The following is a 54,685-nucleotide window of genomic DNA, read 5'->3' as shown; positions in this document are numbered from 1 at the left end:
CTTAGCACTATACCACAATATTTGAGTTGCAAATGGTGTGTGGAAATGCAGGCCAAAAATAATTTCCATTGATAACTTTAAAAAACCCTTCACTGTTAATATTATTAATAAAATATTTGCTGTAGGTAGAGCTGGGCAGAACTTTTTCAGTTAATTGGTTTTTTGCCAAAAATTGCATGTTTTGGGGACTGAAAACAATTTGTCTGTTTGGGTTGAATTCACTGTATTTGGTTTGAGAATTTTTTCTAAAGAGTCAAAATGGACATTTTGACTTTTTCATTTTGAAAATTTTGTTCTGAAAAAGTGAAAAGGTTTTGTTTTAAAATTTCAATTCGAGACAGTGTTTTGATTTCAGATTTGGCCAGTTTTTTTACAAAAGGTGAAAAACTGAAACAGCCAAATCATAATGAAAAACCTGAAAAAAAAAAAATCATTTCAAGTCAACTTGAAAAGTTTGATTAATTCTAAACTACATTTTTTAGAGTTTTTTGATTTGATGGAAAAGATAGTTTCTTTTCAAATTTGAACCAGATTTTTTTTTCTTTTTGGGTGTTTTGGTTTGGCTTACATTATTCATTCAGCTTTAATTGTAGGTTTCTTCTCCCAAACATGTATTTCCACACTTGCCTAGTGCTCCTTTAAAGTGGCACCATGTTTTCATTTGCTCAATAAATGAGTGGTCTCTGTTTTAGAAAGAGCTACTTATTCCTCAATATTTGAAAAATAAAGAGTTTGGATCAATTTATTTTTGCATCAATAACTTACACTTATATTTTTAATAGTCACATTTATCTTTTTTACTGGGCTAAACAGTACTTCGCTTACATAGGTCAAGCAACCACTGAACTTGCTTGCTTGTTCATGTTTGGAAATATTGATCTAACTAGAATAAGATCCTGAACAGACTCTTTCCTGAAGTTTTCAGTGAGTGTATTAACAAAACACAGGATAATTAGAGAAGAATAAAATGCATCAGAACAAAGAGCCTGCTGTGATACATATATTCATAGATTCCAAGGCCAGAAGGGAGCATTGTGATCATGTAGTCTGACCTGCTGTTTAACACAGGCTATAGGACTTCCACAACATAATTTCTAGAGCAGATCTTTTAGTGAAATATCCAGTCCTGATTTAAAAATGGTCAGTGATGGAGAATCTACCTGACCCTTGGTAAACTGATCCAATGGATAATTACTCTCACTATTAAAAAATGTATGCCTCTTTCCAGTCGGAATTTGTCAAGCTTCAACTTCCAGCCATTGGATTGGGTTATACCTTTCTCTGCTAGATTGAAGAGCCCATTATCAAATATTTGTTCCCCTTGTAGGTTCTTATTGGCTGTAATCAAGTCACCCCTTAACCTTCTTTTTAGTAAGCTAAATAGATCGATCACCTTCAGTCTATCACTATAAGGCAAATGGCCTAAACCTTTAATAATTTTCCTGGCTGTTCTCTGAACCCTCTCCAATTTATGAATGTCCTTCTTGAATTGTAGACACTAGACCTGGACACAGTATTCTAGCAGCAGTGGCACCAGTGCCAAATACAGAGGTAAAATAACCTCTCTGCTCCTACTCAAGATTCCCCTGTTTATGCATCCAAGGATTGCCTAAGCCCGTTGGTGATATCATTGTACCTGCATTGCATGTTCACCTGATTATCCATCACATAATGATGTTCCTTTTGCACACCAGCCATGTGAAGAGTTGCATATAAAATGCTAAGTGTAAAAATAATGAGCAGAACAGGAAGCGCAAGATAACCTGATCCTGGCTTCATAAGAGTGCTGCTCCCCTGTTGGAGGGCAGTTACAAGGCCTAAAAGGTGAATGTATAGCTAAGTTCCTCATCTGTAAAACAAGGCTCAAATTCATACCCAGGCGTCCTCACCTGCCCATTTCTCACATATTCCACATCCTTTCTTTTTGTCCTGTGCACTTGGGAGTAAAAGAATGGGCAAATAGGTTACCTGAGGCTTACTGCTGCTCAGTGCAGATGACTGCCTAATGCAGTGGTTCTCAAACTTTTTGTATTGGTGACCCCTTTCACACATCAAGCCATTGTGTGACCTCCTGGTCCCCAGGGGCACTCCCCCCCTTTGCCCCTAGCCCCTGTGGGATCTCCACTCCCTCTTTGTCCCTAACCCCTGCACTCCCCTTCTTCTCCCCTAACTCCTGCACTCCCCTTCCTCTGCCCACCTGGAGAAACTGACCTGCATGCACAGAGCGGCTGGTATTGCTGCTTGCTGCCCCCTACCCGGGCTGTGTAAGGGGAGGGCAGAGAGCAGCAGCTTCTGATGCTCACCTCACAGCACTGCCCAGGTGGAGAAAGAGGCCTGTATGCAGGGACCCCTGGCATTGCTCCTTGCTCTCCTCCCTTCCCAGCTCCCTAGGGGGGTGCAGAGAAACGTTGGGGAGGTGAGAAGTATTTGTGCCACCACTCCCCTGTCCCCCCCATGTTCCTCTGCTCTGGGAGGAAGCAGGGAGGCTCACAGCACTGCGCCTGGCTGGGGTTGAGGCTCACAGCCCTGTGACCCCCACATAACCACGTTGCAAACCCCTTAGGGGTCACAACCCCCAGTTTGAGAACCAATGGCCTAATGGTTACCTTACTTGTACCCATGCATAACTGTCACTCTCTTTTGCTCTGGAGTAGGACAATCTTGTGCACCTTGCTTCACAAAGACTTCAGCTGAATGAGCCTCAGGCACACTGTTGATGGAGCAGTTAACACTTTCAGCAAAACCAGATTAAATAGCCAGGGGGAACAGTTGTGAGTGAATACCTGGGAAAGAAGTACCAATAGGACCAGGAGAGTAAATTCTAAGGTAATAAGGATGAGTGCTTATCACTGAGCTAATAGTTCCCGTCCCCTTTAAAATAAATGGAGAAATCCCCACGCCAATGCATCTCTAAGATTTTGGTGGATCACTTTACTGGAAAATGGAACCCCAAAGCCCTTGCTGTTAGGGAAGATGGCGTGGAAGTGTGAATGTGACCCTTTTTGAAGTAATAGTGGAAGCTGAGTGCTGCACCAATTCTGTAAATGTGGCAGGTAGATGAGAGAAGACAACATTCTCAGCCCCAATAAACCCTCGCTCCTGGGTCTCAGAGCCTGGGCTCCAGCCCAGGTGGGAACATCTATGCAGCTAGTTTTAGGCCTGTAGCATGAGCTCCACAAGGCTGAGTCAGTTGACCGGTGCTCTGAGACACTCTGCTGGTTTTTGATTTGTTCTTGTTTTAGTAGTGTAGATGTTCTCTTAATGAGCAGGGTGGAAGCGTAGCCTGGGAGGAGTGGATGATTCTTTTGCTCTATGGTTGTTAGATTAAGTGCTACTTGATAGGGCCTCACTGAGGAAAGGTAGGACTAGTGCAGAAGTATTGCTGGGGAGGGGAAACAGAGGCTGAGCCACTGCTGCGCTTTGCCACCGGAGGTGCAGGGAGGCTGTGCACAGACTGAGGCTATGTCTTCACCGTCGGTGGCAAATTCACCACCATCAGATCGATCTATCCGGATCGATTGAGCGGTCAGTGAAGACGTGGGAGGTGGAGGGCTAGTAACAACTGGCATACCAAAAGGAAGGAGGGTTCAGTAGATATGGTGCAAGCCTGGGTCTTGGATTCCTGTGTGACTTTGGGCAAGTCACTTAATCTCTCTGTACCCTAAGATCCCCATCTGTAAAATGGAGATAATAATACTTCCTTACCTTCCAGGGCTGTGGTGAGGCTCAATATATTAAAGTTTGTGAAGTGCTCAAATCCTACAGAAATAGGACCATAAAAATACCATAGGTGGATACAATATATACACGCCACAGTATTCATGCCAAACACATACTCTACTATGTATTCTCACCCACCTAAGTCAATTAACCATAAATATTAAAATGGTACTAAGCATATCAATACCATAACATATGTTTTAATAAACATGGGCCAAGAGAAATCTTTTTTGGCCATATCTTTGATTTTGATTGTGTACAAACTGGATTAAGGACACACTCAGCTTCAAACAGACAAGTTTTTTTAAAAAAAATAAAGCCTTCGGTTAAAAGGACAATTTAGAGCACTATAACAATGAAGATTTTTAAAAAATTAAATGGGACGTTTAGATGATTACTTTACCAAAAAAAAGACACATCAGAATGCAATTGGTATTAGTGGGAGTCTATGATGGAAATATGTTACATCTAACTGTATCTTTTCCCTGATCTTGCCCCCTCTATGCCACTGCACTGGTAGATTTTGTTTGCTGACACATAACAAATCTTATACAAATGTAACATTTAAAGTGAAGCAATATGCCCTGCAATCCATTGGCATGTGTACCTGTATTTTTTCTGATTAATAAATTGATCCTTCCAATTAGACCATATCCAGTCATTACCTTGCCACATTTAGGGTCTGATTATGCAGCCACTGCATATGAATGGCTTCTATGGAAATCAGTGGGAATGGCTTTTATTAAGTGACTGCATAAATTGGGGCGCAAGTCTTTCAGGCAGCTGTCTAGTGCAGCATTCGAAGAAGCTTTAGACATTTGTTTGTATGGTCACCAGGTTAAGGGACATGTGTCGATGGTTTTCCATGCTCTGCTAGATTTTGCCTCAGAATTCTGCAAATTCTAAGAAAAACAGCAGGACCAGATTACATGGTTAAATAAGCTTGTCTGTGCTGGATCCTAACTCCTTAGTGTGTAACATGCACTCAGACAGATTTAAAGTAAATGACTATATAGGAAAATAAAGCAGACAACAGGACAAAGCCATAAAGGCAAATGTCAACCCCAGCACAGAGAGAACTGAGATCTCAAACAGAGCTATGAAACCCTACATTTCTGCATCAGTTCAGATGAACACACTGCACTATTTATAGCACAATCCTGTACTACCGTTCTATTAGCATAGCCTTCATCTGAGGATCTACATGACTAACCAAAAGCAAAAGGCTTTTGTACTTTGTTTCCAAAAGGGAAAGCCAGTATGACGCTAGTGTTCTTTGGAATGAATTATAGACCCGCTGACAGTTGAAAACCAACTACTTATTCAGTAGTATTTGGTAGCACTGCACAAGTTGATTTAGTTACAGCCACCATCCCTCATCCATAGATTCATCTACCAAGTTCAGTACTTCAGAAGATCCAGAAAGAGTGCTCTTACCATTGCTTTCAAATACACAAGCTGTAAGTTTAACCAACACTAGTGACACAAAATGTGTTAATCATAACTGAGAAATAAAGGATAGAATTCTAGGAGATGGCCCCTGAATTGATAAGTGGCACTAAGACTCCTATTAACAGATTAAGATCTGAATTGTGTGCTTATTTACCTTCTTATAAGTCCAGTGAAATTATTTGGCCCGCTACGTTAATGTTCATGTGGAGGTCAATAGCCTTTGACATTCATAGAAGTCTGATAAACTTACAAAGCTTGCAGGGTCATCATTTTGGAGTCTAGTACATTCCATTTAGTCTCATGAACAAGAAGACCATGTTCTCTCTCATCCTTTTTTTGTCCTTTAAGTCTCCAGAGCAGGCAGGCATATAAGGTAGTCATGATCCTTTCATCTTGCTCGGTCATTTGCAAGCACCTTAGTTTGTCCGAACAGAGATTTCTCAAAGATCTATGTCCCTTACTATCTTCCAGATGGTAGCAGGCTTCTTAACAAGCTTCTTAATCTTTCTTTTCCCTTTGGGGTTTCATTTCAGTGTCATCCTATCACAACTGGTTTTCTCCAGTCTGCTGATGTGCATTAGACATGTCACACAATGTGTCTTCAAGATCTTACCACCTACAGTTATCTAGGTCTGTTTCAAACCTTCCACCTGGGGAACCTTCCCTATGCAGCAAAGATTTATTAGTGCTTTGGAGTTATTTTCTATGCCTCTTGTAATGGCCCCTCTCCAAATGCAGAAGAAATATAAGTATCACTTTGTTCTGTTCAACTGCTTGTTCAGTCCAATTGTTTTCTTGACTTGATCCATATAATTTAACATGTTCTCTCTTCTCTAGAGTCTTTCCATTCCAATGGTACAGGTTCCTTAGGCTTCCCAATCTTTCCATTACAGTGTCTAAAAAGAATTGCCTCCACAGGGAGGAAGAAGAATGGTTAAAGAACAGGGTTGGGAATCAGTGACCTAGGTTCTATTATTCCTGGCTCTGCCACAGACATCCTGTGTGACCTTCAGAAACTCTCTTAAACTCTTTGTACCCCAGTTCCCCATCTGTGAATGGGGGTAGTAATATTTCCCTGAGAGGAGTTTTGTGAGGCATTACCAGTCTATCCAATGTTTGTGAAGTGATTTGAGATCCTTGGATTGGAAGGCACCAGAGCAGTTGTATCTTCTTCCTCATCCCTAGCCTGTTACCGTTTCAGTCCCAACTACAGATCTCAAGTTTTTCTTTTTAAACTATATATCATATTTAGTATGTTTTACGGATCTCTGACTTGAAACTACAATCTCCATCTATTTATATTTAGTTTTACTGAGGGGAAAACTCAGCTTGGATGTTTCTCTGGTTTTCATTGATGTTCTGTTTCCTTCCTTACTTCTAACTTTCCAGTTAGATTGACTGTAGGAATCACTCATTTCCTCCACCATCCCGCCAAAATGCAGCCATCTCAGGGATTTGATTTGGCAGTTGTTGATAAGCACAAAATAATATAACACAATATACACTTGAAACTGATTGGGAAAATTTTAGAGAGACAGAATGCAATTAACCACATTTAAATTAGGTCATCTTCCCAGGGGGATGGACGGCAGCAGAATGGCTATGTGATGGTGAAAGAATGTGTGTTATAAAGTTTGTATTGCCATGAATTTGTTTGAGATGACCTCATTACACATGAATGAGAACCCCTAGTCATTTATACATTTTTTTCCCAAATGTGTGGCAATAAAAATATCATCACTTATTTTCTCTATGCCACATCAGTCTTCCAGGTTTTGAATGGGTTGGGCCCTGGCTATATTTGAGACCAACTCATAAGCTTAATAATTAAAACATTTTTCCTTTCAGAGGCCACTTGCCTTTTAGGGAGTCTAACATCATGTCTTAGATTCTCAGGTGATTGTGCCTATAGTGAGGAACTTGCTCTGCCTTGACATCAGTCTTGGTCCATTTTTCTTCATATATAGGATCTCATCCTGCAGCCTTTGCTCACATGAGTGATCTGCTTAAGTTTATGCAGGAAATTCACTCCACCCACATAAAGCCCAAGTATTCAGGCTCTAATCAGGTAGGGTGCAGAGTGGCTGGGGAAGTGAAATCCACCCCTCAATCCAGGACCAGGGTGCAGGGTTTCTATGCTGGCCCCAGTTGTTGCTACTCCAGCCTATGGGCTGAAAAAGAAGCCAGAGCCCCTCTGTACCAGTTGCCCAGGATACAGGGCTCATCAGATTTGCATCAATGCAGATTTGTGATCATCTTTTTGGCCCACCCTGACCCACTCCCGGACATGACTGTAGCCTATGTAAAATCAGCATAGAGACTTTTTCCATGATGCAGGGGATGGTGCAGGCACCCCTCTATGGCCACTCAACCAGTAGATTCCTCATGCAGCTCCCATGCATGGATTAGCTGGTTGAGGGTCTTGCACAGATCCTCTGCTCCAGGGTGAACTTCACCCTATGGGACTGCACTGAGGAGTAAGGGCTGTAGAACCTAGCCCGTGAAAGCTTTTTCAGAGGTATCATTTAGCAAAACCTCAGGAGTAACTAATAAGATATTTGAGGCTGTTTTCAGTATTGATGGCTGAATAGTTCCATTGTAGTTTAAAACTAATTTCTAGGTTTGTGAGTCTGAATACAGAAGACATGTGATGGAGTGGACTAGACTCAGAGCCCCCTTGCTGGAGGCCTTAGGGCCCTGCCACACCCACCCCAGGAAAGGAGTAGTAGAGCTAAGTCCTCCAGCAGTCTAGAGAGACTGCACAGGAAGCAGCCAATCCAGGGGGAGACTGCAAAGGGCTAACCAATCAGAGAGGCTTCAGGAAGCAGCCAATCAGAGCAGAGGAGGGCTATATAAAAGGAGCTAAAGGGCCAAAGACCCTCAGTTCCTTGCTGGAGCTAGAGGAGTGCAGGTGGTGTTTTTTGGGTGGCCAAATCATGGCTACCTAAGTGCTGGCAGGGACTAGGGGAAAAGCTGAAGTGCTCTTGGCTGGCTGGCTGGCTGGCTGGCTGGTTGCTGGGCCTGTTGATTAGAGGGTCTCTGAGCTGGAACCTGGAGTAGAAGGCAGGCCTGGGTTCCCCTACCAGCCACTGGGGAAGTGGCACAGACTAGGCAAGTGGAGAGTGGACTGCCTGTGACAGTTTGCCCCAAAAAGATTTTAATACCCTGGAAGGAGAAAACCACAGTGACCTGGCCAGACAGCTAAGTCTTGAAGTAGAAGTTGCAGTTCCTGGTCAGAGAGGATGATGGGTGGAGAGACTGCCAGAGGAGGGTGCAGCACCTGGAAGGAGCTAAATCCCAGAGTGGCCAGGAAGAGGCATCCCCAATGGTAAGTGAACCTCCATGACACTTTGTCAACAATGATACTTGAACAACATGTTTTGATGATTTCACCATGTTACCTCAAGACAGTAGCAAAGCTTCATGTGATGCAGGGTTTTTAAAAGGTTATTTCTCTTGAACATGTAAAGAGTGATGTTGGTTCTTAGAAGGACACTCACACTTTTTATACATTTGTTCTCTTTCAGTTCTGGAGAAGTGGGCTCAGACACCCGCACCACTGACACTAATGTGAGGTTTGCAATTCATGTCAGTGGAGACATGATCAGACCCTTGGTGTAGTGGAGCCCCCATTCCCCTTCAGTGCTGGAAAGCAATGCTGCATACAGTGTGTGAATTCAGTTTCTGCACAATTTATAATTTCCATTAATTGCTTTAAGTGCTCTAATTTTTATACTGTCTTGTAAGGATCTTTGTTTACATTGATTGCAGAGGATAATATTTCTAGCATCAGTAACCATGGTAATGAATAACTCTATTCTCAGAATCGATGCCAGCTGCACTAGTGCCTTGATAGTAGCACTCAAGCGGTTTGCTAATGAGACTTTCCTTTACTGTAGGAGGCCATTTTCACTTGTCCATTGATTAGTCTGCAGTTTCTAAAAGACACATTTCATTATTAATGTGTGGAACTATGAATATCAGCTGTTGAGTGTAAGACATGATTTTAAAGTAAAAACATGAAGAAACTGCTTTTGAAGACTTTAAGGTAAGAAGTAGTCTATACCCCTCACCAAAATAAGGGCAAGTCCAGGTCACTTGAGGAACAGGTGTTTATCATACAAAATAGTATCACCAAATAAACCTTTTTATTCAGGAATGAGCTGCTCTTTATCACTGGAAAAAGAAGCTTAAATATTTTAAGATTAACTTTATACATTTCAAGTAAAGAATCACTTTGAAATATTTTAGCTATGCCATGTAGGAATTGTGTTGCTTCTGGATTTTAACTTATCAGATCAAAATAGTATTCTACATCTATATATGAACATGATTAAAAGATGTGGAAATAATATTTTGTGGTGGTATACATGAAATATTGTGCACGCTTTTATAAAAATATGGATAATTCACCTACTGCTTCTCTAATGTCAGGTAAAGAAGGATTTGTGGCCTTCTTATGGTTACCCATTAGGGTTGGGGGTCAGGAAACTGACACTGATTGCTGTAGGACTTTGTGCAGGCAGGTTAAGGTGTTGCCCTTCAGTTTTCCCTAGACCCATCCTACAGTCTACTCCAGCATTTTTTATGACCATGGAACGTGTTGGGGAAGAGTTAAATCATCATATTGACGTTTTGTAGACCCTGGCCTCCGAGCACAGAAATTAAAACTCTCCTCTGCTGACTTCTGATATTTTCCCTGATGCTATGTAGGTAAAAGGTCTGCAATAGTGCTGGAGTTTTTGCTTGGGCAGCCTGCATTTTGACTGACCCAGACAGCCAGACTATTTTAGAAAATGTAAGATGTTTCCCTCATAAGAATTGTGTCTCACACAACTGCGGTGACTAAGAGGTGTCTGTTGGCAAATGGTGACTTCTGCATGGTGACCACTGGCAATTTTGCTCCTAGAATATTATTATTAATAATAATAATGATGTGCTTGGCACTGTATAAGACCCAGATATCAAGCTAGCCTCTATCTGTACAGCATATAATGCAAACAATACAAAATGAATGAATTCAGTGGGGTTATTCATATAAATAAGGGCCATAGGATGAAGTCCATTATCAGCAGAGAGATGTCCTGCACTGTCTTCAGGGAGGCACAGTAACAATCTGCTTGTCCATATCAGACTCCTTAGGGAAGAATTCTTGGAGCAGACTGTTAAATTAATCACAGGGGTTTTGAAATGCTCTGCCAAGAGGGCTTTTAACTGTGTCTTTAAGGGTTTGTCGCAGGTCACAGGGAAAGAGGAAGGTGCCTTGACTGACATGGGGGAAATTCTCCACCCAGGCTAGTTTAAGTGATCTTAGCAAACCAGAGATTCTGGCTTAGTGGGTGTAGGGATAGAACATTGTTTGTTGAGAGCAGCAGGAAGCTTTGCCATTTAAATCATGCAGTTGCTTTATGCTATTGGTCATGGGGTGGCTGAGTCCCATCTCCTCAAGGTGCCCGAGCCCTGGTTGAATAAAAACCCCGGGGAATATGATTTGATGCTGCAGGTAGAACAAAACCCCAGTTGCCTGCTATGCTTTCTCTTTTAGACTGGGGAAGGACAAAGACAGCCGTCAGCAGCATGTCACTCCCACTCTCACTGGGAGGCTTATGTCAGCAGATCTTAGAACAGAAGGTTGGCATTGGAATAACTATTCCTTCATTTGTGCATTAGACCCAACGATGCAGCTTAAAACTGATATAACCTTGTCATAGGCCTTGTCATGAGGCTCACCCTGGCCTCTGCTAATTGACAACACTGCAGAAACTCTGAGCCAAATTTTGCCCTGATCTTCTGCTTCATGCAACCTCCCTGAAGTCAACATGTGGACATAATATGACTGGGGCAGGAGGGAGAGAAAAGGTGCTGTCTTTATATAGCTCTTCCAGATGGAGGGGGTCAAAATTCTGCTCTCACTTACATTGGTGTGAATCTAGAATAAATCTCTTAATTTCAGTGGAGTTACCCATGATTTACAGTGCCAAAAGAGCAGTACTTGGTCTAGCAAGTAGTTGCAGTAAGACAGGACAAGAATACAGGGAAGTTGCATGAGAAGAAAAAAATAAAGCCTTCATGAAAGTATAGTTTTTAACAATCTCTGCTGGATCTTAGATTCCATGCTGAGGCCATTGTTTCACATTTATTTTCTTGACTTTAGTTAGAATGATTCTTTTTTTTTTTTTAGAATACAGGATTCAGTTTTAGATTATCAATTGCAGTAGAAATATTCTGTCCCGTTGTATGCATGGATGTAAAGGCAAACCTGGCCCATTAGACATTTAGTGAAGGGAAACAAACTCAAAAGGGTTGAAGTATTTGTCATTTCATAGACCATCCCACAGTCTGCCCTTTTTTTAAGGCTGTAGTACTGTTCATTAGAAACAATTAATCTCTAGTGCTCTTATCTGCTGTCAGTTCACTCCACTGTCATGTGCTCAATCAGCTGTCAAGAGACAGCCAGGCATCACAGACTGACCATCTTCTCCAAATGTTTCCCTTCATTACTACTCCTCACCGGTGTTTAAATAAAACAAGTGCATGAACATGGTATATTTGTCACTCCGCATCTAGACAGAACAAAACACTTCTTTGAACACCATTCTCACAAGAATTGCCTTACTTTGTATTTAAACAGTAAATAGTCATCCACCTTCTGCTGCCTCTGGAAAATTAGTCTTATGATCTAATAAGTTTTAGATCTTCAAGTGAGGGAAAATCATATTCATGGGTGTCTTTGAGAGCTTTGAGGACCAGCTGTGCTAGGGAGGGTGAAGAGGGTTCAGAGCCCTGCCGTAGATTTTCTCCAATAGGTGTTTTTCTTGTCAGCAAAGCAACTTGTAAACATGATTTTAAAATTGGCATTCTGTCTAGCGGCCTCTTTGAATAACTGTTTCTGTCATTAACCAGTGAGATTGCTGAAGAGAGCAAAGGGGCATCACTCAGCCAGCTCAGGTTGTATTTCTCAGCATCTTTCAGCCATGTTCATTATATGAGCCTTTGTAAAACCTGTGTTTTCCCCATCTGAGCTCTAGTTGAGGTCTAGGTTAAGAGTTCCGTGAATAGTTTCACTATATACATATTTGAACATGCTTTATATTAGTCATTTCCAACCTGTGGGCTGTGCCGCACAGTCACCAGCAGGTGTCTAGGGTGGCAAAGCTTGCTCAAATTCCCTGTCTCCCATCCTCATGAAATTGATTTGCTCAATCATTTGTAACCAGATCCCCACTGTGACAGAATACACTCTTGTATTCATATCCGACACACTATTGTAGTAATCTTTGTGCAAAGTATGCCTTGTAACTCATAATTTGCTGGTCAGTATTGTCTTAGTAAAATAAGTGTGGCAACATTGTATGTGAAGTTAAGTTTCCTGTGTATGCTGTTAACACATTCCAAACCCCACAGCCCTGCCTAGGCAGAAGCGAGCCTGTCCTAAACAAAAGAAGGAATATGTACTTGCCTTACTTTGTATTTAAACAGTAAATAGTCATCCAGCAGGAAGGGAAGACAAAGGAAGCTCAAAGAAGTGAGAACCAGCAGGGGCAATCCTTCCACATAGACTTTGTCTCCTGGATCTCAGCTGGAAATGTTTTTCAAGAGGGGGAGTGAAACTCTAAAAAGGATGGACGAACACCCCAAGGTACCGCCCCACCCCATCCATCGCAATCACTGACCTGAGAAAACAAAAGGAAACTGCTGATGAACTGGAGGGATGGGTGGTCCTGACCTGAAAGCTTGGTCAGTAATCTGCTGGAGCATGTGGTGAGAAACGTTTTTCTTTTATGCTGCATTACTGTACTCACTTAAAATCTCTTTGTAGTAAACTTGTTTTACTGTTTTATCTAATCCTGTATGTTTAAGTTGAAGTCTCTGGGTACTCTATTTTAAATGAGCTGGAATATAATTTCTTTAAGGGAATAACAGACTTAATATATTTTGTACTGTCCAGGAGAGGGCTGGGCAGTACAGGACATTTCTGGGGCAAGGTTTGGGACTGGATCACCCACAGCATAATTAAGGCTAGTAAGAGCCAAAGGGTGGCTGGCTGGCTGAAGTGCACAGACATAGCTGGGAGTGACTTGCATGCATGAGGCTATTTGTGAGCAGTCCAGGTTGGCGGTTACTGCAGCAAAGCACTGTAAAGGGCACTCCAGGTTACAGGGCAGGGGTGACAGAGCCACCCACTAGTCAATTGTGCCTTGAGTTGTCGCACCCATTCAGAAGCCACACATGTCCCACAAGACATTACACTGATTCCTGCAACAACTCCCATAAAGAACTGCTGGAACGGACTCCTCCTTTAAATCACTATGGGAACCAGCACCAAGTGTTTTAGGGAGCACATGAGGAGGACAAGCTGGGAAAGGCTGAGTCCATACTCTCAGCATCACACAATACAATTGGCCAGAGATCCAGGTAAGCAGGGAGTAAATGTGACCTCCACTACATGTTCTGCTCTGTTGGCAGGGACATACAGTTTCAACAGACTAAGTTATTCCTTCTTTTGGATTTCCCAATGCTGGCTATTCTCCCTGTATTGGTCTTTCAAACTATAGATTCTTCAGGGCAGGGGCTGCCTTTGTGAATGCTCAACCAATAATAAATACTAGCAGTAATCACCAAAAGGGTTAGCGGCAGTTTAAAAACAATTATATTGTGTACAAAATCCCCCAGGATTCTTCAGGCTGCTAAAACCACTGAGTGCCAGGGTGACCTTACAATGGCTGGAGATGGCCAGTGGAGAATTCCCTTTTTTCAGGCAGACTGCTCCATTGTACAAGAGCTCCTTTAGAGGCAGCTCTCAGAACATCTGTGACAGCCACCCTCAGGCTCCTGGCACGAAGGGAGGAAGGGGGCAGGTTGGGGTGCCCGGGCGGGCAGGGTGTGGACAGAACAAGGGAAGGCATAAGGGAGTGGAGCTTTACTATATGCCCCTCGGCACTGCAGAAATGTCCCTGAGGAACTTTACTCTAGTGGCATAAACTAGAGCTGCTCCTGTAGAACTATAATTTGTTCCAGGACTGTGTGGCTGACAATCAGGGATAATCTGGATCTTTGACAGGGTCTTCAACATCAATGCAATTTTTCCAGCTTTAACCTCATCACTTCTGAGGTGTCCTTTCCTCTGCTAGAAATGGACAGCATTTGCTCTGCAGCATGTTGACACCATTCCACAACTCCTTCACTGCTCTTCTTGAGGCAGCTTCTGTATATTGGTCAAATGTGGCACTGTCCTTTGAAGAGGTGCTAATCCAGTTTCAGGGGTTGGCGAGAGTAGACGGAATACGCAGTGCAGCAGTTAATATAGGGGTAGCGGGAACATGGCAGCGCTTGGGTTTTCTTTTGGGTTCAGGATTGGAAATTAATATTTTTGTCCCCATTTATTCTCAATATTGAACTGAGAAATAAGGGCATGGGAATCTGAATCTTCACACAGCACTTGATCCAAATTGAGCTGTTTTGATGTAACCCAATTGCTTTTTTTATTTGTTGAAGGATGATGTGCAATAACTTGATACTTCCCAATGCTCTATCATTTGGGATGAGAGGGATGAACTCAATGAGAATGTGCCAAATGTCAGGAACACCTCTGTCTCTGGGCTCGGTTGCTTAGTAACCCAATGAGCTCAGCTGGGCCCAATAAACTGTCAAGTGACTGCTCCGTGGTAGGTCAGAAGAGCCAAGAGATCACCATTTAATACCTGTAGCAAAAGCAGCATATTGAGCAGCTGCTGTGTTCCATGCCTGCAGATGTGCCAGATCTGCTTCCTGTCCAGCCCTTGCTCTCCACATTGCCTTCTCCGCTCCAGCCCTAGTTCCTGCCTACTTCTGAACTACTGATTCCTAACTCCTGGCTCCAACCATTGGCTTGCCTCTTATCCATGCCTCTGGTTCTGTTGTCTGATTTTTTTTTTCTTTTTTGTTGCTCTGACTACTAGCCCAGACTCCTGCTGTGATCTCTAGATCACACCATCTATACCTAGGTATGTGATATCACGTTGCTTCCTGTTTGCTGTCTGTGACCTCAGTGACTCTTTGGCACCAACTGGCAGATGGCATAAAGCGCTCATAGGGATTTACAGGGATCCTTCGGTGCTGATATGTATAATTCACCAAAGGGTGGCATGTAAAGTCTCTACCAAGAGCCAGTAAGCTCCTGGCTCTTGGTAGAGTATGTAGGTACTGATAATATTTAAGTTGTAACCCTATACTAGAAATCCATGGTCTTGGAGTTAAAGCAGATTCCCCAGGAGGTGACAGGCCTTGGACAGATTCTGTTCAGGTAGGGGACAGGAGACACTTCTCTCTCTGTGGTCACATGTGCATTTTGCATCTCACATTGAAGTCTATTTACAAGACAGAACCACCACTTAATCAAGGTTGCAAAATTGACAGATTGTGAAATTTACAGAAAGGAACACAGCAGGAGGAGGGGGGAACTGGTTTATGAATAAAGATCAGAGAACTGTTTAGATATATCTGGGATTGCAAGGAGAGAGACTAATCCCCTCCAAGGAGAGGAACTGCCAGCATGTTCTATCTTATGAAAGGAGGGTCATGGCTAACCTGGCTGAAACTCTGCAAAGCTTACCTTCATTAGACAGGAAAGAATCTTGATTAAGTCTAGGCTCTAGAATGCAAGTTATGATTTTGTTTGACAACTAACCAATTGTTTCCAATATTTCTACTTTCTATCATTTTGAATCTCTACCCTTTGTTAAATAAACTTTTACTTGTTTTCACTATAAAAGTATCTAAGTGCTGTGTGTTAAATGAGTAGTGAATTAAAGGAATCTGCTAAGCTTGTGTACACTGCTTCTTTGAGAGCAGTGGATCTGTCAATTTTGTGAGTGTCTAGTGGGCCAGGAGCTGGTCACTCCAGAGGAGCACTCAGAGGTTGGAGCGTGCCTATTGCTATCTTGCAGAGACAGTAGATGGGGAGGAGGAGTACTTGTATTGCCCGTGAGCAGTGGAATCAGGGAACTGACTCATGGCAAGCACAAGCAAGGCTTCCTCACACTAAGGGCTGGTGGTAGCAAGGTGTCTCTCTCAACCCTGGGTGCCCCAGGGAAGCATCACCCTGCCTATGGGCCAGAATCTGGTTCCTTACCCATGTTAACTATTACCTCAATGCACAAATAGTCCTACTGAAATCAATGGGACTCTGCTCAGAGTATAGCACTACTCAGTGGCATGGCAGATCCAGGGCACTTGGGTGCCACAATGGATACTTGGCTGAACTGTCTCTCTGATTGGTCCCCGATGCTACAGCACTTCCCACAGACTCCCAGACTTCATCCACATATGGGCTCCCTGATGCTGGGCCAAATTCTCAGTTAATAGAAATCTGAATTAACTTCTGATTTCCATTAATGACTGGACTATTTTGCAGTTTCAGTGATTTCAGTAGACTGACTCTGGATTCTTATCTGTTTAAGTGAGAGCAGAATTTGACCCTATGTTTCCTGACATAGAACAGGGTGAAACAAAGTGATCCATTTTTCAAAGGCAGGAGATTATAGAATTCATGACACCTGCAACAATCTCAGTCCTTTAACTACAAGATCGGAGAGCAGGGTAAAGGTTCCTGTAGGAGCATTAAAGCTCAACATCTTGATTGTGGGTATAACTCTTAACTTAAGTTGCATTAATGCCATTTTTATATTGAATTCTATAACTTCTTTTGTGCTTTCTGCATCTGAGCTTTTGTTAGTCGATTGCTGTATAGGGAGTTTTACAATGTGTCTCTTACATACAGGCCCTTTCAGCTGTCATGCTTTGTGGCAATGCCATTCATTCTAGATGTGTAGTACATTTATTGTTTGGCGTGCTTCTTAATGCATGTTTCATTTGCCACTTGTCAACAAGATCAATGACCTGTTGAATTTCACTTGCAACAGCCTCCGTGCATAGGTCACTGCTGTCCAGGTCTTCTATCAATAGCTGTAACCAGGTTGCAGAACAGTCTGTCAGTCATTTAGAACAGACTGAAGACAGCACAGATCTAAATACAGACCATAGTGGGGATTATTCTTTATTTGCTTTTTATCAGGCAATGACTCATTATCATGTCACCAGTAAATGTCTCACACTCCAGTTCAGTGTGATGTGTAAAGGGGAGACGAAAGTTAGGTTTGTCCTTTGTTTCACTACTTTATGAAATACAAAGCAAAGCTTGGAAAATGTTCCCTTTTTACATTAAAAAACAAGTTTGTCCACAGTTTCTTACAGGACAACTGAAGTATTATGGTATCCAAGATACTACATAGAGGAAAACTGACCTACTGAGATGGTGGTGGTAATTTTTATCTTCAGCTTTATTATACCCACTTAATTCTAACACTTAAGAAATATCTGGGAGAAAAGACGCCTTGGCAAAGGCTCAGTAACTGTCCTTTCAGTTAAGGACAGGGAAACTGCAACTGAGACCTCCATGAGCTCTTCAGCAAAACCAGAGAGGCCAGTCCTGTCATTCACTATATCTCTAAGGTAAAAAGATAAGCAGGAAGACAAAATTTTTGCAATCAAGAAAAATTCTCTATAATAAGCAAAGAAGAGTACATGCTGTTTTTTATTTCCCTGGCAGGTCACCTTTAACTGGAACTGAGAAGCCTTTTTGAAATTCTAATCATTGTTCTTTTTCTAGTTTGTAGCCTCTTCAAAAAGAAAAACAGATGAATGGATCTCTACTTAATCTTGCTGATTGCCTTTCACTAACTTATCTCTATTGGGTTTGCTGTTGAAAGTAAAAACAATTATCAAAAGCTCTCAACAGAACAACTAGCAACATCTCTTCTAAAATACTCTGATATTCAACCGTAATGGCCTCAAATGCTCCAGCCTGACTAATAGTGCTACTGTAGTGTTTTGGCCATGACAGTGGAGATTTTTCATGTGATAAGTGAGGACACCGACTTTGAAACACTCATTCTCATTTTCTCCCCCCCTCCTATCTTTTCATCGATCTACTCACTTCCAATGCATGTGTATATTTGAAATACATCCATCTTTGTGGCATGGTATCTGAGCACAGTTCTCCCTTCCTGCTCATTATTTAAAATAGGATTTGCATTTATAAAAAGCCCCATTATTCTGCTCCACTTCTACCAGCTGCTGTTAATTTGCTTTATTCTTCCCACACTACATGAGGGCTTCAAGAGGTGGCAGCAGCACCCATGTTAGTCATTCTGGCAGGGTTGATGATTCTAGGGGAAAAAATGGAGGACAGGGTATGTGGAATGAGTGATTTTTTTTTTTTTCAAAAGTAAAAAATAAAATTTCTGTAACAAACTTAGTGATAGCGCTCTGTTTTTGAGTGCCCACAATAAGGAAAGTATATCTCAAACCACCAAAACAGAGCTGATCACTGTCCTAAAGAACTTACAATAAAAAAGTAAGGCAAAGGCAAGACAGTTAGTGAGAGCAACAAATAGTGAACGGAAGAGTTTGGGAGGGTGACTGTTATAATAATAATAAAGCTACATGGTCACTTAGGTTAGTCAAATATATATACAAGCCCTTGTCTTATTTCTGCATCCCATTTCCAGCCAAGAACAATAAAGACACTTCTTCTACAACCCTGGGCCGTTGTCTGGTTTTATTGTTGACCCAGTTCTTGTCTATAAACCCATAATTAACTTAACTTAATTGATCACACTAAAATATCAGCAGAACTACCCCAATGCTCAGGAATTCTTCCCTCTCCCAGTCCCTCCTGATCCACTCCTGGTTCTCCCTCAACAGCACACTGCAAGCTTTGTTCCTGTCTCCTTCCACTGATCTGCTGTGAGTCATTCCCCTCCCTCCACACAAGGCCCCATCCCCTGAACAAAAGAGGTTAAAGTTCATGCTATCTGTCTATCCAGGTATTTATATGGTGCCCATCCATTGTAGTATCTGACCACCTTTAGGTGGCGATGCGGCTTCCAGTGTTATAGACTTCCTTCATAAAGGAAGGAGGTCTGGTAAAGGAAGTTCCCTGTAAATCAATACTTACCAGTCATATCCTGGTCTACATATTGAACTCCTGTCAGGATGCAAATGTCCCAAACAGAGATGCAACGAGCCTGAAATGCTGCAGAATCCTTTAGCATCTCTAACATTTTGACCTCAGTTTCATGGTTTTTCATTTGTAAAAAGATAATGCCAGGTGTGCGTAGGCCTAAACTAGAAAAGGAAGATGGGCCTTGTGGTTTTGGCCCAAGGCAAGGAATCAGGAGGCCAGAGACCTATTCCCAACATAGATTTGCTAGTCTAAGCAAGTAATCTAATTTCTATACTCCTCAGATGTAAAATGCAGTATTAATCTCTATCAGTCTATCAATCATTAGATTAATCTAAACATTTTCTTCAGAGTTCACATCATGCAAAATGCATTAATGTTGGTAAAATGAGCTTTTTGAGATCCTTTCATGAAAGCTGCTGTAGAACATCATCTATGATATGAAATGAGGGACAACCCCCACAAAAGGAGGCAGATCTAAGAGCTAAAATAGCTGGTATACTGAAGTGGGAAATGGGGGCTGGAAGCAGTATGCAGCAGAGGTATAGTAGGATGAACCAATGGAGGGACACATGTGCAACAGTATGGGCTTTCAGCCACACACACACACAAGTGATTTGTAAAGTTGTGTATAAAAAACTCAGCCATTTTAGGCTATGTCTACACTTAAACACTTCACTTGTGTGCTCAGTGCAGTGACAGGAGGGGTTCTTCCATCACTGTAGTTAATCCACCTCCCTGAACGGCAATTGCTAGGTTGATAAAATTCTTCCATCGTTCTAGGGCTGTCTACAGTGGGTGTTAGGCTGGCTTAACTATATTGCTCAGTGGTGTGAATTTTTCACACTCCTGAGCAACATAACTGGGCTAACTTACATTTTTGGTGTAGACCTGGCCTGACAACCTAAAAATTGGATGGTAAGACTGCAAATTCCAGTGATGATCAGGGGAGCTGGAACAATTTTTATAATGGGGGTGCGGAGAGCCATTGAATCAAACTGTAAACTCTGGGTATAATGGAAACCACTTCATCCAGGGGGTGCAGCAGCGCCCTCCTCAGCTGTAATTCTAGTACCTGTGGTGACTTAAGATGGTGGTTTTCTAAATAAAAAAAGCTGTCAACCATGCCTGTAGCTAATTTCCATTGCTTCACACTTACTCAACAGGCATTCTCTGCTTCAGAGTGACCCACAGACCAAGTGGCAGTCCTGAAATCCTCTTACCTAGATTACATACAAAAAAATAAGTGTTAGGTATAACATTCATTGGTAGGCCCTGATTCAGGAAAGCATTCCAGTTCAAGAAGGGTATTGAAGCAGATACATTCCAGTGACTTCTTTCATGCTTAAAATTAAATATATGCAAGTGCCTTCTTGGGTAGGGAGAGATGTAAGCATGTGCTTAAGTATTTTTCCTATATCAAGGCCATAATGTTCTCTATTAAGAAAAGTGGTGGGCTGTAAGAAGCAGAGGCAAAATTATTTGGACAGTATTCTTGAATGTTGTAAAGTGTCCTTGCAGCAGTGGTGTAGCTGTGTTGATGCTAGGATATGAGACAAGGTGGGTGATATTGGACCAACTTCTGCTGGTGGGAGAGACAAGCTTTTGAGCAGCACAGAAGCCTTCAGGCCTAGGAAGTGTACTCAGTGCCACAGCTAAATACAAGGAAGAACAAGATAATATGAGGTAGATCAGGTCTGGGAAATGTCCTGAGTATCACAGCTAAACACAATACAATCTGAAGAAGAGTGCTGTGTAGCTCAAAAGCTTCTCTCTCCCACAGAAGTTGGTCCAACAAAAGATATTACTTCACCCACCTTGTCTCTGTAAAGTGTCCAGTATCTCTACAATATTCCAGTCTTCCAGAAAGGCAACTGGCTTTAATTTTAAACTGAAACATTACATGATCAACTTTGAGATGTTTGTTTAAAACAGTTCTCAGTATAACTGGCATTATTTTCCAATTTATAGATTTAAAAGTGAGCAGTCCTGTGGTGTGTTCATATATTTTGCATTCTCATAATCTGATCTCTTGCTTGCTAAATTTTTCATTTTGTTGTCATTGGCCTATTAATTCTGAAAGCTCTAGAGTAAATTCTAACTGCTCTCTCCACAGTTCTGTTACATGTGAGTTGTTTACATAATCCATCCACCTCTCTGTTCTGGAAGCTATCTAGGGTCCTAGGTATCAGACAGCATGTGCAGTGTGCTGTACTGTAATCCAGGAAAGTACAGAAAAGCTCTGCACAACTCCCAACACTTCTCAGCATCTGGAGAATCAGTATGATTTGAGTTATTGGGCTGCGCATGCCTTCACATTTACAATGTGAACACATTTAATTTATTAATGCTCAGTCTTGGAGCCTGTTTCTGTTAGTTGATGACCACTCACAACTCTTACTGCAGTCTGAGTTGCAGATGCTCAGCACTTCTTACATCAGATCTTTATTATAGCACCAAAGCACTATTGCTATGCGATAGCTAAAAGCAGACACAGAATTCACATGGCCATGCCCTTCCCAGAGCACTAGGGCTCAATCCTGTAAGGTTCAGAGTTCCCTCAATGCCCATTGGCTGCACTGGGAGGGAAGGGTGCTCAGTAGATCACAGATCGGAGCCTGTGGACAACACTGGGTGCCTTTCTTCTGACTCGCTCAGCTGGACTCAGTATTTTGGAATTTGCACTGCTCTGATGCCTGCCCTCTAACGTTTTTAATAATGTTCACAAGTAAGCCTAGCAATTGCACCGCGATGGAATGAAAATATTGTTCCCATTTGTAACACTGCACTGGGGCTTGAGGCACACATTCCAATGAACCTAATATAATTCTTGCACTCTTAAAAACTCGGTGCTGCCATTGCAGGGCACATGACTAGGAGTGAGCATGTGACTTAGAGGAAGTCAGATATAAGGCTTGTTGCCTGTTAAGCAGGAGCAGTAGATGGAAAAACACAAAACGTCAGGGAAATTGGGGACCTCTCTCTCCAGATGATTCAGGAAAGGCTAAGAAAAAGGAAGGTCCATTTCCTTCCCTTCCATTGGTGGGAGCTGGGAAAGTCTCCTGTAGTTAGTACACAGTATTTTGAATTGAGTTGCTCTTGATTTGTGACTTTGCATTAACAATAGAGTGAGCCCTGAAGATGGAGACTTGAGGTGCCTTGTAGTTGGGACTGTTTTCGTTCCCTGGCTAGTGAATCCGCTCATGCGGTTCACTCTATTCCTCAGATGAGGAAACTGAGGTAGAGAGAGAGACATGCCCAAGATTACCCAGAGCTGAAAGTAGAGCTTCCGGATTTTCTGATTCCCAGTCTGGTGCTTCTCCTATTAAGCGCTTGAGGAGATGGACACTACGCATGTGTGGCCTCATCTTTCCCTCAAGAATACACTTGACTTGCTAAGCTTCCTAGTGCTAGTAAATGTTTTAGTGCAGTTAGCTTGTAGAATGATCTCCCAAGGGAAGAGCTAAAAGCCCATTGCTCAACCTGTTTGAAATTAGATTGAACAAAGCTGACACAAATATATTGTCGGAAACAATGCAGCTCTGGCAAGGAGATGAACAACATGACCTATTTTATCTCTAACATCTGATTGGATGATTCCAGGGTTGTGGACAGCAGGAGAAATTACTGTGCAGAGTAAAATTGACTAAAAATGGAGTAACAGTATTTCCAAAATATGTCTGGCTCCAAACAGAACTGTTTCTGTGTTGAAATTTCCCACTTCATACAAATGTGAACTCTGTATGTTTTCTAGCAAGAAACATGGAAGAAATGTGCTACTGAAATCACTGAGCTGTGCTAAGTGGTGGACCTCAAGACACCTTGGGCTGGCCAGCAGGGTTTGCATTATATTTTCTCTTTTTATTTATCCCATTCCTAATGGTTCCTAACATTCGGTTAGCTTTTTTGACTGCAGCTGCCTAGTGAGTGGGTGTTTTCAGAGAACTATCCACAGTGATTCAAAGATCTTTCTTCAGTGGTAACAGCTAATTTAGATTGCATCTTTTTATATGTATATGTGGGATTGTTTTCCAATGTGCATTACTTTGCATTTATCAACATAGAATTTCATCTGTCATTTTGTTGCCCAGTTTTGTGAGATCCCTTTGTAATTCTTTGCAGTCTGCTTTGGCCTTAGCTATCTTGAGTAATTTTGTATCATCTGCAAATTTTGCTACTTCACTATTTACCCCTTTTTCCAGATCATTTATGAATATGTTGAATAGTACAGACCCCTGCTATTTACCACTCCCTGTTCTGAAAATGGGATTAGCTAAAATTAAAGGTCATGGGGGTAGCATTCCATATTAATGATGTAGACTGTAAAATAGAAGTGATAGAATGGTTAAAATAGAGTTTGTTTGGGTCAAAATCATGTTGGGAAGAAAGATTCCAGGCTCACTGGGACAATGCTTGAGGTCTGCTACAGACCCCCAGGATCCAATTTCAATAAGGTTAGAGAACTTTTTAATATTTTTAATAGAATAAATACTACTAGAAATTGTGACTATAGGAGAATCCAATTTCTAAAATATAGATTGGAGGACAAGTGCTACTAATGGAATGGCCCACATATTCTTGGATGTGATAGCCAACAGATTTCTTGACAAAATAGTCACCAAACTAACAAGAGATGCCATTTTAGATTTAGTATTGTAAGTAGTGAGGACCTCATGGAAGAACTGATTGTAGAGGACAACCTTTGTTCAAGTGATCATGAGTTAATTCTAAATGGAAGGATAAAGAAAAAGAAGTCTGCAACTAGGGTCCTTGATTGCAAAAGGGTAAACTTCTAAAATTAAGGGAATTAGTTAGAGAAGTGGACTGGACTGAAGAATTCAAGGATCTGAATGTGGAGGAGGCCTGGAATTAATTTCAGAGACTTTGACGGAAAGTCTCTGAAGTCTCCATTCCAAGCAAGGGGGGGAAACTTCCCTACAAAGTGGACGAACAAACCTCTCAAACTCTTTAAGAGAAAGTAGAAAGCCCACGATGAATGGAAGAAAGGGTGGATCAGCAAGGAAAGCTACCTCTTGGAGGTCAGAATGTGAGTACTGCCAAAAGCCAAACAGAGTTGGACTTCTCAAAGAGAACTAAAACCAATAGTAAGAGGCTCTTCAGCCATATAAATAAAAACAAGGCAAGGAAAGAAGTGGGACTACTAACACTGAGGATGCAATGGAGATTAAAAATAATCTAGGTACATATGGCCCAACACCTTTGCCTTAGATTTTAATAAGAGTAATAAGAGTAATGAGGAGCTTGAGGACAGACGGTGGCTAATGGGAACGAGGCTATGGAAGTAGAAATGACCCAGTCTGATGTGGAAGTCAAACTCAAACTACTTAATAGGACCAAAGTGAAGAGTTCAGATAATCCTCATCCAAAAATATTTAAGAAACTAAACTGGCACATGAAATTGCAAGACAATAGCAAGGATTTTTAGTGAATCCATAAACTCAGGGATTCTACCCAGTTACTGGAGAATTGCAAATATAGTACCTATATTTTAAGACAAGAGGAAAAAGTGATTTGGGAAACGACAGGTCAATTAGTTTGACTTCAGTTGTATGATAAGTGTCAGAACAAATTTTGAAAGTGGGAATAGTTAAGTACATAGAGGTAATTGGGATAAAATACAACATGGTTTTACAAAAGAGAGATCATGCCAGATCAACCTGATCTTTCTTTGAGAACCAATTTTCTAGACAAAGGAAAGGCAGTAGGCAGGGCTGTCCCTAGAAGGGTGCGGGACCTGGGGCAAATCAGCTTGGCTCATGCTCTCAGGGATGTTGAAGCATGCAGCCTAATGGCGTACCACAGGTCTCTGGTGCCCGGGGACCACTACTTACATTTGTGTCCCCCGCTCCCCCCCCCCATTGGCAGCAGTGTCCCGTGGATGGGAGGTGGTGGTGTACAGGCCCTTTCCCTCTCTTCTTCACTACCCCCTTCTTCCCCCATTGTGGGAATGGAAGTGGGGAGTGACGGGCAGATGCCCCTGAGCTGCCCAGTGTCCCCATGGCTCCCTCCCTGTGCCCAGTGTGGGGGCGGAAGGGCCAGGAGCAGCTTGCTTCCCCGCAGCAGGAGGTCTCAGCTACTGGCAGGCTGGGGTCGGCATGGCTGCCAGTAAAGCCCAGCAGCCTCTGGCTGCCTGCAACAGCAGGGGGTGGCTCCTCTAAGGCCCAGCTGGCACCCCCCCCTCAGTACGCCACTAGCGGGGAGGGGGCCCTGAAGTGCGGGGCCCAGGGTGGTCGCCCTGATTCATTGTACCCTAGGGACAGCTCTGGCAGTAGCGCTAAACTACCTGGATTTCAGGAAAGCATTTGATACAGTTTCACATGGCAAATGATTAGTTAAGCTGGGGATTAATATGAGAATTGAAAGATGGGTAAGGAACTGGCTAATGAGAAGACTACAGTGGGTCATGCTGAAGGGGTGAACTGTTAGACTGGAGGGAGGTAACTAGTGGCGTTCCTCAGGGATCAGTTTTGGGACTGATCTTATATCTTATAACATTTTCATTAGTGACTTTAGCACAAACAGTAGGTGTGTGCTAGTAAAATTTGTAGATGACACATAGTTGGGAGGTATCGTCAATACAGAGGAGTCTGGAATATCGTATAAGATTTGGATGACCTTGAAAACAAGAGTAATTGAAATAGGATGAAATTTAATAGTGCAAAGCACAAAGTCATGCACTTAAGGATTAACAGCAAGAATTTCTGCTATAAGGTGGGGATGTATCAGTTGGAAGTGACAGAGGAGGAAAGACTTGGGTGTACTGAATGATCAAAGCATGACTGAGCTGCCAATGTAGTGTGGCCATGAAAAAGGCTAATGCAATCCTAGAATGCATCAGGCTAGGTATTTCCAGTAGACATAGGGAAGTGTGATTACCTTATACAATGCACTGCTGAGACCTCATCTGGAATACTGTGCAGTTCTGGCCTCCCATCTTTCAGAAAGATGAATTCAAACTGGAATGGGTGCAGAGAAGGGCTACTTGGATGATCAGAGGAATGGAGAATCAACCTTATGAGAGGACACTCAAAGAGCTTGGCTTGTTTAGCCTAACCAAAAAGAGACTGAGGGGAGATATGATTGCCCTCAATAAATACATCAGAGGGATAAATATCAGGAAGGAGTTATTTAAGGGCCCACTGCTGACACAAACAAATGGATATAAATGTCCGTTAATAAGTTTAGCTTGAAATTAAACAAAGGTTTCTAACCATCAGAGGAGGAGTGGAACAGCCTTTAAGGGGATTAATGGGAGCAAAAAAACATAACTTGTTTCAAGACTGGACATGATAAATTTTGTGGAGGGGATGGTATGACATTGCCTACAATAGCATATGGCCCATGACTTTTAGCACATCTCCAAAGCAAGAAATGGGCCACTAATAACTCAGGTCTCCGCATTTACAGAGAATTCTTTCCCAGGTGTCTGGCTGGTGCCTCGCCCTCATGTTCAGGATCTAACTGATCACCATATTTGCAGTTGGGAAGGATTTTCCCCCAGGTCACACTGGCAAAGACCCTGGGGTTTTTTTGTGTTTTTTACCTTCCTCTGCAGCATGGGGCCCGGGTCACTGGTTGGTTTGAATTTGAGTAACTTGAAGTCTTAAATCAAGATTAGAGGAATGGGTGACTGAGGTTCTGTGGCCTGTGATATCCAGGAGGTCAAACTAGAGGATCACTTCTGGCCTTAAAGTCTGAGTCCATGAGATATTGAAGAATAATACTTTGATTTGTCTAATGGTTTCATCCATAAAACTCCCTGTATTTTACAAAGACAGATAAGCAAGACTATCCCTGTTTTACATAGAGAGGAAAAACAAGGCAGAGAGGGTAAATAACTTTAACACATAGCAGGTCAATACCACAGCCAGAAATAGAAGCTTTTCCAGTCCAGTGCTCTATACACGGGATCACACTCTCTGATACTTAATGCAGGTGATCATTGTTCAGGTAACCAAGGACGAGTTGCTAAATTTATGCTCAGGATGTCATTTCTGCCATAGTACTAACGGGGAACTAGATTACTGTTCATTCCTCCAGGGGAAGGTGAAAAAACTCAATCATCTGTTAGTATTAGGTTGGCATAACCCTCATGATTATTTGTGAAAGGAGAAAGCATTGATGGAGCTTGATACTGCTCTCTGTATGTCTCACCACACCAGTCTTATATTTTCTAAAGCAGTGGCTCTCAACCAGGGGTACTCAGGTCTTCCAGGGGGTACATCAACTCATCTAGATATTTGCCAAGTTCTGCAACAGGCTACATAAAAAAGCACTAGCAAAGTCAGTACAAACTAAAACTTCATACAGACAATGACTTGTTTATACTGCTCTATATATTATAGACTGAAAAGTAAGTACGATATTTATGGTCCAACTGATTTAGTTTCTCATTTTTACCCTATAATTATAAAGTAAGCAATTTTTCAGTAATAGTGTGATGTGACATTCTTTTGTATTTTGTCTGATTTTTTTTTTTTTTAAAGCAGGTAGTTTTTAAATGAGGTGAAACTTGGGGGTACATAAGAAAAATCAGACTCCTGAAAGGGGCACAATAGTCTGGAAAGGTTGAGAAGCACTGTTCTGAAGTATTCACTGTAATGCATTGGTGACATTCCCTGCATATTCCTAATCCAGATTTTGGAACAGCCAAGAAATTGACTACCTCCAGATATTAATCCTAAACTTTCTGCAGAGCGCAGTGCATGCTGGGACGGGACTTGGAGTTTAATCACTGCTGGGTGAATACTCAAACAATGCAACATGTTCAATGTACTTACTGAGTCTCAGTTCCTTGACTTAGAGTTCCCACTAACCAGAGTCATAACAGATGCTTCCTGTCCAAACAGCAGGGATGGAACATATTGAAGTGGCAGTATGTGGAAGCCTGTAAAGCTGTGCTGCTGTTGATGTCATTCTACAGAGGCTGTCAATCAGATACCTTTCATGAGCACTGCAAAAATTCATTTAAAAACTCCAGCCTGGTAAAATCCCAAAGGCAGGGTTACATTTTAGGAATCCTTGAGGGGGTGGAGGGAGCAGCTGCACTAAAGGGTTTTGGTCATGCTTAGCTAGGCCTCAAGATGCCTTGGGCCTGGTTACATTTAGATCTATGGATAGTATGTATTGCTGTTCTATGTTGCACAGCTTTCAACAAATCTGAAGGAAAGTGTTCAGTGAAGCCCAGCATGAGCTCATTTGATAGACCTTACAAATGTAGGTGTCATACCAACATTGGGAAATTCAAGCATGAACTCTGGATGGTAAATTGTGGGCCTTTTGGTGTGCTCTGAAGTCAGCAAAGGTCACAATGAGCAAGTAATTAGGCTACTGCACATGTTAAAAAATGCCAGCCATGTCACCCACATTTTTTAATAGTATTTGCCATTAGATATTCCTCTCAGCAGCACTTCCCTGGAATCCATAGGTCTGACTAGGACATGGCAGCCTGGTCCTGTGAGAGATTTACAGAACGTTGCCTGTAGGTAACTGTTTTAATATTCAATTTATTAAAGGGTGGTTCAGCTGTATTCATAGTTGGCTTATAGAGCTGAGACCTAATACCACACATCTCTTTTCCATCTTAAGGTTTTCTACTACCATTCATCGCTGTAGTATTGGAGTGCATCTTCTATGGAAGTTCAATAATAAAGTCTGTAGTTGACTTCATGGAGTCTCTGGCTCTTCTCTCTTTTTTTGGAGTTTAAACTTTGCTTGAGGTAGCATGTGTGTTTTGGTTTTTGTTTTTTTTTGGGGGGGGGCGTTCTTTTTAGATTTTGTTAACAACCTCTTTTGGTTGAGGTTGTTTAGTGGATAGAAGGGGGTGTCAGAGCTGTGAGTCCTCTTTCATGAAAGAGAGGCTTTTGAAGAGCCATGTTTCGCAGTGTTTCCTAAAGGCTCTGGATTTGCCTGATTTCCTCTGAGGCTGTTCCACAGCCTGACCCTTTTACCAACAAGGTCATATATCTTGGTTTGAATAAAAAATCATGAACTGTGACATTAAATTGCTACTTTCTTTTATCTGCGCTCCTTTTAGAAACAGGATTGGGCCAAACTGAGATCTCAGCTTTCCCATCTCTAGTACCTCTGGGACGTGTAAGTACATTCCACAGTTTGCCCCTGTAAACACTCCCTGCAATGCGAAGTGATACTATCATAGGGTGTCTAGATATTTAAGGGGAGTCTGGGCCCAGGCTACCTCTGAGGTAATTAAAGGGGAAAGCCTTAGGTGGTTGGTTGATAATAAGCACCTGGACCTGATAAAAGGCCATCAGGATTCAGTTGAGTTTTCTGAGCAGCTCCCTCTAAGGGAGAGGAGCTCTGAAAAACCACAAGCCTCGAGGAGGGCTGTACAACTCCTGGGCCCAAGAGGAGAGATTTCATTTCAACCCTTTCTTGTATTTAATAAAATTGAAGTCCAGCAGGGGAATTTTGTATTATCCTTTTGGAGTTTGTGGCGTTTGTAAGGGGCCCTGAGAGAAGGGAAACTGAAGCAGAGTGCCTGCAGCATCACATTAGAATACATAGCAGGCACACCCTGTGACAGAGGTGTAATCCTTTTACATTTTATCGCTGAAATAGGTGAACCATTTGAAGACCAATATGACGCAACTTCCCCTCCCTCCCTCCACTGGTTTCAAGTTTTCAAAGTTGCAATTATCCTCACTGCCAGCAGATGGCAGCAGTAAAGCACCATTAATGTTTGAATTGCCTGCAGGTGTTGAGTTGCCAAACATGTTTTGTTTTGAAAAATGCAAGTTTTTTTTAAAAAAGCTTTAATTTCAACAATGGCATTCAAATATCATGGATATATTCTTTGGTCACTGCATGTGATTTGCTCTTATCTTAATGGGCTCTATGTATGTATCAAGAGCAGAACACATCTTATATGCATGCTTGCTTTTAAAAGATTGTCATTTTTATATCCACAGGAGACCAGTGTACTATCTCAAGGAAAGTTGTCATGTTGCTCTAAATATTATCCACTTTATACACTTATAACCTGGTGAAAAATAAATTAATTTTAGTGATTATCCAATCCAAACTTGAATTATTCTGTTTTATTATTTGTGGTGGTGTTGGTGGTTCTGGTCTGCTTACAGTTTCTGGTGTCTCAGGGAAAGCTAAATTAGAAAATTCCACAAAGTCAGAGTAAAATCGTAACAGGCTTGTTCATCAATAGAACAGATTCAAAAGTGAGAAGGGACCAGTACCCAGCGTGATCATCTAGTGTAACCTCTTACCTAACAAGGACCATCCAACTTTCCAAAATTCCTGGAGTCTGTGAGTACCTACATGAGGAAAAAATATTTAATAATGGGCTCTTCAGTCTAGCAGAGAAAGGTAACCTCTTATCCTACGGCTGGAAGTTGAAGCTAGACAAATTGAGACTCGAAATAAGGTGTAAATTTGTAACAGTGAGTAATTAACCTTTGTGTAAGGGGCCACCAGGCCCCTTACTGAAACTTAGTAGAGTTTTTGGTTGGCCCTCTCCCAGTACCAAAAGAAAGGGGAAGGCCAATGAGAAATCAAGACCCTGGGACTCAGTCCCCAGGGCCAATGGGAGAGGTCAGCGCTCCAGGTCAGCCAGATGGGCGGGCAGGCAGGCCAATGAGGGACCCAGAAATCCCATTGGCAGTGTGAGCTGGAGCTGCCTGGGCTAGAGTGGGCGTAGCTAAGGAGAGAGCAGCAGCCAGAGCTAGAGAAGCAGCCCAGGGAGCAGAGCTGGAGGCAGAGCAGCAGCAGCGCTGAGGCAGAGTGGAGTTGGGGCAGGAGCAGTCTGGAGCAGAGTGCGGTGAGCAGCTGGGAAGAGTGAGGGGGACCCTTGGCAGAAGGCCTAGCACAGGAAGGTGCCCAGACTTGGAGGGGGATCATGACCCTGATGGTGGGGCAGATACCGGGAAGAAGGTTCCTGCCACCTAGAGCCTGAGGGCATGAGGCCACTGTTAGAGCAAGTGTCCGACATGCTGCATCCCTGCAGCACAGCCAGGGCTGGGCAGAAGGCCTGGAACATGTAAGTTCAGGCTGGTCCTCACTTGCGTTCCAGAGATGCTGTGTGTGGTGTCTTCTGCCTACGGGGCGGTGTTAGGTGTTTCCCTTGAATCTTTCCCATTTTTCCTTAATTTTAATTGGTGTCTGTTTAATAAATTGTATTTGCTTAGAACTGTCTGCAATGGTCAGTGGGTCAGGGAAGCATCCAGTGCAGAGAGCGTACCCTGGAGTGGGGACACCCTAGCCCCTGCCCGAAGCAGCCATGACAAGATTGGGGGTTGAGCCCCCCGCCCCCCCCCTCCAGGAGTCCTGTACCCAGCCTTGTTGACGTTACAAGGACTCTGCCACACAGGCGGGTGGAAGGGGAGTCCTTGAGGTCAGGCAGGCCTCTGGATAAAGAGTGGGAGTGGGAACTCAGAGCTTTCACTAGCCCATTCCAACAAGGCAGTGTGTAAACCAGGAAAGTTCCCCACAATACTGGGACCATCCCCCGCTTACTGTTAGACCAATTTCCAAGGGGGTGTAATGGATTCTCAATCACTGACCACTTTTAAATCAAGACTGGATGTTTCTCTGAAAGAGATGCTCCAGGAATTACTCTGGGGAGTTCTTTGGCTTGTATTATATAGGTCAGACTACATCATCAGAATGGCCCCCTCTGGCCTTCAAATCTATGAATACTCCTGCATGACACACTGCTGAAAATACCCTCTGCAGGATTAGAAACAAAACCAAAGTCCTGACCACGCGTCATCAGTGATGCCATGGCCCCCGTTCTGACCTGTGCCAGGGACTATTCAGTGTGACCTTTTTCTTCATTCTCTCCTCCTCAATACCAGGTCTGCTGTATGCACCCAATAGCCCCCTTCCCTCCCATGTCAGGGTTCTCCATTCTGTTGTGTATTTTGTGTCTTGCCTAATGGCCTGGGTTGCCATAGCAACAGAGCTTAGCTTGTTGCCGTAGCAATAGTTAGACTATTAGGGGATAGCTCAGTCAGTCCTGGCTGGTTTTAGTGTTAGTTCAATAAAGATGCTCCCTGTGTTGGATCTCTCTGACCCTGTGCTGATTTCTGTGTCTGAATACAAGCAATAAAAAGGAATTCAATGTAACACATTCTCCCTCCTTAGGCTATGGCTGTATACACTCCTTATTCCCTGCTTTTCCTCATGCACCTCATTTCCCCCGAGCTGGGGCTGTGTATATTCCTATTCCACACTTTCCTCCCTCCTCCTGCCACCAGAGATTGTGATGTCCCCCTCCACCCATTCCCCCATGCCAGAGGTTCTGTTTGCTCCTCTTCCCTCATCATTTCTATTCTTTGTCTGTGAGAGTCATTCAGGGAATCAACATGTTAAACTCTCTGGAAGATGGGCAGAGCTGAGATGGGGGTATTGTTATGCTGAAGGCGTTAATGAATGCCATCAACTAGTTCATGATCTATAGACAACTGCAGAGGTGCTTAAAGCTGCTGCTCTGCTAACCAGATGCCAAGGACTCTGTTTCCCCCTTTTGATTTTTTTTTCCCCAGTTTTCACCAAAATCAGTAGGCTAGTGTCCACAGGTGTTAAGAACTTCCCCTGAAATTTTGGAATTGATCAGATGAGGCATTCAAAAGTAAACTATTACAGAGAAATGCCATCAAGTAGGGCCTCACAAGCTTGGGCAATTATATATTAATTACAAATATTTGTAAAGGAACTTCAAAGCTCTTCCTTGACTGCTGGGCACTATGGGTATTCACTGTAGGTGTACATGCACTTTGTGCATTCAGCACTGGAATTTTTTCAATGGCAGCATCCATCAGTCTGCAGCTGTGCACTGTGCCTCCTCATGCTGAGAACCAATGGCATAAGTCACTGTCTAGCCCAACCACCTCTTCTGTGCTGGCTGTCTGGGATGGACCCTTCTTGGGTCCATACTCTCTAGCTTGTTCAAAATGCTACTCTTGTAAATATTGTAAATAGTTTAATTGACTCTTTTTGGTATCTAGTTAGCAGTGTTAGTATAGTTAATTAGTGGGGTTCAGGATCCCTCCCCTCCCCATTATTCTCCTAGGGCACTTATGTGCAAGAGCCTAGGCTCCAATCCTTACGTTGACTGCCACTGGGTCTTCCCAGTAATCAACCCACATGAGAACTGCCTCTTCTGCAGGGAGGGAATCACACATATCCCATTGAACTGTGAGCCAAATGGAAACACTTTTTCCTATGGTGTAGTGTAGGCTGCAGAAGATAGTGATGTGGCGGGTCTGGTCAGGACCGGTTGAGCAGAGCACAATTATATAACCTGTTTTTCCTCTCGTTATCTAGTTGTGTTCTGTGCCAAGGAAAGTGAAAGTGTTAGCCAAGCCACGTGCTGTAAATAAGCCACTCCTCACTATGCCCTCGAGTAAATATGTTATGCTGTATAAGAGCTGGAAATGCAAGCAATGCCAGAGACTCTGCCATGAACTCACCGGGAGTGTCTGGCATTCCCCTGCAGCCACTTCGCAGAGCCCTAGGCTCTCCCTCTGCTCTTTGGAGCGTAAGATTAAAGATAAGTGTACCTAACCAGTGTGGGCATGTTTTTATTCCTTCCCTGGTATCCAGAACCGACAGGCAGCAGTGCCTGGTATAACAGGTGGCTTGAGCATCAATTGTCCCCAGAGGAGGCTGGAATTTCCTCTTATCCTGGACTATTTCTTCTTATTAACATTTTTGACCCTCACTCAGTTCACTGTAAGTTTATTTAGCAGCTGTTTTAATGTCTTCCTTCCCCTGGTGGAAAATCATTCAGTTTTTACCCATGTACAATAATACATGTTTTAAAAGGTATTATAAGAACGTTTGCATCATTACTCAGGTCGGCACCATCTTGAAATCTGAACCTGGTGCACTCTACATTAATGAGCCCACCGTCTGAACCCATGGCCTCCTGCTCCCTATTACATTTATCAGTTACGGATGGCTTCCTCATGGCTATCACCTTGGCTAGAAGGGTAGAAGTACTTGAGGGCCCTCATAGCGTATGCACTTTATACTATCTTTCACTAAGATAAAGTACACTTGAGATTGCATCCTAAATTCATTCATTCAAGGTTCCCTCTGAATCTTCATTTAAACCAGACAGTCCACTTACCTGTATCTTATTTGAAGCCTTGCGGGAATAGAGAAGACATGAAGCTTGTGGGCTCCCTTGTTAGGATAAAGGCCTTTTAAAAAAAACTATCACATCTCTCCCTCTCCACAGCAGAGAGGATGAAAAGAGAGACAATTTTCTCCCAGAGACTCTAAAAATGAATTTTCAGCTGCATCCTTCTCTGTTATGAAATGGTAGGAGCTTCTCCTCAATCCCTTGGAGCTCATTCGATCAGAACATGGGTAACCTCCGTGGAATCCTCACAAGGGAGCCCACTCCTGAAACTCCAGGTACACTTTCACCAGGTGCTATCCCCTGATTCAAGCCTTGGTGGAGGATACTTCCTTCAGATCAGCAATCCTCTGAACTGTGGTTCAAGACTCTTCCTTGCAGTCACCTCTTTGTTAGCCACTGCTTGGGAGTCACCCACAATGAACACTGATGGGAACCTGCACTCAAGAAGAATGGAAGGTTACTTACCTTATCATGACTGGAGTTCTTCTAGATGTGTTGTCCTTATGGGTATTCACAACCACCCTCCTCCTCCTCCTCCTTTGGATCTGCATGTGATTCATAGCAGAGTAGGAACTAAAGAGGTGATCTGTGGTAGCACAGACTGACCTTGGTTGACAGCATAAGGAGGCATAGCACGCAGGTGTGGAGCAATGGACATTGCTATTGGAAAACTTTCCAGTCCTGGGCTCATGGAATGCATTCTCACTCACCGTGAATACCCAGGAGGATCACATCTCAAAGCACTCCAGTTACTATAAGTAACCTTCCTTCTCTTTTTTTTATTTTTGTAAGTGTTTCATGGCTTCTGCCTACAACCATGAAAAAAACTGGGAATCCCCCAGATCAAAGTTTACCCAAATGGACATTGATGAGGTACATCATGGTCTCCAGATCCTTGGCTACTGTAAATCAGTGTAGCTATATTGTCTTCAGTGACTATTACACCAGCTGAGGATCTGGCCTCGTACATGTAAATAATTATGATTAGCTGCGGGTCATTGCCATGGTTAATGCTCTCTCTTATATTGTATAATTCCATTGCAATTGTAATTGATCCTACAAGAAATAGGAAGGCAGCAAGTCTTGGTCAGTTATCGACAGGGAGAAGGATGTCCATGAATCTGCTTCTAGCACTCAGGCTTTCTGGTGATAAGAAATATTCATTCCCTTGCCAATGGTTATCCACAGAGGACAGGCATATCCCATAAACAGTTGTGGTGGTGTCTCATCAGGCTCCAGTCATATGCAAATCTAGAGCCTGATTCATCACTGCTTTACTTTACATTTATGCCAGTGTAACTCCATTGATTTTACCATTGTAAAATCTGCTTATACCTCAGCTGTTAAATAAACAGATTTTAATCAAGTCAGAGATGCCAGCTTTAGTAAATGACAACCTGACTAAGATAACACTATGGGTAATGAGTAGTGACTCAGATAGAAAAGACTATTCTACACTTGGTACTTGTCTAAGCTCTTGGAATTGATTGGGTTCCCAGCTGATTTTATGACATTTTGGAAATAGATCAGACCAATATTGGGAAATAGCCTCTCTCAATCATGCCCGGATAGTGTCATGGCCTGAGAAATGAGAACTGCATTAAGTACCATCATGATCAAAAAGGCAAGACAGCTCAGAATTGCGGAGAATTTCATTCTATATCTATAGAAGGCAAGAGTCCAGTAGAGAGATGAGCTGCTAGATTTAATGACCTCATACCCCTCCTCATACAAAGAGGGGGGTTTGTAAAAAAGAAAACTCTCAGCAGACAATACTAGAAATATTGTTCACTCATCCTGCTCAGAGGAAGGATTGTGCTATAATAGTACTATCAATAGATGCACAGAAGATATTCAGTAAGATCTAGCTGCCTTCTCTGGGGGGGGGGGGGGGCGTGAATTAGCTTTGGATCAGCTGTCCTAAGCAGATCAGACTTCTATATAATTCTTTATTAGTATCAGTATTAACAAATGGGCAAACATCTATTCCAGTCCAATTAGTCAGAGGTACCAGTAAATGGGAAAAAGTAAATAGTCACACATTGCTGAGAAGATCCTGGAGGAAATGGGGAATGGATCTACTAGATTGTGCCTGTATTACTTAGTCTCCCCCATGTACTGGATTGTACAGGTGATTACATACATCATGGTATAATGTAAAAAATGATTTAGCAATGCCATTTGATGCATTGCAGACATGTCCATATATTAAAAACTTACTAGTACCCGTCAGAGAATTCCTTATTAAATACATCCTGGAGTATATTACAACAACTGATTCCACTCATCAGCTCAGATTTAGTATTCAGCCCCATGTGGGACAATCCAAAGTTTAAGATCACAGACAAATTAAAAACACATGGATTGAAAAATAGATCTATATGGCTCTGTTCTTGCAAACTTTGTGTGTGTTGAGAACGCCACTGAAGTCAATGGCTTCTACAGGGACACCAGGGTCTGATCACAGGCACTGTTCTATAAGAATGGAGCATGAGTTTGCTAGTCTAATTTCTATGGACAAATTGAATTCCTTCCATTTCTTATGCAAAATATATCACCTGCCACTTTCTGGATATGACAGTTATACCACAGCAATTAGTCTATGCATGGACAAATAAACAAATGGCTTCAGTATCTTATGCTTAGATTGTAAATGCTGTAGGACAGGGAGTGTAATTTAGTTATGTTTTCATACACTACTTACAGACCAGGACCCTATTGAGTTGATTGGGGTCCATAGGCGCTACCACAATGCAAAGAATAACTAACATTAGAAGATTGTTAAGAAGTTTGGCAATAAAGGTCACAATTTTCAGGCATATGTTTCATGCTTCACTGTCTGTCATACCCACTGCCAGTAGAGATGAAAGAGAAGAGGGAAGCTGATACCTTGTCATCACAAGAAAACTGGGAAGAAACATGGCAGAAAGTCAATAATGTATCTAAGTTCATTAGCATTACAACTTTTTCAGAACAAAATCTTAAACAGTGAGACACTGTTTTGCAGTAACCTTACTTTGGATTTTTCCACAGAAGGGAACAATTTAGTCACTGGCAACTAAATCCTGAAAGCAGTTAATGACCTGTAATCAAACTCTCTGAAAATCCCAGAGAAAAGCATTCATGACTATCCTCATAACCCAGATGTTACAATTAGAGACAACCCATGATCCAAAGCTTGGATCTGAACTTTCCCAGAAATAGGGAAGGTTTGGCTCTAGGGTTTTGGTTTGAGTCCATCATTAGCTATACCTTTTTTAAATGATTTTATTTTATACACATGCAAAATAACCTGTATACAACTATGAACATGTAATCCTTATTTTATTGTTCCTCTATGAGACAGTGGTTATACATGCAGGAAAATATATTATTGATGATGACTGGTTAGGCCAGTCAAACCAAGGGGGGAAATAATATAATTGGTACTAAATCAGACTTGCTCTATCATCAAGCTGATCTTGGACTATTGGATTTTCCATGTTTCTCTTGATTGACTGGTTTGATTGTGAGAATAGGATGTGACATCTGCCTGGGCTTTTGTGTGCAAAGTAGCAGTTACTTGAGATGTGATAGGCAATAATTGGCCTCCCACAGAGGAGGAAAACACCCACATAAGTGACGTTCCTCTCTTCTGAAACATGTTAGGACAGGAAACCTTTTGATAAGAGTTAGGCATCCTATCAGGAATGAAATGTCAAATCTCATTATATCACTGTGTCTCATTAAATTGGGAAATACAGCTCAACCATTCATTAGTTCTGGTGGAGCATCATCATTCAAGAAGAAACAATCTGCTAAAAGTGTCAGTCACACACACACAATTGTCACAGTCTAAGCAAAGCTATTTCAATTCTTTTTAAACTTAAAATTATAAATATACTTCCTCAGACCTTACTGATTTTGGAACCCCAACTTTGTTAGTGTGGAACTGCCTTAACTAAGTCTGCACGTTTGTTGCAGCCATGATTCTGGAGATGAAATATGTGACTTACAGGCTTTTTACTTTTTTTCATAATCACGTCCAAAATTTTCTTTATTGAAGAAATTTATTTATACTTTTCAGACCAGATATGAGTAAGATTTATTGTTCCATTTCAAATAACATTAGAGTACCATGGTAAGTTTTTGAGTAAGTTGATACAAGACCACACATTTAGCATCCAGCAATTCTAGCCATTCCATATACTGGCTATTTAAAGGGATAGATGTGTCTGATTTTGTGGTTAGACTGCATTCAGAGGTTGATCAGTGATTTCAATGGGACTGCCCCATGAGGAAGGACTGCAGAATTGAGCCCTAAACTACTAACACACTTGTAAATAGGACAGAAGCAATGCTACCATCTGTGAAGTTGTGTCCAAACAAATGTGTAATAGTTGAGTGAATAATGCTTTTTAGCTGGAAAAAAAGTGTAGTGGTGTTACTAGATATGGAAAAAGCGATAAATATCCTCGTAGATTTGAAGATATGGGTGTAATCTGAGGCTGTTTTTTTCTCTTTCTTGATTTTTTTTTCCCCAACGTCTATCAGGTAGTTAAGGGGCAGATTTCAGGGTGAGTATATAAAGTGTATATTTTCCATTCATGGAATGTAGTGATAAGTGATGCAGTTAGGAAGGTTGGAACAAACAGTGAGACAGAAGAGAGTGGTTTCTGTATCTTGAAAACTCACCTGCTTGCTCCAATTTTGTCTTTCTCAGACGTTTTTAGTAAAGTGTATTTCCATATGGGGTTGAAACCTTTTCACAAGCAGCAAAACTTCAGACAGTTTTTCAAGATTTTTGAAGTTTGGAGCTTCTGCCGTAATGCCTACAAAATGCTCAACAATGGTTAGGCAACCAGTGAGCGGTGTCCCCTGCTTATCACACTGTTCAAAATTAGCCAAGATCTCATGCTCCCCTGGCTGTCTGTTGCATCCACCTTTCATATAATTAGGCCTTGTCTACACTGGAGCGGCAAGTTACAGTGATGATCAAAAAGTGCTGTAATTACAACGCTTGTGCCTGTTCACACAGCATTCATTGTGTCCCTGAAGTGTGTCCACAGTTGGTGCTGTAGCGTCGACAACGAGAGCAGTGCACTGTGGGCAGCTATCCCACTGTGCAACTCTGCACCTTGTGCCGCTAGGAGTTGTGGGAAGGCAGAGAGGATCACAGAGCATCATGGGTGTGTGGTGCTCAATGTCTCATGATGCAGTGATTTCCATCCCATCATTCCATAGGTTTCTGACTGTCTTTTGCAGCATTTTTCAATGACCCCAGTTTCCTGTGTGCCTGTCATCTCCATCTGAAAGGATGGATCCTGCACTGCTCTCCACTGTTGCTGTCAGTGTTGTGAACACATCACTGCACTATATCATGAGCTCCCAATTGGAACAGGAATCCAAAGCATCTGACCTGCTATGTGCCATGCAAACAATACCGAATTACTGTTTGCATTCATGGAGCATCTACACACGGTGCATTGCAGCTTTTGGGCACATGAAACAAGCACTTAGTGATGGGATCGCATCATTACACAGTCTGGGATGATGAGCAGTGGCTGCAGAACTTTCGAATGTGCAAAGCCACCTTTATGTAACTTTGTGTGGCGCTCACCCCTGTGGTGTAAGGACATCAGAATGACAGCTGCTCTCTCAGTGGAAAAGCATGTGACAATTGAGATGAGCCTGGAGTTTGGTAGGAATGTGTGGGCGGAGTTTGGGCAGGGCATGGAACGCAGTTCTGTATTGGTTGCAATGGGGGGTGAGTATACATGAAGCCAGTCTGAAGTGTTATGAGTGACAAGCAGCTCCGTTTGCTCTTCCATGGATTTTTATCATGCACTCATGACCTGCTATCACTTGCTCCTCATTTTCCCTCCTCTCCTGCCTATCAATTTTTTGATTGGTCATACTGTGTCTCTAGGTCCTTTTTTTCTTTTTTTTTCCACCTCAGAGTACTGGAAGAGTTCTTGGAACATCTCGTTTTTGCTTCTCCATCGTCATTTCCTTACCAGCTACAGGCACTCAGCAGGTGTAGAGGGGTTTCCCCTCAAGGGCACATCTGTAGAAACACAAACAATGAACAGAAGCATGATTGTCAGTGCACTAACAGCATTGATGCATTGCTGTAAAATACACCTCTTTCTCACTGTCCCCTGTCAAGCACATAGTTTGACAATCGCCCGGGGCATGGTGATTTGTGCCTGGCAGGAGGGGGCATTCAAGCTGGGAAAAAGTTCAGGGTGGTTGTTTGAGGTATTGATGCAGGTAGATAGGGACAAATTTTCAAATTGTGCCACCATTTTCCACAGACGGGACCCACGCAAGCCAATATCTCACTCCTGAGAGTAAGCAGGGATGTTAGGGTGCATCTCCTCCAAGTGAACAGCTTCAAACCAGGTCCCTATGCTGCTTGCCTGTGTGCTGCTTTGGTCCTTGCACAAGTGATTGCTGATTGGCATAGGGAAAATTTCCTACAATGGGAAGAAACAAAGCAGCCGAGGAATCTCTGGCAGAGGATTGGCAAGTACCTCTAGGAAAGTTTCCTAGAGATCTCTCTGGAGGATACCCATGAAATCTTGATGTGCATTAGCACACTCTTCTGCCACACTGCCTAGTTGCACAGGGAAATGAGAAGTACATGCAAACTCAACTACTCTTGTGCATCTCTATCCCTGCAACCAGCTATGTAAGGCAACAAAACAAACTGTACCTCATGTAACCAAGCAGCATCAGCTCAAAAAAATCAATTACCTGAGCTCCCCTCTCCTGCATCCTGCACACTGGGGCTGGGTTGAACCCTCTGGTGTCGAGAAGAGGTTCTGGCTCCCCACATCACCAAACGACCCAGTCCCTTGCTCCACGTCGTCCTCCAACTCGGCCTCCTCGTCCATGCCTTCTTTGTTGTGGTTAAATCCGGTGTCTGCTGTCTCCAGGCCCTTGGAGGTATCCACAGGTCTCTTGGTGGTGGAAGTGGGGTTTCTGCTGAAGATGGCTTCCAGCTGCTTATAGAAGCGGCAGGTCTTTGGCTCTGCACCAAAGTAACAGTTTGACTCCTTAGCCTTTTGGTACCCCTGCTGCAGCTCCTTGATTTTTCACATGGCCCTTGTCCTCCATGCCATGAGAAATCTGACTGTAAGTATCAAAGTTCCTTCAGCTGGAATGGAGCTGGCACTGCACAGCCTCTTCTCTCCAAATGCTGATTAGATTCAGAAGCTCTGGTGTGCTCCAAGCAGGAGAACGTTTGGTGTGTGGAGCTGCCATGGTCCGCTGAAAAGATGCAACGTGAGATCTCCAAGCCAACCAAGCAAGAAGTGGAATTCCCAAAATTCCTGGGACTTTAAAAGGGGAGGGGCAGGTGGCTGCAGGGCAGCGGAGTTCAAACTGATGGCCAGAGCGGTCAGGATGGGCATTGTAAGACATTTCCTGGAGGCCATTTACCGCAACATAACCAAACACGGTGTCTGCACTGATGCTTTGTCACTAAAAATTTGGTGCAAGGAGCTCTATGCCTCTAATTGAGGTGGTTTTGATTTGTCACAAAATCAAGGGAGTTAGGTCGGCGGCGGAGAGTGGGGGATTGTAGAGTGTACACAATAACTGTTTCGGTGCAAAAAGCTGACTTTGGTCGACAGAAGTCTGTAGTGTAGACCAGCCCTTTAGATTGTAAGCTATTTAATGGTGGGAACCAGCCTTTTATTATGTTTGTACAGTACCTAGCGCAATGGGGTTCTGATCTATTGTAGGTACTATTGTAATATAAATATAGTTATACTGGAAGATGTTAATGGTTGCCACGAAGCATGTCTCTGATCTATAGAAAATCAGAGATTGTTAAAGCTGATAGGTGTGCTCCCATCCTTCTTTCAGGCTAAATGAAATGAGCAGTTATGCCTTTTATGGAGTAAAATAGCTAGAAACAATAGTAGCTGATGCCCAAGGTAATCGACCACATGGGGAAGCCTTAGCATAGTTAAGCCACATAGTCTGCGGTTTCCTCCAGACAGGTGGCAAATGCAGGGGCTAGGAGATTGTTTGGGGTAAGCTGTGTATGAGAGCAGAGAAAGGAGTAAGGAAGCCAAGAGAAAGTGAGTAGACAGCAGTGAGAGAAGCAGTTGTGAGAGTGGTCCTGGGAGGGAGCAGAGACAGAGCTCCTTGCGACACAGGACCTGCTGGAGAGGCAGGCTTGGAAACTCTGACCAAAGAAACTGGCTGATGTTGTTTGTTCCTACTTTATTGAGGGAACAGGAGTTTTGGTACATTTTTTAAAAGAAACAGGATTGCACCAAAGAAATATGTGACTGATTCTATCATCAATTTCTCCACCTAACGGAAAAAAACCTGGGCAAGGCAAAGCCCCAAATATTGGCTGATCCTTCGGGCTAAAAAAGAGCAACAGTAATAACAAGAATTTTGCTTCTCACACCTGGGCATCAGCAGGAAAATTTTGACAGAAAAGGATTTTTAGAACTCTGAAAAGCCACTATCCTCTCAACTTGAGACAGATCCGGAAAAGGCCCAAAGAAATCAGTCAATTAGTTAGGGACAGATGGGGAGAGTTGGCACTTTTTCTTCTATTTATAATAATAATTTTAAAATTGCTCGTATATATGGGTAACAATTTGAGAAGCACATAGATGACTTCGGCACCTAAGTCTCATTGACATTTAATAAATTTTACACTATATGCAGCATTGCCAACCCCCCAGGCATTTCAAAATCATAAATCAGGCTTGGTTTGCAAATCATGACTTTTAAAAAATTATAATTCCTAGGTGCTTTTAAAAACTTTTCCCTACTTGTTCCTGAACTTTTCGGTTACACTTTGCTCATGTTTTCAAGCTTTTTCTCTGCAAATTTGAGGACTAGAAACTGAAATGAAAGCTGAGTTTCTGCTCCAGGAACATGAGTTCTCAGAAAAAACACCAAGTAGTACCACACGTATCATAAAATTGTGAGATTTGGCAGCCCTGTATGTGTATAAATGACTATAACTCTGCAGGCGCTAGGGGAAAGGTCTCTTATGCAATTTATACAATAAACCAGAGGTCTTAAATTTGTAGGATGGGGAGCACAGAGGAATATAGAGGAAGGGTGCAGCAGGGCTTAGGCCAGCCACCATGTGGGGTGGGGAGGGAGCACCATGCCACTCTGCCCCAAGATTTGCTCCGCCCCCACCCACCCACCTGCTCCTGGCTGCCAGCTGTGGTTCCCTGGCTTGGCCCCCAGCCCCGCTTGCGCCCTTGGTGCCTGGCTGCCATCCCGGTGGTTCCCCTCCCAGACCCTGCTTGGAAGGTGGCAGGGGTGGTAGTGGTCAGAGATAAGGGGGGCACGACCTAAAAAGTTTGGGGACCACTAATAAACAGAGTGCTGAAACATAGACTAGAAGGAATTCTTTTGAAAGGTATTTAAAACTAATGACCTAATCCTGTGAGATGCCAAGTACCCTCAGGTTCTACCGAGCTGAGGGTATTCAGTACATCCTAAGAGGTCCTTAGAGCCTCACAGTATTGGAATGATATGGCAAATGGACCCAAAAAGTAAGTGGGGGAAACTGATTGTGCAGGGGTTTGGTAATGGACTAGGGAAGTAATATTGAGGTGATGAGAGGCAGCATGGCCTAGTTGATAGAGCACTGGACTGGGACTCGGGACACCTGACCTCTGTTCCTAGCTCTGCCGAGGGATTGCTGGGTGATTTTGAAGAAGTTATTTCACTTTCATGTACCTCAGTTTCCCTATCTGTAAAATGGGGACAGTAATGCTGACCTCCTTTGTAAAGTGCTTTTGAGATCTGTGGATGACAAATGATATATAAGAGCTAGATATTACTAATCATAAGGAGCTTTTCACCTCTAAATTGCTTGTTTAGGTTCATCCAAGATCAGTAGCAGCGAGAAACTGATATGTGGAGAGTATGGTCTGGAGAAGTGAACTCGGGGGGAGGGTCCTGAATTTTCTGTCACACTAACCATGTGGCACTGGGCAAGTTTCTTTGCATCTGTTTTCCAATCTGAAAAATGAGGTAACATCTCATAGGGCTGCTGCAATGATTAATGTTAATGCTTATACAGTGCTTTGAACATCTAAATTTGGTAGAAGAGTGCTAATATTAATATTCGGTAGTCCATGTGACATGAACAGGTTCTCTGAGTCCAGTTCCCAGTGGATAGAGGTGCACATCACATGGCCACCTGATAGCCTTTGGCAGATTCAGCAGGGAAGGCATATGCTGAATATATAGAAAGTCCAAGCAGGTCTCTCACCCTCCCAGTCAGGTCAAAGGCATATTGCCAGGGTCATGTAGGGCCTGCTTGCACCAACTGTGCCTGTGCTGCCCTTGATCTGTGGATGTAGGATTCACTCCCAACCCTGCGTCTTTCACTAACACCACATTCACAATCATTAAAGTAAATAAAATCAGCCTCACTTCCCTGCAAACTAATGTTCTTACTAAACAACATATCGGTTCCGTACTTTCCTTTTGATAAAAGACGTAGGTCAGTCTTACATGGGGATAATACAGAATGCTAGTGAGTCCTACAGAGCAGTCACAAGATTCCACCCAATTGATGAAATGATGTTAGACCAAAATTTCTGCATAAAGGTAGAACAATCAAACCCAGACCTGAGGATTAAGCTGATGGTATTGTATGATATTACAGGATGTCGTCTAGTTTTGGGCTATTAATGTCAGAGCAACATTAATTAACTTGCCAAAGCACCCCAGTCCAAAATGCATACAGATCAGCATAGAGAATTACGGCATGAAAGACAGCTTATGTGAGAAGTCACGAACAATTAAAAGAAAGGGTACTCTGCTTGGGGCTGTTCTCATCTATCAGTCTTGTCAGTCTGGTTAGAAACTGCAGAATAAATGTGTTGTCACATTTTGTTTAACCAGACTAGAAAACAAAGGTTACAAGGGTATCCTTTGATTTTTCCATACAGCAACTGGAGACTGGATGCATATGGGCTTCTTCTCCTCTCTGTCTTGTCACCACCTCTCTCTGTTTTATATTACATTGTGTTATACCGTGATTCTCAAACTTTTTGTATTGGTGACCCCTTTCATACAGCAAGCCTCTGAGTGCAATCCCGCCTTAGAAATTAAAAAGATATTTTTTATATTTAATACTGTTAAATGCTAAATTTAAACCCTATTGCTTAAAATGAATTTACCTTTTCCCACTGCTTTTAAATTAAGACTAAAATACACTTATCGAATTATTGTTATAAGCAGAAAAGTTATTTTTAAGTAGAATTTTATTTAATACTTGACAGCAATTAATCACCAGAAGTAGCCAAAAATCAGTGAGATGGATGATGCTGTTTATTTGACACAAGAAGTTTTATTCTTGGCATTGTTTTAGAACTGGAGCATCTGATGTCCTTCACATCAAGCTGGTTTTGAGATGTTTGTCTTTATTGTGAGACGTCTGGAGAATCCATTCTCTCGTTTGTAGGTAGTGGGAAATGGTAGAAGGACTCTCCGGGCCATTTCAGACACCAGTGGGTGTTCACTTGCAACTGAGCACTGATCATGTCGACAAACTGTTCCTGTGCATGAATATCCTCAGTAGGTAACTGGTCAGCTGTCACAATGAAAGGGTTCTTCACCACAGAATGAAGTGCTTCTGGTAGCGCTGGGAAGTAGTGTGAGACCTCTTTGTGAAGGGGTCTCAGATGTTCATTGATAGCTGACTTGAGAGCACTTTCAGTGTTGACTTCCTCCCCCTCGCTGAATCAAGAAAGTGTCGGAAACATGCTGCATCTGTCTGTCAGTCCAGCTTCCTGCACCACAGATCCAACTTAATCTGAAGATCCTGATATTATTAGTCAGGTCTATTAATATTGAATGGTTTCCCTGAAGTGACAGATTGACGTCATTAACGCTATCAAAGATATCAACTAGGTATGTTAAGCAGAGAAGCCATTTCTTGTCACAGAACTTTTTGTTCAGCTCTTGTTTCTCTTTTTGCAGGAAAAACTGTGCCATATCTTCATGAAGTATAAAAACGTGCTTTAATGCGTGTCCCTTAGAAAGCCATCAGACTTGAGTGTGGAAAAGTAGAACTTTGTATTCACCACCCATTTCGTTGCAGAGCTCTTCAAAGAGATGACTATTCAGAGCATAGCCTTTAATGTAGTTCACTGCTCGTATAACAACATCCATCACAGCATTAAGGCACATTGGCAATGTCTTTGCAGCTAGGACATGACAATGGATTCCACAATGAGTGACAATCACATTAGGTGACATGCACTTCATCTTCTGCTGAAAGCCAGACCATGCAACCATCATGGCTGGAGCACCGTCGGTACAGATACCACAAAGATTTTTCCACTTAATGCCATTGCTTTTGAAAAAGGCATTCGCCTTATTGAAAATGGGCTATGCTGTTGTAGTTTCAAGTTGTTGGAGTCAGAGCAGGGCTGGAGGTGGAATGGAGTTAAGGGTGGAGATGGGCTTAGGGCTGTGAGCTCCGCCCTTGTCCGGTCTGAGGGCTCAAAACCATGTGCCGGGTCGGGGCTCACAGCTCGCAATCCCCACATAACCATGTTGTGACCCGCTGTGGGAATCGTGACCCCCCAGTTTGAAAACCAATGTGTTATACCATATATTATAAATGTTATAGAAATCAACCAACTTTATGATACTTAAAATGTATGGGGCCAGATTCTCAGCTGGTATAAATTAACGTAGCTCCATTGAAATCATTAGAGTTATACTGATTTAGATGAGCTGGGGGTCAGTGTCACAGTTCTCAGCCTGCTGTCAGGCACCTTTACTGGCCAGGCCCTGAAAAGTCCTTCCGGTACCCCCTATCTGTCTAAGTACGGGTCTCTATGATGCAAATCATGTTAGATAGTCCTTTTGGGTTGATGGGGTTGGGGCTCTTGGCTTCCACTTCCCTGATCCGTTTTGTCTGTTCTCAGATTCCTGACTCACAAAAGGAGGAGAGGGTAACCTGCTTGCTTTGGGTCTTGCTAAAGCTATCTTACCTGGCCATCACACCGGGGTCCTTGTCTTCATATAGGCATGGGGGTGGGGGGCTGGTAAATGGTCCTCTTAAGGGCAGTTCCCCTGGAGGCTTTCAGGAGTCTCCTTTGGAAACTAGAGCTGTCACCAGCTCTGTCCTAGAGCTGCCCAGCAACTGCTGGCAACTTTCTGTTTTTAAGCCCTTATTCTGCCCTTGACATGATTGACAGGGGCGGGGCTAGCTCTGTCCACAGTGGCTTTTTAACCCCTTCATCATTGGTGCGCGGTTTATACACCCTGTCATAATCTGGCAAGTCATCTCTAGCCGTATTGTTCTGCCATTCTGCAAGTTCTTACAAACTGGATTGGGCTGGGTCAATATTCGGACAAGTGACTTCAAAAGAAAACCTTGTGCTACAGGAAGTGACGATGATAATTCAATGGATGGAGTTCTTCCCTCTGAGTCAGTAGTCAAGCAACACCCCAACCTGGTGCAAGGGTGTGCTGCACTGCTACAGGTGCTGTCTTTGAGGTCATACATAAAACTGAGGTCCTGCCACTCACAGTAACTATTCCATGGGCCTATTGAAAAGATAAGGTTAATTTATCCTGGGGTCCTAATTATATTCCACATCAGGAAATTACATTCTCCCTGCTCCCTTACTGGATACAGTAAGTTCTTTTTCACTCTGAGCTCTAAGCAGTTACGTAGCATTGTTGTGCATGGGTAAGCAGCTGCTGTGTTCTCCCCCAGAGGTGGTTGCCATTCCAATGGTTTGCTGTCCACTATTTGGGATTAAGAGAGAGGTCTGAGTGCATCCCTGGTTAAAGCTGGATAAGTAATTCTGAATTCAAATTGCAGTTGTCTCCACTGTACAAGTAGAAATGAAGTGAGAGATTGATTTTACTCATAACGCTTACTGAACTACTTAAATTATAGTGATGAAAAAAGGTTAGTTAACTAGCAGGTGTTAGATGTGAGCAGCGAAAGAAATGTGGGAGGCAAAACATTACCCATTTATTATATATAATACTTAGATCTGTGTCCAGAATAGCTACTTTGTGCAGGCATAAACCATATGTTCATTTCCTGTCCTGATCTTATCTAGAGAATGTGAGTGACCCCCAACTTCTTATGAAATTTTGGTTCACATACACTAAAACATTCTCTCTTTTTGTAGTCCTGTCTCCTTTGGCTTTACTGTCTGTCCTTCTTTTCCACCATTGACAGTTCATTGCCATATAATAGCTTTGGGCTGTTTTATACGTCATTATAATAAAAGTGATGAGCTCTAGTAATAAAAATTACAGCTTTTCAAATGGAATACATCTTAATATAGTCTCTCTCTCTCTCTCTCTCTCTCTCACACACACTCCCCCAAAGGTCCATTGCCCCAGGGGATAGAACAGTGACAGGATGAATAACTTTGCCCACTCAAGTCAAATTAAGAGCTTCGTGGCATTACTATATTCTTGCCCATTTGTGGGACTTTGCATTTTCTTTCACGTTCGTCTAAAATCATGTGACTGCCCAGAGAATAAATATGACGGAATCATTTATATGCCCCAGCCCCTTCCAGTCACATTTTCCCATTGAGAAGAGCAGCTTTGTTGCTTCCCATGCAGCAACCCCCTTCTCCTCGGCTCCCAAAGTGGCTGCTTCACAGGGCTGAGGATCTGTGCAGAGCAAGACAGGATGGAGTGGGCAGGCTTGGGGGAGGGAGTTCAGGGTGGAAAGATAACATCAGTTTCATCTTTCCACCAGGAACCCTGTGGTGCAAATGCCCCCCCTTCAGGAGACTCTGGGCCAGCTGACAACTGCAGAAACCCTGGCAGAATGGCTGCAATGGGGCTGCATTGGCAGGAAGTCTGTCAGAGCCATGTAAGCTTTGTGTTAATGGGCCTGATCTCCTGCTGATGTCCTGGGATCTAACCCTGATCCTAAGCAATCTGCAGGGTCTTGGAAGCTTATTCCACAGCCCGTTCTGCAAGGAGCGAACTCTTGAGATACCAGAATCCATGGCATTTTTCAAAGAAAGTTAACATCACTGCTAATGAACACAGATGAAATTGTAGTTTTCATGGGCAATGTTCTGATATACAAGTCTGACAGAAGAACACAACAAAATCTTCAACCAAGTCCTAAGTCTAATCAGGCAGTCTGGACTAAAGCAAAACAAGGAAAAATGCAATTTCTGCCTGTTCCAAATGGAGTTTTTGGGACAGACAATAAACAAAGATGGAATCAGTCCTAGCCTTAAAAAAGTAAAAGCAATTCAAGAATTGAATGCACGAACTAATGTACCAAAACTGAGACATGTACTGGGGATGGTAAATTACCTTGACTGATACCTACAAGACTTTTCTACAGTGACAATACCACTGAATGAACTGTTAAAGTCCAATGCATCTTGACTATGGGGCCAAATCAAGAAATTGCCTTCAAAAAGGCAAAGGAAACTTTCTCAACAGCTCCAGTTCTCAAGTACTATGATGTGAACAAGCCCACAATGGTCAGTGTGGATGCAAGCTGCTATGACCTAGGTGGTGTATTGTTGCAACAAGATGAGACTGATGGAAGCCAGTTGCATTTTGCTCTCACGCACTGACAGAAGCAGAAAAACGATATGCACAGATTGAAAAGGAGTGCCTAGCAAGTGTATGGGCACATGAGAACTTTTACAGCAGCTCTGTATGGACTGGATTCATTTACATTGATAACAGACCATAAACTGCTTATAACTCTCATCAACAGAAAAGACCTGGATCAAGCATTGCTGAGAAGCCAAAATCTATTGCTAAGGGTAATGTGATTTAACCCAATTGCTAAATATGTTCCTAGGAAATATCTGGTAGTAGCAGACATGCTGTCATGGAGCGCAGCATCACACTTGACTACCCATGAGCTTGAAAATGTCAAAAGGGCGTACTTGGATGCTGTGGACCGGTATAAGAAAAGAGACTACTCCAGTTGCAAAAAAAGCAACCTTGACAATCAACTTCAGGAAGTCCTGAATTACATTGGGGTGGTGGGTCTGTTATGTTTCGATATTTGGAAGTTACTTGCACTCAGAGAAACCAGCAGACAGAAACACAGAGAGATGTAAACACACACAGACTCAATAACCAGCCAGAACTGGCTGAGCTCTTCCATTATATTCTAGCTCTGTTGCTATGGCAACAAGCTAGGGCAGGACACAATACACAACATATTCCCCCACCCTTAATGAAAACGTCCATTTAACAGAACAATCACTAAACTAGGGAATGAGGGTAGACTGCCTCATTTCCTGGTTAAACACCAGGGATTATTCTGCCCCATAAATGTGGGTTTGCCCTAGCTAAAGATTCAACCATTGAGGAGGCCTTCTTTCTCTAGGTGGATTACAATGGACTTCCAGTGTTCTTGCACTGGAAGATGTTATTGGTGTGGGTCTAACAATGGGCTCAGGACTCCTAGCTTGAGCAGGTCAGGGCGCTTTATCTGCTGCAGAGGTGGATGGAGGAGGGGAGTCAGGAACCTGTGACTCTTGACTCGAGGATATCTTACCTGCAATGTTCAACTGGAGATGTCTTTGGAACTTGTATGATCTGGCAACAACTGATCTACATGCCGCCGCCAGGTGAGCTCATTTGCAGTCTGAACAGTGTAGGAAACAGGTCCTGTCTGGGCAATGACTGTAGCCAGGCCCCATTTAGCTCCAGAAGCATAGTTTCAAGCTGGAACAGGCTGTCCAGGACTAAAGGTTTTGTCTTTTGCTCTGTATGCACGTCTGATGACTTGGTTGTGCTGTTGATGTTGCACAACTTGTCGTGCTTTGGAGGGTTCCAGCAGATCAAAGCAAGTGTGCAGCTATCATCCCATCATTAGAAAGGCCGGAGGCACTTTGGTCATAGCATGAGGTGTGTTTCTGTAGGATAGTAAGAAGGTGTCCAGATCCTTTTGAATGAACAAATGTCCCCATGCAGATTTGAAAGCTTGTTTCATTGTCTGCACAAACCTTTCTGCTAATCCATTGGTGGATGGATGTTACAGTGCTGAAGTGATGTGATGTATTCTATTTGCTTTCATATCATATTTTCAAATGTCTGAAAGACGAAGTCTGGTCTGTTGTTGCTCACAAGTTGTTCTGGCAGACCAAAACGATTAAAGATTTCACGCAGTTACTGGATAGCACTTTCAGCTGTAGTGGACAGCATTACAGAAACTTCTGGCCATTTGGAGTGGGCATTGACAACAACCAGGAACATGCTTCCTTCAAAAATGGGCTGGCACAATCAATGTGAATACGCTGCCATGGATTTTCAGGCCAGTCCCGTGGGTGTAGGGATGCCAATTGAGGTGTGTTCCTCACACTCTGACATGAAGTACAAGCTCTTGCCTTCTCTTCAATGGCACTGTCCAGGTCGGGCCATCAAAAGTAGCTTTGTGCAATTTCTTTTCTGTGCGCTATTACAGTAACCTGAATGTAGCTGTTCTAACATCTGCAGTCTCAGTAGTGGTGGAATAATGACGCACATCCCCCACAACAAGCAACCAGAATGGATTGATAACTCAATCCTCCTGGACATGTAGGGAGGAAGGCTGGGTGAGAAGTGAGAGTCCCGTAAAGACGTTCCATGCCTCACTAGGTCCATAACTTGGGACAGTACTGGGTTAACATGAGTTGCCCTCCTTGCTTGAGTAGCAGTGATGGGTGTGTTCTTTACCTGTTCAAAGTAGAAGATTTCTTTCTGGCCAGTATCTTGATATTTAATTGGCAGTCTTGAAAGACCATTTGTGTTACAGTGCAGAGTGGATCTCTGATATTTGATCTCATGTGTGCGGAAAGCAACAATGCCCATCGTTGCATACGACTAGCAGCCAATGGTGGAAGGCCTGTGCGTGGTCCAAAAATTGAGGTTAGAGGTCAATGGTTGGTGAGAAATGTGAACTTCCGTCCAAACACGTACTGGTAAAATTTCCGAATTCCAAAAACGATTCCCAGTACTTGATGTTTGATTTGGGCATAGTTAGTTTCTGCATTCCTTAAGGTGTATGATGCAAAAGCAATGAGTCTCTCCTCTCCAGAAGGTATAATTTGTGACATGACTTCTCCCACGCCATAAGAAGAGGCATTGCAGGCCAACCCTAGAGGTAAAGATGGGTCAAAATGTGTCAAAACCTCTGAATTTAGCAATGTGCATTTAGCCTTGTTAAATGCAACATCACAGGCTTCAGTCCACTTCCAGACCTCCTTTTCACAGAGGAGTTCATGTAGTGGTTTTAGTAGGATTGCTAACTGTGGAATAAATTTTCCATAATAGTTTAATAGTCCTAAAAAGAGCGAAGTTAGCTTATGTTTTGAGGAGGTGGTGCCTCCACAATAGTCTTGTCTTTTGCAGGAGCCCTATGAAGGCCAGTAGCATCAATGATATGTCCCAAATATTCAACAGAGGGCTGGAAGCATTCACATTTGTCTTTGTGAACTCGTAGGCCATACTCTTCCAGTCTTTGCAAGGCAGCATCCAAGTTCTTAAGATGATCCTCTTCATTCTTGCTAGTGACCAAGGTGTCATCAAGATAGCACTGAACTCCTGGTAAGCCACTCAAGGTCTGGTCCATAGCCCTCTGGAACAAAGCTGGAGCAGACATTATTCTGAGGGGCGAGCGACAGTATCGATACAGCCCTTTATGTGTCACGATAGTCAACAGTTCTTGGGACTTCTCATCGATGTGCATCTGTAAATACACCTGACACAGATCAATCTTGCTGAACTTTTGTCCACCAGCCAAACCAGCAAAGAGGTCATCAATGTGGGGAAGAGGGTATTGCGCTGCACACAACACTGGCTTAACAGTAACCGCCAGACAGCAGGCTTCTTTTTCTACTGCATGTCTGTTCTGTTTGACTCTTCCTCCTTATGTTTGCAGGCACATTCAGTGTGTCCCTTTTTGCCACATTGTCGAAACAGTAGGTCTTTACACCAGTATTCTGATGCACGGTGACCAGGCTTTCCACAGTGGTAATATTCCCAGCTTCCCACTGCCTTGTTGGTAGGTTCTTGTGACATCTTATGCACTCTGATTGAATCACTTAAGTTGCTGTGCTTCATTTTCTTCCATGGAAAGGAGGAGGAGGGTGGTCAAAGGTACAGTGCACCCTTGAACTGTAACTGCATTATACAGCTAAAACAGTCTCCAGGATATTCTAACAAACAACTAAGCTTCTACTTTAGTCACGTTAGGATAAGCAATTCCCCTGTATGCTTCCATAAAACTAACGCCCATCTATGTTTTTTTCTCATAGTAGAAAAAATAATCCTCTCTAATGACTTTGAATTGTTCACAAGTGTAAAAGATAGAAGTTTCTAATATTACACCCTCATAACATAGCAAAACTCAGTATGAATGCAGTAAAGCAGCCAGAGGGTTCTTTATATCTATTCCTAGTCTCTTGGCAAAAAGGACAAATTCAGACCTGGTGTAGGCAGGTGCAACTCAGCAGATAGCAATGGAGTTGTTCCCATTTACACCAGCTCTGAATTTTGCCTGTAATCTCTAATTCAGGCAAGTGTTCTTTTTCTTCTGGATCTAGATACGATGCTGTCCCATGTGATGATCTCTTTTATCATACAATTGCCAGCAACACAGTATTGTACAGTATTTATCCAGGGCCACCAGGAGAGATCTCTTGGTCTTTGTTTGGCTTCGATCACACCCTGATGACTTTCTAGAGCAAACCTGGATTGGAGTCCCATAGGAACAATGAGGATTAATGTTATGTACCATATATATTGTATGCAGAGCCAAGTTGTCATGGCTATTAATAAAGTGAAAAATAATTGGATCAAAATGTTTGCCACCCTGTGGCCCACCTGCAGTCTGGCAGTTTTGCTCTTTTTGAATTGTAGGATGTGTTCCATAAAATGCTGCAAACTATTTACTAGCTGCACAACTGTGCACATGTCATGCTAGTGCAACCATTTCAGCATTTTCTCCCTGGAAGGAGCAAGTTGTCAGCAGAGTAAGCAAACCAGAACCACTCACATATGTGTGCTCCTCTTTACATCATACTTTATTGTCTCTGAGCGCGTGTGCATGTGTATATGTATCTACAAAAATCGAATCACTCTGACATCACAAACAAAAAATAATGTGAATAGACATGATGATTAGTGGAAATTTATAGCCAACATGAAGAAAAACACAACTTTGTGTTCTCTATTTTTACTGATGAAACAAAACACACAGTAAATTAATTCTGACTTGTTTGAGGATGCACTCATGTATATTTCAAGACAGTGATTTGGGCAGCTATGTTCGCTTACCAAACTAAAGGATTGATCCAAAGCCCATTGAAGTCAATGGAACAATTCCTAAATGCTTCTGCTGTATTAACCAGTGTTCACTGTTTTCC

General features: G+C 42.7%; 1 long non-coding RNA gene across 1 annotated transcript; it reads left to right on the top strand.

Annotated features, from left to right (window-relative positions):
- The first annotated feature begins 8,097 nt into the window (after positions 1-8,097).
- Positions 8,098-30,439, top strand: LOC137162809 (uncharacterized). Its single transcript, XR_010922505.1, has 3 exons — positions 8,098-8,500; positions 29,232-29,290; positions 30,127-30,439. It is a non-coding gene; the product is annotated as an uncharacterized lncRNA (long non-coding RNA).
- The last annotated feature ends 24,246 nt before the right edge of the window (positions 30,440-54,685 follow it).

Source organism: Emydura macquarii, unplaced genomic scaffold (assembly GCF_026122565.2).
Source record: "Emydura macquarii macquarii isolate MOO-44397 ecotype Brisbane River unplaced genomic scaffold, CSIRO-AGI_Emac_v2 contig_2473, whole genome shotgun sequence".
In the NCBI taxonomy this organism is placed as follows: domain Eukaryota; kingdom Metazoa; phylum Chordata; order Testudines; family Chelidae; genus Emydura; species Emydura macquarii.
The sequence above is the reverse complement of the archived record's forward strand: the minus strand, read 5'-3'. Positions and strand labels throughout refer to the sequence as shown.